Genomic DNA, 72,089 nt, shown 5'->3' on the forward strand with positions numbered 1-72,089 from the left:
GTGTATAGATAATAAAAATAAATTATTTTATTTCTGTACACATAAATTACTGTCTGGACATTCCATTTAATACATTCTCGCCTCACAGGGACACAATAGGAAGGGCCTGAATACTTTTGCATACACCGTATATACTATTTGTTAAAACTTGAGTAAAACCAGCGGACAAGCCTCTTGTTCTACACCAAAAAGAGAATTACAACTTGAATCTCTCCAGTCTTGTTCATTATTAACCATAACAACTCTTTTTGGTGGTTACCCTGAAGTCTTTTTTGGAGTACTCTCAATTTTCCCAACGTTTAACTGAAGTCTCTTTATTTTGAAAAGCAATGGGATGCCACACTGCCACTGATAGTAGTCTACTATACAGAAGCTTGGAATGTCACAGAGTCCTCCTGTCAAGATCAAGACTGTGTCATTAAAAAAATAATGCACACCCGTATGATTGGCTAGGAATCTTACTTTATCATCTTTAATGGGTAAGTTGTTACTGGATGTGCACATTCCCTTCTCTGGATGCTTTGTTTTTAATAACTGCACTGCAGAACACAGAGCAAGAAAAGTGGTACCTAATTTAGAAGAATCAATTACAGGGAAGGCACACACACACACACACACACACACACACACACACACACACACACACACACACACACACACACACACACACACACACACATACACACAATTACGTGAGCCTGTGAATCACTGCCAGCTGTCTAGGCATTCCTCCACAGACTGGGCTGGAAAATAATGCCCAGTCCATGAAGGCCAGCATGACTGGTTACCCCCTCTGGAACACTTCAGTATTTTTCAAAGGCCATATGATATTCGTTATGACTGTAGTTGTTTTTTTAAATCCAATGTCGTAAACAGATCATGCATTAGCCACTGCAAACACAGCCTACCATCTCAAGGTAATGTCTCATGTGTTACTAATTATATGAGTTAGTCAATCACATTTATGTTTTTCAAGATGTTGACCCTGAACATGTAATTTCTTTCATACAGCAACTTTCTACTGAAACCCACTTTGTAACTGATTTTTTAAAGCTGTGAAAACACTGTAAAAAATAAACTAAACTGATTTATAAGAAGGGTTCCGTTTTCATATGTTAATTTGGACTTTAGATTTAGTTCAGATGTGAAACTGCAGGGCCCCTTGGATTTCATTACCAAGGCATAAGACAAGAACAAGAAAAGCTTTTCACTTCTATTCTAATGGTAACACAAAAACTCAACTGGTTACAGTTATAGCTTGATATTAAAGTTATATCCCCTAGTATTTTATTTTATTTGAATCATAACTTTCAAAGGGATACCTTATTGTTAAATTAATAAAATATGAAGTCAAATGAACTGGGTGGCTACTCAATATGTTCCCTTTAACTGCTTTCCATAGCATAACATTGATGTTGGAATTGACTGAAGTGTTTGAAGTTTTGTGTGTTAACTTTAGTAGTTCAAACAGTCCCTGACTGAGGAGCTAGTAGATTACACAGGTTTATATTTTATATTTTTACTTCAATGGAAAGATTCCCTGTACTCTGATTGGCTGAGCTGGAGGGATGTACTCCCTAGTTTATGCCCTTAAAATGTTAGTAACAGCATCACAAAAACAAATCAAACAATATCACTCCACGAGTTTTGTCTGTAACAAAATCTCATTTAAAGTAAATTTCAACCTTTTTAATAACATGTTAATTGAAGAATGGATAACTCATAACTTCGGACATTTCATTATATATTTCTCCACTTGGTGTCAGTTTGGATCAACACGGCACTCATACATTTAATGATCATCTTTTCGTCTGTTGTAGGTAAAACATTACCCTTTTTAAATGCCTCCTACATTTTATTGTAGTGAAGACTGGGGCACTAGGGCAGCTGCTCTTCCACTTTCGACAGACAGTTTAGTGAGAGAGGGTGTTTTTAGAGGCACATATTGTACCACCAAGTTAGCGATTTGCTATTTTAACAAAATAATGCAGCACACATTCACTTATTTATTTGAATTGTTATATTATTTTAATATAATCATTTACATTTGTTTAACTATTTAAACTCAGTTACTTCACAATGCACATTAAACCCAAGATGGCTTTTTTTAAAAACTGATAATAAAATCGGTAATCCGCTCTCTCATACCAGCCACTCTGAAATGACCTGAGACTGTAGAATTTTCCTTTTTTGGTAGTGGCCTCCCCTCAGATTGTATACAACATTTTTCTATTTAATCTACCATGGCAAACTTCATCATCAGCCGATCAAGAGTGTTTTTCTTCAATCTACCTTAAAAATGACTGCACAAGGCAAGCCTCAAGGGCTAACAAGACTGATGATAAAACAGATTTTTAAATATATTGTGGTTTTTTTTAAACGATCCTACTGTTATTAGGGATTTCTTTTTTTTTTGGTCACTTTTTAAAATCTCCTACAAGAAACTGGATGCAAAATCAAATAATGTGATTTACGTTATTCAACACTTAATTCATAGTCGTGCATACTCAGTACAGCAGTGCTTTAGAAGGGGGCAGGAGGATGTAAATGGCTCCTCCAATTAAAACCAGGGACAGAAGCACCCTGATCGGCCTGCCGGGACAGCCCAGGCTTTCCTATCGGACTAGATCCAAATATTAATGTCTAATCTGCTTAATTGTTGCAACAATATATATATAATATATATATATATATATATATATATATATATATATATATATATATATATATATATATATATATATATACACACACAGTGCTATAGAAAGTCTACACCCCCTTGAACTTTTTTCACATTTTTTTTGTGTCAGTGCCTCAGAGTTTCATACATTTAAATGAGGATTTTTTTGCACCTATCGACACACCATACTCCACGCTGTTAAGGGGAAAAAGTTTTTATTGAAAAAAAAATTATATATTAAAAATACAAAACTGAAAGATCATAATTGGATAAGTCTCCACCCCCCTTTGGCAGCAATAACAGCTGTGAGTCTGTTGGGATAGGTTTCTACCAACTTTTGCACACCCAGATTTGGCAATATTTCACCATTCTTCTTTACAAAACTGTTCAAGGACATTTACCTTTATGTTCCTTAGCCACTCCAGTGTAGCTTTGGCTGTGTGCTTTGGGTTGTTGTCATGCTGAAAGGTGAACTTCCGTCCCTGTTTCAGCTTTCTTGCAGAGGGCAGCAGGTTTTCCTCAATATACTTTTTTTTTTTACTGAAACAATACAATAAGTCTTTTGATATGGTTAATTTTCTTAGTTTTTCAAATGATTGCATATTCACTTTGCATACAGAGGTGATAGATTTAAAAAGAAATACTGTTCAAGCTCTCAGGGTGGTGATAAAACATAACAGACAGACAGACTATATCCTTTATATGCGATTATAAACAATAGCGAAAAAAACAATGACAAAAGTGTGTAATAATACTCTTATTATTTGTATTCATAATCATAATTGTTAATAGCATAATTAATAACATGTTTACAGATTGTTTATAATCACTTAAATTGAATCCCTAATCTAAAGTGTTACCGATTTATTTTTTCCTGTTAGCAACACTGGTATCTCAGCAAAGTGTATTTTATAACAAAGAAAAAACAAACAAAAAAATCACAAGTTGCCCTCTCTTACTAGACATCATTTTTTGTTACATTTTCAACGGAGATGCAGAATTACATTGTAAATGCAGTTTGGATTACATTTAATAGAATCACTTTGTAAGTGCAATTCAACACCAAAAAAGCAGTAAAAACACACTGTAACTGCAGTTTAACACTAGACTGTAATAATCATTGTAACCTCAGTTTAACACTGTAATGTAGTAAAATCCCATTGGAACTGCAGTCTAACTCCCACTACAGTGCAGTCCAATTGTTCAGTTTAACAGAAGGTTCAGTGCAGGAATAATAATCCTTGCTCTCAATTGTAATGAAGACTGCATTATAAATGGTAACGCTGCAAGCAGGCTAGCAGATGGATCAGATCACTCTTGCAAGTAAATAAATAAGTATTGGTTTGTTTTAATTGCAAAGTGAGTTACTGCTAGTCTGATGCTGTAATGTGAGTTGTGTTGAATTAACAATTTGTCAAATTGCAGTAGGGCACGGCTGACTTGATTTAAGGTAATTTGCAAGCCATTGTCTAATGCACACAGTTCTCGACGTCCAGGGCAGTATATAAGCACTGAACCTAACCTAGTGTGCCACACTCAGTGCCAGCTCACCAAAGGGCTTCATCACCAAAGGGCCGGGTCTAACTAGTGGCTGTCAAACTTTTTTTTTGCTGAGCCCACCTTTGGAAATGTTTCCAAGCATCAAACTGAGGGCTCCATCTCCAGACCAGGTATGCATACATTTCTTTTTTTTTTCTTTTTTTTTAATTAAATGCTGTCGCTCCTCCTGTACCTGTTTGTTTTTGTATCCCTCTTGGCACCACCCTCTCCCTTAGCCATTTCTACTTCCTTTCCTCTACTGCTCCCTATGATGACTATCCCTGTAATTCTCTCCTCTCATTCTTGTCCTCTGGCTTCTCCCTGCCGCTAACCTCTGAGTTTCATACTGTTGAAAAATTACCTCCCCTTTCACCTCCTCCTCATTGTTCTCTACCAACCTCCTGGACCCCTTACTCACTTCGTGTCTCCCTTCTCCCATTTCTCTCTACCACCCTCGAGCGAGAGGTACATCGCCAGCTCTCAGCTTTGCTGTCAACACATTCTCTGCTAAACCCCCTCCAATCTGGTTTTTTCCTGGCACACTGCACAGAAGCTGCTCTTCTCTCTGTCACTAAATCTCTGACCAATGCTTCCTCCCTCTCCTCTATTCTAATTCTCCTCGACCTGTCTGCTGGCTTTGACACAGTCGACCACTCAATTCTCCTGTCCTCCCTCGCTGACCTGGGACTCTCCAGCACTAATCTAGCCTGGTTCTCCTCCTACCTCTCCAATTGCATACACCGGGTGTCCTGGTATGGCTAACCCTCTGCCTCTTGCTCTCTTTTGACAGGTGTCCCCCAAGGCTCAGTCCTGGGACCCCTCCTGTTCTCTCTCTACACCAGCTCCCTGAGTCCCCTCATCTCCTCCCATGGCTTCTTGTATCATTTCTATGCTGATGCTTCCCAGATCTTCTGGTACTCTCCCGCCTTGACTACTGCTCTCTCCTGGCCGGCCTCCCTGCGTCTGCTGTCCATCCGCTCATCCAAAACTCTGCTGCTCATCTTGTCCTCATTTCTCTCATGCTACACTGCTGCTCTGCTCCCTCCACTGGCTCCCTATTGCTGCTTGCATCCAATTAAAAACTTGTTCTCGCCTATCGCTGTCTCAACCTTTCTGCTCCCTCCTATCATTTCTCCCTACACCCCCATCTGTTTGTTCACTACAGGCAGGTTAGCTGTACCCCACTCCACTTCCCCGCTTCCAGAGCCCGCTCCTTCTCCACCCTTGCCCCTCAGTGGTGGAACAACCTAACCATGGATATCAAGACTACTCAGTCCCTGACCACCTTCTGGCACCTCCTCAAGACACACCTGTTCAGACAGCATCAGTAAACCTCACAACTCTCCACTATAGTGTGAACAGGCTGGTTGTAGGGTTGATGTCAGGCCAGAAACAATAACACAAGCAGGTAGTACTGGGGTTGAAACTGAGAACAATGGTTGCGCTCAGTGTTTTAATGAAAGAAAAAAGATTTAAACAAAAACAGCACACAGCATTTGATGCCAAAATAAATAGATGAACAAAATGACAAAACAGTAACAAAACGACAAAACAGACAAACAAGTACAGTGCTGGTGCTTCCAGTACGTTATAGCAATTATTTATTTTCTCTTGCTTTTTATTCTCCTCTCCACACCCATTCTCCACTCCTGAACACACAACCCTGAGTGAATGAAAACATGCTGCTTTTATGCAGCTGTATTGAGACTCGATTCCTAATCAATATTTCAACTGGAGTCTCTGCACAACTGCACATGAATTAATTTAGTGCAATTTCCCGTGCTCACATATAATTACATTTTACCTGCACGTGAAGTGCTGTGCAATCCTCGTGCCTAAATAGAAATATACATTTTAAATAATTCATGTTACACAGACCCATTTATATCCTGTGTACAAACGACTATACACCAACATTAACACACAACACGCAACATATAAACATAAATATGCACAGGGGTGGGCACACTGCCACAGGCACCCAATTGAACCATTACTTACATCCAATCATACTTGCACTGAATTCAAGCATTCTACCACTGCTCTTAATTATAACTACTATCCGGAATGATGTACTTGATTTTACTTTTATAGGTATCTGTGTTCACGTTTCTTGCTCTTATTTGAAATTGTTCTCATCCATTTATCGTACTTACTATATGCTCTTAATGGACTTTACTCAGATATTTTTACCATAAGTTAACTGCTCTTAGTTGAATTTGCTCCTAAACGTAATTCCTTACTGCATTCTTTATTTTGCTCTTATTTGTAAATGTATTTTATTTTCTACTGATGTTACTGTACTTTATAACTGCTGTTATCTGTAATGTAATATTCTGTAATGTGATATTTTGTAAGATGACACAAGAGACATCCATCATCAAGGTCCACCAGTGCTATAGCAATGGATATACATGTACACTTCAACACACACACACACACACACACACACACACACACACACACCCACCCACACCCACACCCACTTCATGCTGCAGAATAGAAATATATTTGCATGCATTTTTTGTTTTCAATGCAAGTTGGAAAGTAATTGACATGTCTCAAAGCACTATTACCATTTTCTAGCATTTCAAAGCATTCAGACTAGGCTATGAAGCATGCAGCATACCACAAAAATATGACAAGATTTTTTGAGGAGAGTATTGCAAGTCTCCTCCAGGCTTATCCAAACACCTGAATCTCATTTTTAAAGTTCCAAAGGTGCGTTCTATCACATTTCTTGTTCTGCAAACAGCACCATTGTATTTTAGTGCTGCTTCACTTCCTGGATTACTTACTGGAGTCATTATCCATGTACAGAAAGAGTAGTCAGAGTCGCCTAAATATAATAATAATATAATAATAATAATAATAATAATAATAATAATAATAATAATAATAATAATAATAATAATAATAATAATAATAATAATAATACATAAAGCCCATAGTCTAGAAAATGATACATAGAGCCCATAGTCTAGAAAATGGTTGTATGCAAGAGTTAAGGACAATATAATCCCCCTCACAACCACTCTGAGGTCAAGCAGTCTACATCAATACCTTTAGTTAAGTTTTCAATATATGCAATCATTCTGACGTGGAGGGAATGTAGTAACTACAGCATTGTAGTCCGTCCTCCTACCTGTCAATCACCTCATTAAGAAAGCCATTTCCGGTAGTCGACTAAAGAACAAAACGGTTATGTTTACTGTGGAACAAAATGTCAGCTGCATTTGCATCCCTTCTAAAAGCCACGACTGGAGCTGTACTATTTGTCGGTTCCTGTTCCTCGTTCATTGGTTTGGTATCATTCTCAAATTGATTCAATTACTTCCCTATTTTCGTTTTGATGGTTTCTATTGTATTGTAGCAAACCTCAGTTTCCACAGGCAGGCGCATCATGCAAGGCGAGGCAATCCACACACAGGCAGAGGGTGGGCGCGAACCCGGGACCTCTCGCAATAAAGCATGGCACCGATACCGCTGTACAAAAGAACCAGCACCTTTGCGTATATCGGGCTTCTAGCTTTGTGTAATTACATCACCCACCAGCCCTGCTGCTGCCTTCCACTATACATGCACACTAAGTAATTCAGCAGGGCTGGTAGGTGATGTAATCACACATGAAGACATAAGCCTGATATGATGTATTGGCACTATGCTTTAGTGCGAGAGGTCCCAGATTCGCACCCGCCCTGTGTGTGGATTGCCTCGCCCTGTGTGATGCGTCTGCCTGCGGGAACTACGGTTCACTACAGTATTGTAAGGGTCTCAAGCATGCTTAAAATATTTAAAGTGAATGATAAATCTTTGTAAATGTTTCACATTCAATGTGGTGTTTAAAAAAAAAAAACAGTTCTTCTTGAACTGAAATACCAGAAGATATTAGATCTGGCTAAGGAGCAAAATGTACCTCCAGTATGACAAACTCACCTGATTTTAACTTTTGCTATGACAGGCCCAACAGATGTTATTTTATGCTATGATGTGTCATAAGCAAAAATAACATGCTTTTGCCAAGAAATACCATGCAGTAATATTTACAGACTGTGTTCTACATCATTTATTTAAAATGTCTATGGATAGAATTAAATGTGGCTTTATGTTTAGAAATGTAGCCAAGGAAATCCTGCAGTTGACATTTAAGTATTTCAAGTATTGGATAGATAAATAATATGAAATGTTATTTATTTATGTTGTTTATGGTATACATTTGGAACATCATTTATTAACACACTGGCTGCATGAACACATGCTTGAAGATGCCTGAAATAAATAGAGCATACTCAATCTAGAATTTTGTCAATAATTTCTCTGTTGTCATTTAGTATAACACTAATGTCATTCATAATTATACTTTTTTATTCAATTCAGTTATTGTATAAAAAGTCTAGTGCCTTAAAATGCATTATCTAAATCTTGGTTAGATTAAAAGAAATATGCTTGTATCAAATACTGAATGCACTGCATAATTCTGTCATTGATCTACTGCAGTTAAATATGCATGTCTGAGTAAGAATCTGATAGCTGATCCATCATGAGCTCATACTGCTTTGTGTCACTGGAGCTACCTTTGCAGGTGTTTATCCATGGCATTGTCTGCAAAGAATGAAGAGAGCGGAGCATCAGTTTACAGAGATGATGAATGCAGTGCAGTCGTCCATTCAGACAATGAGTTCTGCATGTGGGGGGATATGTTGTTCCCATGGTACCTCACATTAGCTGTCTTTATCTGGAGGCCTGTGGCACCAGGAAAACCGGGACACTGTGTGAAATGGTTGCAGTAAGGTTATTTATAAAGGAGATAACTTACAAAGTGCTCAAAGTACTTTTCACATATGCATACTGCATTAATTTTATATTACACTGTTGTACAGTGCAACAACCATACTATTATTATGCACTCTAAGGGAATTGTATATGTTTCTGTCAATCCCTCTCCACCTGTTCAACAACTAATTCCTCATAATAAACCACTTGAGCACATGGACTTAATATTTTCTGTGTTATGGACTGTGGCAGGCTGGCGAGTGGATAGAGGCCCAGAGACAGACTGCAGTTCAAAAAAATAACTATTTTATTATAAATAAACAAAAATAAAGTGCACAAGGGCAAAATAACAGATACTCAAACACAAATAAAGGAAAAACAAAACTCACAAAAATAAAGTTTCCAGGCTGGGCAATGCCTTCACTGGATTTAGAAAATTCAAAAACCACAAAACAAACACCAACCTGCTTCCTCAGCTCCCTCCTCTCTCAAATGAGAAGCTGAGGCCTCCTTTTATATCAGGTGGCTGGGCGCTGATTGATCGTTAATCAACCTAATCAACTAATCAACCCCAGCCACCTGAACATAATAAACCCAGGCAGGCAGGGGAAGTTAACCCCATCCCTGCCAATTTAAAAGGGCAGAGCTTTGCTCTGCCACATGGACCTTTAACTAAATATGGCAAAAACTGATCATGTCCCTTTTTTCAATATTACGAAGACCAAAAGCTTTAAGATACTGGCTTCATATTTGGTACATTTCTTTATTTTATGAATCACTTACTCATGTTTGAGGGTAACATATAAAAAATGATACCCTTTTGTGGCAGTACTATATTTCTACAAAGCTGCAGTCAACACACTGTCAAAGTCTCAAGAGACCATTTCAGGAAGTAACTTCAGATACTGAAGTCATGTTCTTATAAAAAAAAATGGTGCACAATGGGAGCATCATGTGTCAAACAAACATGGCAGACAAACAGATCAGTGTTATACAGTGGCATTAAATAAGACAGCAACTTGCAGCTGTGTTTAAAACATGTCTGTTTCTGTTTTGAGAATCGGTTTATGATTATCCACAAAGGCCATTATTTGAGAACATTACAGCATGTAAGTGTAACCCAATAGCTGTCTTGGTTAACGTTTTTGCTGCACATTCCAAGTTGAATTCCAAATATAAATAATGTATTTATCGAATACAGCTGAAAGATGGAAGTTAAATTTATTGAGTGTATCTAATGTTTTAAATTTATTAGCACTCACGATAGTATTGATGAGCCCCCTTCTTCTGTTGAAGATGCTTTGTTTTTTTATTTATGTTATTTATACTTCATTTTACAAAATGCAAATATTTCAAAGACAGTGCTGTAGACAAAAACATTTTTGCTGCTTCCTGGTACCTAAGGACTTCATGTGTAGTAGTTCATAGTCACTTTAATGATCTAAATACAATCAGACTATGTGACTGACAGCAAAGGTATCAGTATGCAGCTGTTAACTATAGTGTTATATTTGATTACTGTGGGCAGGTGTGGTGAGATTGATCACTGAAAACATCGCTCTGGCGCACAAAATTTATTTTATTGTTTTACCCCAGTGGGATGACACCAGGAATGTACCTTTTTTTGTCGTTTTTTTTAAAATTTAAGATTTAGAACCAATTATTTTTCTGATTTTCTCCCCAATTTTACTTCAACCTGACACATCGCTGCCACCCCCGTGCTGACTCAGGAGAGATGAAGATGGACACACGCGTCCTCCGAAACGTGCGCTGTCAGCTGCCCGCTTCTTTTCACTCTGCAGGCCTGCCATGCAGCCACTTCAGAGCTACAGCATTGGAGGACCATGTAGCTTTGAGCAACTTATATGCAGGCCCGCAGGCGCCCGGCCAGTCCACAGGGGTTGCTGGTGCGTGGTGAGCCGAGGACCCTCTGGTCAACCTAAGCCCATCCGGGTGGTGCAGGGCCAGTTGTGTACTGCCACCTGGGATCTCCTGTCCACAGTCAGCAATGGAATAGCCTGGACTTGAACCGGTGACCTCCAGGCTATAGGGCACATCCTGCACTCCATGTGGAGTGCCTTCATTGGATGTGCCACTCTGGAGCCCAGACAGTTTCTCTTTGTTATGTAAAATAATAATAATAATAATACTCCAACGGCGAACAAAACATAAGAAAACAAAACACTACGGAAAAACTACAAACAAAGGTTCTGCTCTCAGGAGGGTCTCGCAATCCCCTCTCTAATCTACGCAAGAATTAATTCATTAATTATAGTTTGGTCTTCCCTCAGTATACTGGCACCAGGTTGCCCAAGTCCCCAGAGCTAACTATGATCTGTACGACCCAGCCACCGTCAATCTGCTGGTCTGGGTACGTGAACTTGTGCTGTCTCGTGGCTGTCTTCCTCCTCTCTCCTTCTTGTCGTTTTCCTTGCCTCTTTCCTGTCACAGCACATTATTTTTATTGGTGGATCCCAAGATCTGCCTCCTGACCTCTCAGAGAGATTACAATTACCCTAAATTAAAAAAATAAAACAAGTGAGGACACAAATGAGGATCTGTAAACAAGGTAAGAAACTGATTTTAAAGCAAAGGTTAGCCCTCCTTTACATTTCTAATGATTTATGGGAACAATGGAACATAAGTAGTGCATTTAGCCCAGTCTACATCATGTAAACTTACAATGGATGAATGAGCCTTATTAATTGCTTGAAAGGTTTGGGTGATGAAGGGCACAGATACTTGAAGGGGTCATAGAATCTAAAAAAAAAAAAAATATGATTATTAATTATCTTATGGCAGATAACCTTAACATAAGGCCTGAGATGAATAACTTTGAAATAACCACCAAAGTTCACAGAAAACCTGGAAGCACAATGAAGGCACTTTTGCTGTGAGATGCCATTGTGCAGCGTTCATTTGATTACATTGTGCTTCCAGGTTTTGTTTTTGATACCTTAGGGACTATTTAGATATAACAAACTGGATGAAGGTAATAACAAAACTGTTTGTCAATCATTATATATATATATATATTATATATATATCCGTATATATATATATATATATATATATAGACACACACACACACAGTGCCTTGCAAAAGTATTCAGACCCCTGACCAATTCTCTCATATTACTGAATTACAAATGGTACATTGAAATTTCATTCTGTTCGATATTTTATTTTAAAACACTTAAACTCAAAATCAATTATTGTAAGGTGACATTGGTTTTATGTTGGGAAATATTTTTAAGAAAAATCAAAAACTGAAATATCTTGCTTGCATAAGTATTCAACATCCACACATTAATATTTGTTAGAGCCACCTTTCGCTGCAATAACAGCTTTAAGTATTTTGGGGTAAGTATGTACCAGCTTTGCACACAGTTTCGGAGTGATTTTGGCCAATTCTTCTTGGCAGATTTGTTCCAGGTTGTTCAGGTTGGTTGGACGACGCTTGTGGACCGCAATTTTCAAATAGAGCCACAGATTCTCAATGGGATTGAGATCAGGACTTTGACTGGGCCACTGTAGGACATTCACCTTTTTGTTCTTGAGCCATTCCAATGTTGCTTTGGCCTTGTGCTTGGGATCATTGTCCTGCTGAAAGGTAAATTTCCTCCCTGGCTTCAGTTTTTTAGCGGACTGAAGCAGATTCTCTTGTAGTATTTTCCTGTATTTTGCTCCATCCATTCTTCCTTCAATTGTAACAAGATGCCCAGTCCCTGCTGATGAGAAGCATCCCCACAGCATGATGCTGCCACCACCATACTTGAGGCATGAGCAGTGTTAGGTTTGCGCCACACATAGCGCTTTGCGTTTTGGCCAAAAAGCTCTATCTTGGTCTCATCTGACCACAAAACCTTTTCCCACATCGCAGCTGGGTCACTCGCATGCTTTCTGGCAAACTACAGACGTGCTTTCAGATGGTACTTTTTGAGTAACGGCTTCTTTTTTGCCACCCTCCAATAAAGGCCAGTGTTATGCAGAGCTCTTGATATGGTTGACTGGTGCACCATTACTCCACTCCCAGCCACTGAAGTCTGTATCTCCTTCAGAGTGATTGTTGGCCTCTCTGTGGCTTCTCTCACAAGTCTCCTTGTTGTTAGAGCGCTGAGTTTTGAAGGATGGCCTTTTCTTGGCAGTGCCTGGGTGGTGTGATGCAGCTTCCACTTCCTGATTATTAATCCAGCTGTGCTCACTGGGATATCCAAACACTTGGATATTATTTTGTACCCTTTCTCTAATCTATGCATTTGTATTACTTTATCTCTAACTTCTGTAGAATGCTCTTTGGTCTTCATTTTCCTTCAGATTCACAGCCTTACCAATGATCCTTCAACAGTGGGGTTTTTATCCAGAAAATGTGACAGCAACTTTAATGGTTCACAGGTGGAGGCCAATGGTAAGGTAATTGTGTCCTCTAGGGCAATGTCTTTCATCTGTGCAAACTGGGAGTTTCCACAGCACAGGGGTTGAATACTTATGCAAGCAAGATATTTCAGTTTTTTATTTTTCTTAAAAATATTTCGCAACATAAAACCAATGTCACCTTACAATAATTGATTCTGAGTTTCAGTATTTAAAAAATAAAATATCAAACAGAACGAAATTTCAATGTACCATTTGTAATTCAGTAATATGAGAGAATTGGTCAGGGGTCTGAATACTTTTGCAAGCCACTAATATATATATATATATATATATATATATATATATATATATATATATATATATATATATATATATATATATATATATATCCATGTGGGTTGTTTACATTTCTATAAAGTTACCCGCAACACTACATAATTACTGTGGTTGTTGTACTAACCATTATTTTCAATTAGAAAATCTCACAGACCATTTTTTCCAATTAAATCAGTTCTTACTGGTCACTTAAATCATCGATTTGGGGTGAGCTGTTTTCGCCAGCCTTCAACAATTTCTTTATTTATTTCTATAGTGAAAATTAATGGTCCATTATATAATAGCCAAGTACTGTTAAAAAAGGGAGGACATCCATCAGCTCTTCATTTCACTTGGGACTCCAGAATCTTGGGACACTTTAAGGCAGGTCAGGTTTTTTAACTCACCTCTCTAAACTGCAATGTATTCAACATGTAAAGGGACTCAGAAAGCCAATCAGCTGCTGTATTGGCTTGATTGCTGAAAACAATCCTCACAGGCAGGTTTGTGCTTTTGGTAACAATTAAGTAAAACAATTAATTTAATTTAGCAACAGTTTGCACAATTCACACTCATTTTGCTGAATACATTGCAGTTTAGAGAGGTGAGTTGCAAAACCTGACCTGCCTTAAAGTGTCCCGAGGTTCTGACGCCTCTTGGCAACCTTTCTTGAGACATATGTGAGAAGTCAAACAAAGAGACATCATGCCCTGTCTACAGAAGCTCAAGTGTTAGCCGCGTTACTTTTCCTTGCCAGCGGTTCCTTCCATAACGTATTGGGTAATACACTGGCAATGCATCAGTGTACCGCTCCATTGAGAATGTAAGTACTGCCCTTACAAACCACGCTGAATACATTACCTGGTGCATACGAGAATTACGGTAAGGAAGGTTTTCATTCCATCTGTGGTTTTTCCAGTGTGATTGGAGCTGTGTTTGGCACACATATTCAAATAAAAGCACAGAGTGTTGACGAATATCATTCTGTGTGTCGAAAAGGGTACCACTCAATGAATGTGTAGATTATATGCAACAATAATATTATGGCATTGTGATAGGTGGGCTCTACACACGATGCATTCATCTCGACAAACAGCTACTAAAAACACTGGAGAGGAAGGTAGTTTCCGTGATGGCTGGCTGTTGGGGAGAGCGGATATCCCCTTTCTGATTTTTTTTTTTTTTTTTTTTTACTTTATTCCAATTAAAATCCATTATAATATAATAAGGTGAAACACAACAAAATTAAGATTCTCGTTGGCTCCGGGGATCAGCCGAAACCTCCCCAGCACATCAGCATTAAAATCCTAAAAAACTAAACAAAACAAAAAAAACACACACACACATTTATTTACTTCTACCTTATTGTCAGTTGTTTTATTTTTTATAATTAAGCAATTCAATTTCTAATATCTTTCACAGTATATTTTCCCCATTTTGCCTATTATTTGCCATTCATTTTCCCATTTAGAGTGAAAGAGGCATTTATAAGCCTGCCTTTCACCAGCGTGTACAATGCAGCAGCATGTTTTATCTTGTGTTACCGCTAGCCTAGCTACAGGTGAAAGTAAAAAGAAAGTGCTGTAGATATTTATTTGACTCCCTTTCAATTCGAAGACGACCACCAACCAATAGCTTTGGGATAAGCCTGCCATAGGTCAGGTATTTGCTGATCATTTTATATCAAAGCCCTCTGTGGAGTAATGTCCTGGGTCCCGCCTCACTGAAGTAATAAACAGTCACTACACAAAGAACTTGTTCTCTTTTGCTTCTCACCATCAGGTAGGTAGGTAGGTATAACTCTCTGTAAAATAGCTATCACTTCAAATTGTCTGATAATTCCACAGCAAACATTTAAATAATATTTAAAAAAAATGTATTTCTTTATTTCAACAGCTTACATTGCTCGTCGGTTGTAAGCTGCTTTCTAACCTGTAGCATCTGTTGTTTATGTTTTTTCCTCTGCTCTTGCAGCAAAAACAAAAAAAAAAAAACAACACAGACAGAGAAAGAGAATCGCTTCCTCCATTGGGACCCAGAGCTGCTGTACCCACTGTTGAGTCGACGCCATTGCCCTCCCTCTCGGTGTGTGCGGCCTAATATATATAAATCATTTATCTACACATCTTACCCCACAACTTCCAAGTGAAAGGAAAATATTCTAGAAATTTGTAGAAAATTAATTAAAATAAAAACTGAAATAGCTTGACACCCCCCTTGTAATTGCAATCCTAAATTAGCTCAGGTGTAACCAATCACCTTCAAAATCACATACCAAGTTAAGTGAGCTCCACCTGTGTTAAATTGTAGTGATTCACGTGATTTCAGGATACATTCTGCAGTTCCTGTAGGTTCCCTCTGCTGGGTAGTGCATTTCAAAGCAAAGACTCAACCATGAGCACCAAGGAGCTTTCAAAAGAACTCCAGGACAAAGTTGTTGAAAGGCACAGATCAGGGGATGGGTATAAAAAAACATCAAAGGCCTAGAATATCCCTTGGAGCATGGTCAAGATGATTATTAAGAAGTGGAAGGTGTATGGCCCTAGCACGACCCTGCCTAGATCAGGCTGTCCCACCAAACTGGATGACCGAGCAAGAAGGAGACTGATCAGAGAGGCTACCAAGAGGCCAATGGAAACTTTGCAAGAGCTACAGGCTTATGGCCAAGACTGGTCAGTGTGCATGTGACGATATCCCAAGCACTCCACAAATCTGGCCTGTATGGTAGGGTAGCAAGAAGGAAGCCATTACTGAAGAAAGCCCACCTTGAATCCAGTTTGAAGTACACAAAAAAAAACACTCAGGAGATTCTGTAGCCATGTCACAAAAAGTTTTCTGCTCTGACGAAACTAAAATCGAACTTTTTAGCCTAAATGTAAAGCCTTATGTTTGGTGCAAACCCAACACAGCGCATCACCTAAAGAACACCATCCCTATTGTGAAGCATGTTGGTGGCAGCATCATGTTATGGGGCCGTTTCTCATCGGCAGAGACTGGAGCACTTGTTAGGATAGAAGGGAAAATTAATGGAGCAAAGTATAGAGAAGTCCTTGAAGAAAACCTGCTGTCCTCTGCAAGAAAGCTGAAACTGGGATGGAAGTTTACCTTTGAGCATGACAATGACCCAAAGCACACAGCCTAAGCTACACTGGAGTGGCTAAGGAACAAAAAGGTAAATGTCCTTTGTGGCATGACTTGAAGATTGCTGTATATCAAAGCTCCCCAAGAAACTTGACAGAGCAAGTCAGTTTTGTAAAGAAGAATGGTCATATATTGCCAAATCTAGGTGTGCAAAGTTGGTAAATCTCTATCCCAACAGATTCACAGCTGTTATTGTTGCCAAAGGTGCTTCCACCAAGTATTATCTCAAATTATCAAAATTATGATCTTTAAGTTTTGTATTTTTAATATATAATTTTTTTCTCAATAAATGTTTTTTTCCCCTTAACAGTGTGGAATAAGGTGTGTAGATAAGTCGAAAAAAATCATCATTTAAATGCATGAAACTCTCTCGGTGCCTTTGGTACACAGACACCCTCTGCATCGATACCCTCGGTGCATTCGGTGCTTTAGTGCTGCAGATCCTCAGTGCATCAATACCATCAGTGCATCCGGTACTTCAGTGCTGAAGAGCCTCAGTGCATTGACACCCTCAGTACTCCAGAGCCTTGAGGCCTTGGTGCTTCGGTGCCTTTGTTGCACAGGCATTCTCTGCATCAATACCCTTGGCACATGTGATGCTTTGGTGCTGTAGAGCATTTGTGCTTCAACACCCTCGGTGCTCCAGAGCCTCGGTGCTTCAGCGCCTTCGGTGCATAAGCACCCTTTGCATCGATACCCTCGGTGCATTCAGTGCTTCAGTGCTACAGAGCCTCGGTGCATCGAAACCCTTGGAGCCCCACAGCCCCACCCTGTCGCAGGGTATTCCCTCTGCATAGGCTTTTGTCCACCGAGCCTGTAGCTGCACACGGTCTCCCACAAGGAGCAGTAAGTGATTTAGGCACAGCAGACAGGCAAAAGACATCTTGGACCTGAAGAGCCAGATGGACCAGGTCCTTGAATATCTGGTCAGGCAGCAAGCATTGCCCCCTGCGCCTGCCTCATCTCTGCCCCTGTACTGGCAGTTAACAACGTCTTGGACCGAGGTGAGGCGATGAGCGAAGGGGACCAAGACACAACTTACATCAGAGCATCCTGGAATGGAGACTCCCTGGCGCGGCAGGAGAGAAAGGTCCAGGAAGTGACTCAGGATACAGGGCCCAGCTCTGAGATGTGAGACTGATGTGACCCCTCGGTCAAGCTCAGTTTGAATGCTCATGGAACAAGTCTCCAATTTCCTCTAGGTTCCCTGGAATGCAACGCCAGAACAGCAGCATTCTGTATTTAGACTGGTGCAAGCTTTGCTATCCAGCCTTTTCCTATGGATTTCCTGGAGGTCCAATCCTCCTGGCACCGACCAACCTTGTAAGGCATAGGGGCGTTGGGGCTAGTGTAGTTTCCGCCGGTGGACTATACACCAAAACAGCCCTGATGCGAGCCCCTCCAGTAGGAGGTTTGGCCAAGGACCCTGTATGCCCTAATTGCCCATGCAGGATCACAAAGGCCCACCATAAGAAAGCTTACACAGCTGTAGCGCAAGTAATGTGCTTGATCAACACAACAGGTCTTTTAATGGGCCAGCAGTAGAGGAGATCCTGCAACACTCTCACTAAGACCCCATTTGAGCCTAAACATTCCATAAAGTTGAAATATATCTCTATGAAGACAACCTTTTTTGCTAGCCATCATCTCTGCTATGCGGGTTAGTTAGCTACAGGCTCCGTCAGTGCACTGTGCCTGTATGCATATTTGTGATGATGGAAACAGGGTATTGTTTGCTCACGAACCCGGCTTTCCTCCCTAAGGTTGTTACGGCTTTCCACTTGAACCAATAGGTGGAGGCTTTCCATCACCATCCTTTTGCTTCGGAGGAGGATCAGAGATTAAATTTGCTCTGCCTGGTATGGGCATTGAGAAACCATGTGGACAGTACGAAAGTGCTGCTTCAGTCTGACCACCTCTTTGTCTGTCATGGTGAAAGGACCCTGGACCAAGCCCTTTCGAAACAGTGGCTGTCCCACTGGGTTGTGGACACAGTTTCGACATATACTCCTGCTGGCTCCCCCACCTGGGAGGGTGGCCGCGCATTCGACTAGAGGAGTGGCTACATCATGGGCCCTCTTTAGTTGTGCTTCATTGACTAATGTTTGTACTGTAGCTAACTGGGCTACTCCGCATAGATTCACCAGATTCTTTTTAATGTGGTAGATCCCTCTAAGCTTTCATTAAGCACAAGGGTCCTTGATGGTGCACGCGCACACCACCAACACTAGTTGGCAGCAGCAACTAATCCCTCATATGCTGTCTGCTCATATTCCCTCGTGCTGTGGTATACTTTCCCGAAAATACTGGTTGGTGGTCATCTTCGAATTGAAAGGGAATGATATGTTATGGATGTAACCCTGGTTCACTGAAAGAGAAGATGACCACCAAACCTTACAAGGTCTCATCACTCGCATTTGCGAGTTAGATGCAAAAGAGAACAAGTTCTCTGTGTAGTGACTATTTATTACCTTGGTGAGGCTGGACCAAGGACGTCACTCCACGGTAGCTTTGACATAAAATGCTCAGTGAATACCTGACCTGTGACAGGCATATCCCAAAAGAATTGGTTGGTGGTCGATTTCTCTTTCAGGGAACTGCAATACTGTATACTTGTGACAAAGATGGCGTGTGTGGTGATGTCAGGCCAGGAATTGAATGCACCACAACAATAGCAGACTGGGGTACAGCTGCACTGTGGAGCATTTATTTACAAAATAAATGGTTTAAACAAAACAAAGGACACATGGGACACCTGCGGACATGAGCACCTCGCTCGTCCTGTCAAACAATAAGGGCTTTACACCGTCATATATACAATACATAAATCATAATAATAATAATAATAATAATAATAATAATAAAATATGGCACAAAATATGCACGGGGGGGGGGGGGGGGGGGGGGGGGGGAGTACTGTCACAATATTGTATAGGCATACTGTACATATTTATATTTTTTGCATAATGTAATGTGTAGCCTACCCAAAACACATTACTGTTATTTCAGAGCAATGATCTATACATTTAAAATACATTAAGCACTATAAATGTACCGTATGTGTGTGCAAGTTTATTGTATTTTTTTAAACCTGACACCTTATGTCGGCTAAAAATATTCAGTTTAGTGAGGGGCTACTGTATTATTATGAAAAGCTTTTTGGGGGTGAAGGTGGGGGCCCCACTATAGAATCTGATTCGATTAAACTGCCTTCCTTATTAGTTTTAAAATGTTTAGAAAAACATGGCCTATTTTTTCATCTCGTTAGTACAACTGGCACAAGACGGTGGTTCTCCCCTAGGGTTTCCTGTTGCTCGTTTATAGAGTGAATCCACATTCTTTTTTTTCTTTTTCTTCTTCGGAACAATAACCATGCGGCAGCTTGCACCAGATCCATATTGCCTTCAGATTACATTATATCCAAATTTAGCAGGACATTAGTAAATTTCAATTAAAAGAAAGTTCAGCTTGACAGTGAGAAACTGTGACGTAGGCTACAGCTACGTTTCCAAAAACAAGACAAACACATTTCACGAGAACTTCCACACAAAAATATATGCAAATCTTATCTTACAAAAGCAGGTTTACATCAAACTGGATTATACAAATGTAACACCTGCTCAGTTAGAGATATGGGAGAATTTATAGAACACTGTAGACTGACCACGCCACTGGGGAATTGCACCCCAGAAATAATATTATTATATATTATATATATATATATATATATATATATATATATATATATATATATATATATATATATATAAGGATTTATCAAGGTTCTTTTATTTAAAAAATGCAAATAAATTCAGTTTCAGTTCCAAGAAAAACTCTTATTCGGTTTTTGCTATAGAAATTCTCATCGCTATGGATAAGTTGAAAATGCAGTGGCAACATCTTTGCAAACGAAAGGTTGCTTTCAACTCAGCTCTGCTCAGCGTGTAGATTGACTCTTATTCGCTCAGTTGATTCTCTGCAGCCATCCACTCCAACCGTGACTCCCAGGGCAAGTCTAAAACACAAAGTGGACCACTGAATCTTTTACCGGCCAGCTTTTAAAAGAAAGAATAAAGGAAGTTACGACACATACATTGCTAAAATCGCCCAATCACTGAGGACTACCACACAGTCTGACACATACATTGCTAAAATCACCCAATCACTGAGGACTACCACACAGTCTGGAGAACAGGCTTTTCCCACCACAAGCCCACTGCTGATTCGTCTTAAAATGAAATATAATTTCAGCAACTATACAAGGAGAGGAAGGACATACATACACAGGAATAAGGTGCTAAGTTATAAATTATAAAACGTAAATGAACAAATAATAAACTTAAGTTACAAACTAATATAAATATTTATAAGTTAAAATTCAAATCAAACATGCTTACAAATATAAAGAAATCCACCCTGTTACACAAACAGCTGTACGTAATGACATCACAAGTTTAAAAAAATGGCTAACTCAATAATTTTCTTGATTCGAACATTTGCTCACTAGACTAATGTATAAACTCCAGTGAACAACCTACCTCACTGAACATTCTGATTATATAATGTGTAGCTGACTGTACAATGTGTCTTTACACCACATCTGAAAATGGACCAAGAAGGAACAATGTATAATTAACTGAACTTGGCCAAATGTTGACTTATATTATAAACATTTGTGTTAGGACCCTTTAATGTTAAACCATATTTGTTGTACTTTAATAACTTTGAACCCATTCAATTGATATGCACAAACATGTGGATGTGTGGTCTTGTTGTTAGGATGTCGTTTTGTTCGGATGTGCAGATTCCAAGATCCAGAGAGGTAAAAAATGTAAGGCCTGGAATTGGAATTTGAAATTTCAGGGTACAAAGAAACTGGTCCAGAACAGTGCCTTTTGCTGGCATGGTGAAAACATATTTATCCATGCTCAGTACAAATCTTCAAGTTAGATATTTTACACAAAAGAAGAATTGGCCTCATGACAAATTATTATTTTTTCTGTCAGAAAAAAATCAGTGAAAAATAAAAAATGATAGAAACTGCCTTAAAATCATATCTCTTTAGTAAAACATGACATGTCTCTATAACAATGGGACTCCATAAGACTGACTGTAACATTATCTTTCTTTTTGTGAGTCTGAAATGTGTTTATTTTATCTTTTTAAAATCTTTTTTTTTTGTCACTCGTCTCACAAACAAACAATTCTTCTCACAAATGAAGAAATACTCAAACAGGTTCTGTCATGCTTGTGAAACAAAAAATATTCTGATGATAAAATACATTGGAATTTCATTTCTTTTGTCATGAGAGGGATCGTTTATCGTGAGGTTCTGTGGATCTTGAAAAAAGACGTTCTTAACTTGGTGATGAATAAAAAATTACTTTTTATATTTTTTTGTTTCAAGCAAAAACTCTGGTCAAATGCAAGAAGTAGGTAGGTTCATGATTTTCTGTAATCCAAGTGTGAGCGTTTGTGTGATTTGTATTTTTATTGGATGCTGAGCTCCCTCCGATATGACAGGAGGACTACCAACAGTGCTGTAATACAAATCTATGAGCTCTGCTAGCGTAACAGTCTTGTGTGGAATTGCAGATGTTCAATAGCATAACACAATCTTTTTCAGGGAAGGAGGGGATGTTGGGCCAGCACTCACATTCTTAGTAACATGGAGAGGGGAGCACTTCAAAAACAGGACACCCATGCGACAGATGCATGAGACAATATCACCATCAGCAAAAGCATGAAATCTGCTGTTATGACTAACTATGTTTATATGGATGAGTGGAATGTACTCTGTCATATCAGTTTGAGAGGGCAGCACCAATAACACGGATCAACCAAGTTTTCCAGTGTTATAGAATAGAATACAGACAGGTGTTTAATGGGAGGGATGGCCTCTCTGTCACAGTTGGCTACATATGATGTGGTATCATACTAGTTTATAATTTCTCCAGTGTTGTACACTGTTGTTGCTGTGGCGGGAGGGGCGAGGTTTGGCAGTGGGTAAAAATCGGACCAATATAAAACTGTCCAGACAGGGCATTAAAGGGGTCTGGTTGTTTTAAATCCGACACCACGCAATTACTCCTTATTTATAGCCTCCAAATTAAACAACTTTTCATATTTTTTTTATCACTTAAAATGCTGTTGGACCAAGACAAAACTGTCTGGATGGGGCATTAACCCTTTCAAGTCCAAGCATTTTTTAGTGCGATGCTCCCCAAGGACAGGTGAAGAACCCTGCTTTCTTGTGGAATTCAATCTGTGGAATTGGAGTCTTTCCTTCCACCTTCTTTTGCTTCTGATGAGGATAGGAGATTGAATTTCCTGAGCCGGGTGTGGGCATTGAGGTGTTACGTGAATAAGACAAGAGCTCTGCTTCATACTGATCAGCTCTTTATCTGTCACGTTATACAGACCCTAGGACAGCCCCTCTCTAAGCAGCGACTATCGCATTAGATTGCAGACACAGTCTCTAGACCTGGGAGAGTAGCTGCGCACTACACTAGGGGTTGGCTCAATGTCTGATGTATGTATGGTGGCTAGTTGGACTACACTGCATACATTCTGCAGGTTCTACCCCTTGAATATGTTAGATCCTTCCTTGTCTTCAATAGGCACGAGAAAGATGACCACCAACCGCGAGGTCGCATCAGTCACCCTCACAGGTTCGATGCAAAAAGAGAAATGGCTTCTTCAGTATAACGGTTTTAATCCTTCGGTAAGCAGGACTGAGGGCATCATCCCAGGAAGAGGCCTATTGGCAGCTTTGGTATAGAGAGCTCAGAAAATACCTACCAATAGGCAGGCATCTCGTCATGTTGTTGGTGGCCGTCTTCTCTTTCAGGGAACCAGAGTTATTGTAATTAACTTAACGCTCTGAGGAGGATTTCATTCTCATTCAATATTAATACCCAGACTTGTATTGAGGAGGACAATTTCCTAAGCATCATAGATGCGAAGGATAGAAAAGCCTTTGAGGGCTTCCCCTTCCATGAAGCAGCCTGGAGGCCGGTTGAGACTGTATGGAGAAAACCTGTATACTCGTCACCACATCGCCCCAGAATACATACATTTTACAAGGTACCTGCAAGCCGCAAGTATCATCCTTTTAAGCAGCCCAAGGTGGATACCATCATGGCTATACCAGCCACCAGTGTATACGCCAAATCCTCTGCATCAGATCGGGCAAACAGGAAGATTTATACCTTCTTGAAGAGGGACTTGGTTATGTTAGCTGAAAACATTCTAATAATGTTGCTATAATATTATGAATCAATGATTCACTCATTTAATTTCATTAAACTTTTTAAAGAGTGATGCATTAACTTGGTAAATTCTTTGGAAAGTTGTCTTTCCGAAAGGAGACTCCATCCAGCAATCTCATATGTTAAAAGTTTGACTAGTTAAATTGGTCTCTGCTCAATCGCATTATGGATTCGACTCCTCAATCTGGTAGTCGTGTTTCAGATCCTGATAGCCCAGCTACTCCCGTTCGACCTAGCCACAAGAGAACATCTTGGACACCTCTTCAATGCGCTGCTCTAATAAAAAAAAAGAAATACCAGTCATGGAAAATTCCTCGGCTTCTCAATACTCTGTACTCAAGGAATATTTCTTACACGGCTGGTGCTTCCCCCAAGGACCTCATCTCCTTGCTAAATCAATATAAGGCATCAACCTCCAAGTCTCCGGTCCCGTCTTCATTCGGTGAGGCCTCCACTGTCCAAGCCGCCCAGTCCGGGTCTGATTCCCCTGGCATCAGCCTTAAGCCCCTCACACATGCCACCTCCTTCTCTAATGCGGACATCCTGCAAGCCCTGCAAACAATGTAAGCTTCAATCTCCGGGCTGGAGACTCGACTCTCCCACCTTGAACACTACCCCGTGCCTCTCGGTCCCTCTGCATTGGCTTTCCTCGCCACTCCATCTTCGCTTCCAGCCGCGGCTCCCTGTTCAAGCCCACTCAATTCCAGCCCTTCTTTTACTCTTTCCACAGCAATAGCCAGCTCCGATTCCCTCAAGCCAGCTTCCCTGCTGCCCAGACCAACCTTGGTATCCAACAAACTCCGTACTCAAATCCAAGAAGGTAGAGACATAAATCTAGTCCTTTTGCTTATCTGTTCCCTCAAAGTACATGACAACAGATTGTTAGATTGTGGAGAAGTATCCATCGTTTTAAAATCCAAAGACCCTCGGTTCTTCAAAAAACGTACTTTGGCAGAGTTTGTTACAGCATTCAGTCTGTACAGAGACATTCTCTGTGATGCATTTTCCATGTGCCATCTAGCTGAGTCTCGTAGCTGACTTGTCTATGAGATATGGATGTTCAGCTTTTTACTACTACCACAGATCTTTTTCAGCCAAGGCTGCTGCAATTCTGGAGCAATTTAATATCAGGCTTAACTGGGGCATTTTAGACAATGAGATGTTTTGTCTCCACTTTGCGAGCCTAAACTTCACCTGTATGGTTTGCAGCTGCAGTTTTCACAGAACTAACCTCTGCCCCCTTTCAGCCTAGTCCGTAAACCAGCAAATGCAATCCCACGTCTTGCTTGAAGTTCCAAGCATCAGTTCCTTCTAACCTCAGTTCTCAGTTAATTTACCTCGCCAGTCCTGGGATCCTTATAATCCTTCCTCGGGATTGAACTGGACTCCAAGGAAACAGAGACATGTCTCCCCCAAGACAAATTATGTAGTATTTCAGATGTGTTAAAATCCTTTCAGGGCAGAAAATCCAGTACCAAACGTAAACTCCTCTCTCATCTCACTAGGACGTTCATTTGTTTCTTTTCTGTTAAAATTAGCATCTTCTGTTGTCGAACTGCAACACCACGTCAACATCAATGCGGGGTGCTGGGCAGATGTTAAACTATGGTCCCTCCTCCCCTCCAACTGGAGTGGCATTTCCCTACTTTACAAGGACTTGCCTACTCCTGCAGACTCTCTCTGTCTTTATACCGATGCTGCCCCCTCGCGGGGCTTCGGTAATGTTGCAGGTTCCAAGTGGTTCTACTTGAATTGGCAGCCCGAATTCTTGTCCCTACCTTCCACAGAACAATCTTCAGCACAGTTTGAATTGTATCATATTATTGTCGTAACCGTAATTTGGGGGCATAAATGGTCAAAAAAAGTCATAACATTTAAAATTGCAACAACCTCTCCAAAGTAGCTATCATTAATAAAGGCCCCTACAGTCATTAAACTTATAAGAAAACTCACCTGGGTTTCAGTATTGGGGAACTTTAGAATCCAGGCAAAACATGTCACAGGTTAAAAAAATATAATTGCTGACTCACTCTCTCGTTTTAATTTCCAGAAATTCCATGATCTGTTTTAGTGTATCCCCTCTAACGCATCCATGTCCACAGTTCAAGGACCTCACATTGTACTAAATCAAGCATCTCCCAACATCCAGATATCTGAATCTGCAGTCAGTCTCATGAATCAATCATTCACAAAACACCAGAGCTGCTTATAACACAGGGTGGCAGTCTTACACCAAATATTGCTCCATGTCACATTCATGCCTTACTTCCGAATCTTCCATTATAGAATTCATCACTTGTTTTTAAATCGCAATCTCTCCCTTTCCACCATACACCGATACTTGTCAGGACTACAGTTTCACTCTTGCTTGCTCGGAATCACAATCCCTCCCCCATCTCATCTTCCTCGGATACAAATGCTGCTCTATGGGATTCAACGAACTCCTTCCAAACCTTCATTCCAAGTTGCCGATCACTGAGGAAATTCTAGAATCCATAATCAACATTCTACGCTCAGGCTGCTTTTCTCCTTACAAAGATGCCCTCCTGGAAGCAATGTTCACTTCGGCCTTCTGTGGATTTCTACGGTGTGGCGAGATCGACCCATCCTCGGACCTCTGCATAGAAGATCTCCATCGCCAATCCCAGGTCACATACTCCCTACTTTTAAAACATTCAAAATCAGACAGAGAAAAGAAAGGTTCCATGTTTATTTATCCAAAACACATTGTATTATTTGTCTTATTTCTGCTCTTTCCAGCTATCTATAAACAAGATCCCCTGTTTCCCCAGCAGGGATATTCATGTCCAGGAACTGGCTCTGCGACCACCTTCATCCATGTCTCCTTCGCGCTGGGCTTCCTCCCGACAACTACTCCAGACATTCGTTCAGGATTGGCATTGCAACTTCCGCTGCTTCCAGGAACATTGCTCCTCACCCAATCAAGGTTATGGGGAGATGGACTTCCGGTGCATACAAACTCTACATTCTGAAGAATGTCACAGACTTATTATTGGCACAAAAAAATGTTATGTGGCTAACTGGATTAATGGAGTCATTATTTTAGAACCTGGAGGAAGGGTAACCCTCTGCCATGGATTCCCTAAAGTTTCCCCCCTATTTCTGGTGAGTAGGGTTTTTTTCCTTACCTGAGCGCTGAGTGGTTTAGATCTGCAGGGTGGGGGTGGCTTAGCTTGCCTCGTTCTTTTGGGGGGAAGGTGGCCCGAGTGCTACTTGTCCTGCCACTGACATCCACATTCATCACGCATTCATATCATACCTGTCAGTATTGGACAGCGTTTAGCTCCTTGAACTAGGCAGGACCAAAGTAATAATCATGCTATATTTCCATTATATCATTCTGTCCTACATTCGTCAGTCTGGGCTATTGATCGGTCCTATAATTAATTTTACACATTATCAGTGAACATTACCCACATTCCTCAACACGGACGATTAACTATGCAAACAATTGGCGGCAGCCTTATTTATTTTGGGGGAAGGTGGCCCACGTGCCACTTGTCCTGCCCGCTGGCCGAGTCATTCTTAATCACTGTATTGCATTCATCTCAGCTCAGGGGCGGTTATCAAGCGCCAATGGATAAAACCATGGGCCAAATTGTAATGTGAATGTATTATGTATCTGTCTGGTGTCATGTTCATGTCGGGCATATCTGTTTGCCAATTGTTCATGTGCCATTAGACATATCTTTCACAACCAATAACTGTTATTTTTATTACTAAGTAGACGTCTTCTTTCGGAAATGTCCATTTTTTTTTTGATAATTTAGTAATATTACAGGAACGTTGTGAGAACATTAGCAGCATCGTGTCATTAAATTATTTTGTCTTTGTGTAATATTGTATTTTTTGTTAACTTGAATCCTGTAAATCAAATAGGTTAAAGGTGTCAGCTAAATAAAATAATATTAATAATAATTATTATATAATAAATTCCTTTGCCAGATTAATGTTTGGCGGAAGCAGAATCTATACCCATGCGCACATAGCCTGTTTTTCAACCACCAATTATCAAATAAAAATCAAACAACATAAAAATGTGTGCCATTATAGACTTGCTCTGTGCCATTTATTGAAATGTTCAATACAACAGAACCTGGGGTTGCCTTTGCAACCACTGCACACTTTTCTTGTGTCCTTTCTTTTGTTTTCATTTTCGTAGCAGACTCTACACCTTTTTTGAGGTCTTTGCTTCCCTTGTGTTGGAGGGATAGTCACAAACGCATGTACAGGGCTACTTTGCGTAGGCATTGCGATGGATCTGGCTGCAGCAGACACCTGCTTCAGTATTTCCACGTACGCTGCCATGTTTAGCTTTCGCTAAAAACTATATAAACTACAACTAAACAAGTAAAACTAATAATAAAACAAAAATAATAATATAAAACATTATATATATATATATATATATATATATATATATATATATATATACACACACACACACACACACACACACACACACACAGTACTGTGCAAAAGTTTTAGGCAGATAAAAAAAAGTTACTGTAAAGTAAGAATGCTTTCAAAAATAGACATGTTAATAGATTAGATTTATCAATTAAAAAAATGCAAAGTGAGTGAACAGAAGCAAAATCTACCTCAAATCCATATTTGGTGTGACCACCCTTTGCCTTCAAAACAGAATCAAGTCTTCTAGGTACACTTGCACAAAGACAGGGATTTTGTAGACATATAGTCAGGTGTATGATTAAACAATTATACCAAACAGGTGCTAATGATCATCAATTCAATATGTATGTTGAAACACAATCATTAACTGAAACAGAAACAGCTGTGTAGGAGGAATAAAACTGGGTGAGGAACAGCCAAAACAGCTAACAAGGTGAGGTTGAAAAGTCATACACCATGGCAAGACTGAGCACAGCAACAAGACACAAGGTAATTATACTGCATCAACAAGGTCTCTCCCAGGCAGAAATTTCAAGGCAGACAGGGGTTTCCAGATGTGCTGTCCAAGCTCTTTTGAAGAAGCATGAAGAAACGAGCAACGTTGAGGACCATAGACGCAGTGGTCGGCCAAGGAAACTTCCTGCAGCAGATGAAAGACACATTATGCTTAATTCCCTTCGCAATCGGAAGATGTCCAGCAATGCCATCAGCTCAGAATTGGCAGAAAACAGTGGGATCCTGGTACACCCATCTACCGACGGAGAAGTCTAGTCAGAAGTGGCCTTCATGGAAGACTTGTGGCCAAAAGCCATACCTTCGACGTGGAAACAAGGCCAAGCGACTCAACTATGCACGAAAACACAGGAACTGGGGTGCAGAAAAATGGCAGCAGGTGCTCTGGACTGATGAGTCAAAATTTGAAATATTTGGCTGTAGCAGAAGGCAGTTTGTTCGCCGAAGGGCTGGAGAGCAGTACGCGAATGAGTGTCCGCAGGCAACTGTGAAGCATGATGGAGGTTCCTTGCAAGTTTGGGGCTGCATTTCTGCAAATGGAGTTGGGGATTTGGTCAGAATTAATTTTCTCCTTTTCTTCTGTTCACTCACTTTGCATTTTGTTAATTGATAAATATAAACTATTAACATGTCTATTTTTGAAAGCATTCTTACTTTACAGCATTTTTCACACCTGCCTAAAACTTTTGCACAGTACTGTACTTGTAAAAGTTGAATGGCTTCCTGCAATATATCTCAGTCTTCTAAAAACCCACAGGTAGATTGGAATCGCTACATAACACGCAATTGGATACAAATGTCACCTGACCCTCCCCCGACTTTCATTGCACATTCCACAGTACTAGCACTGCCTTAGAGAATGAAACCTGAAACGCTAGACTGAGAAACACTCGTAGAATAGAATGGGAAACTTGACGTACGCACATACGGCATGGTACTGTAAGTGGGTTTTCATTTGACGTACGTGCGTACATCATGGTGCTGAAGTGGTTAAGGCGCGAATGGGAATCTTCAGAAGAAACATTTGATAGTATGTTCTTGTCATAGCAAAATGTATGTTGGTTTTAGTTTTATTCAGATACTTTTTTCTATGCATAAATAATTTCAAGTAATTACAAGTTTGTGCTACCAAGTGGGTTAAAATTTTATTTTAATACAGCCCTGAGTCTGTGTCTGAGAAGGACAAGCAGCTTTTCAGATGTCATTAACACAAACATAAATGAGTAACATCTCAGAGAAGAGTGTCAATTAGAATTAACATGTTTTGTCCAAATGATGATTTAAGTCTCAGTTCTACCAAATATATATATAGCCAGTTTTGCTTTGCTGTGTCAGTTGCAAATGCCAGTCAACTTGCATGCAGGTCGGGAACGTAGGGGCTGAGGGAGGGAGGGAGACCCAGCCGTGAATGTTAATATCTACTACTAGTATATTTTAAGGACTGGTAAGATCTACTGTTCTCTTTGTTTTCAGCATAAATCATTGCACTAAGGCAAGCACTCAGGTACATAATGCAGTAATGTATGTTATTTGTAAAGTGAAAATGCCAAATGCTCACCCCACTGCCAAATTTATACACACATCCAGATTCACGGTGTATAAAAACATAAATGCTTTAAGTGCGAGATTATGCATAGTTTTTGAAGTGGCCATATTTCAGATTGCATGTTGTATTAAGTTTTTTTTCATACTTTACTAATATTTGCATTCAGATGTCTGACAAAGTTAATGCTGTGGAGTTTTTGAGTGAAGAGGCAGTAGAGGTTGTCCCAAAGTCATGGATAGAGGAAAATTAAAAGGTAATTAGCCATGTTTATGTTATGGGATGTGTTGAGAATATGTAGTTTAAGTGGATGTATCTTCTATACAGAAGTGTATGAATCACTAATGCAAATTGTGGTGAGGAATATGAGATATTTTTAAGCTTCATGAGTTTCTACTGCACATATTTATTTAATCAAGTTTACACTACAGCTATGAAATGCTATCATAAGGTAATATCATAAAAACTAACTACTGGAAATAATGATTCATTCATTGGACATTTTACAGAGGTCGTATAATGTAGGTCCTTTATAATGGCCTCGATAAAATTGATACTTTGGCACCTTCAGTGACAGTTTCAAACTAGGTCTCAGTGCATATCATTTATTCATATGAGAAATTGACACAGCTCAATTTACAAAGATGAACTTTTTCAATGAATATTATTTGGTGTTTCTCTGTGGTACAACAATTGCCATACTATTCCAGATGTAACACTGCTCTTATTTCTAGGGGTCATTCTGCTTTTGGCCAAGATTTGATGTGGCAGCATGGTACAACTGAGTTGATCAAACATGCTGTGAGGATCTTTACAGACAAAGATGTCAGATATGAAAATATCTTATGACCCATGTGGGTTCAAATAAACAGTTACAAGCTGTTAGCTAGTTTTGCTGAAAAAAAGTGCAACTCTGGGTAAATAAACTAAGGCTGGCGTGGTGCCGAATTTTTCACTATCGATATATCCTTCTCCAAAAAAGTCGATGCATTGATTCATTGACATGATGAAAGGGTAAAAAATAAAAAAAACAGCAATAAAACAGCTGTGGGTTACTGTGTAACAGTGCTAATAACACCCCTAAAACGTAGATGTAAAAGACAACATTTCCCCTTTTCATCCCTATCCAATAATTTTGTTTATATTACAAAGTAGTTTTATGCAATGAAAAGTGTAAAAATGGTTCCACTCCCAGTATTCTCTATAAAAATAAATAAATGTATATCGTATGCACACTTCCCTGGTACCTGTTGACTCTCAGTCACGAATTTGGACAAGTAAAGCACATGCTCAAAGATCATGGTTTTAAGACCATGGATGAGGCCTGGAGGGTTTTTATTGAGAACTATTTCGACATCTTTTCTGCTTTTGCAAAACAATTGCAAGTATGATACCTGTATCTTGTGTAGCAGAAGATCAAGGTTTTAGCTGTCAGAACAGAATGCAGGCCAGCAAACACTCTCATTTACATGAGGAACATCTAATGCATGACAATTTCAATGGAAATTCCTGAGCATTATTAAGACTTTGATTTGTAACGAGCATGAGTCATTTTTTGACTTGGGTGTTAAAAGGAAAATTTAAAGAATTTTTAAACAGCAAAACTGTAAATAGTTATGATGTTGAGAACTATCCGCAGAGACATTGGTACATGTTCTACAACACTGATTTTTATGTCGGGGGGGGGGGGGGGGGGGGGGGGGGGGTTTCATGGGAAGCATTTATTTGTCTATTTCTTCTACCATTATTTATACTGTGTACTAATTCATACATTAATATTCATATACAATAAATACATCAGAGTTGGGTTCCCTTTCTATTTACACTGTAGCCCCATCAGAAAGTGTCCATACCACATATGCTGTGTGCAATGCCAGCACTGAAGGAAATTCACCAATATTATAACACATATTTCTTTTGACACTGTTGTCAGTGCAGAGAATATTTACAGAATTGACAGCCTTATGAAGTAACACATCTCTCCTTTGGCTGCAGTATTTTAAAAGACCCTGCCTTTGCATAAAATCCCCCAAAATCACTATTTTCATATTGTGGCAAAGTGCCCGCCCCTGTGTGTATTTTGTGTTGTGTGTATAGTCATTGGTACACGGGATATAAACGGGACTGTGTAACACAAGTGTTTAAAATGTATATTTGTATTTAGGCACAAGGATTGCACAACACTTCACGTAAAAGTAAAAAGTAATATGTGAGCACGGGGAATTGCACTTTATTAATTCACGTGCAGTTGTAACGCGACTCCAATTGAATGTGTGATTAGCAATTGAGTCTCTGTACAACTGCATAAAAGCTACATGTTTTCACCCACTCGGGGTTGTGTGTTTGGCGAGTGGAGAACAAGATTGGAGATGGGGGTAATAATAATAGTAGTGAAAAAATATCTGCTCACCGTGTTTTGTTTGGTGTTAGTCCATTTTGTTTGTCTCTTTACTTTGGCTACCAGTGCTGTGTCCTGTGTTTTTGTTTGTCTTACAACCGTTTATTTAATGACTGTTTATTTATTAAATGCTGAGCGAGACCATTCGCTCAGCTCCACCAAACTCCACCTCTCTCTCTGTTTATTTCCTGGTTCCTGTTTCTGGTCTGACATCCCCCACTCCGACCGTCTTTGTGACACTTGATGTCAGAACTGGGACCACCAGTGCCTCCTAGACGCAGACCAGAGCAGGAACCACAGTTTCTTGTTTAAAAAAAATAATAAAAAAAAAAAAAAATGCAAGGCTGGAAAGATGGATGCATGGACCTGGAGGAGCTCCTCAGTGGTCTGGAGGACCAAGGCTAGTGCCTTGCCTGCAGGGTGTACGGGCACGTGGTGGCTGTCTGTCCCTTCCAAGAGGAGGAGGAGGAACTGGCCCAGGAGAGGAAGGTGAGGAGAAGGAGGAGCAGAAAAAAATTGCAGCAGCAGCTGCAGCAACAGCCGAAGGAGGTTGGGGATGGAAGTTCAGAGGTTTTTTTAAAGAACCTCACGGCGGAACTGTGCCCCGGCTGTGGGGCGTATGGGCACACGTTGGCCATCTGCCCAACACAATATATAGAGGCGGAAGTAATGCCTGTGTGGGAGGAGCCCGTGCGTCCAGCACCCAGAATGTGGGAAACCAAAGCCCGCGGGACTGCTGGTTGCCACCTCCAACAGCAGAGGAAGAATGCCGGCTGTCCCCATCTCCACCAGCAGAGGGTGAGTGCCTGCTGGTATCACTTCCCCTACCGTCACCACGTGGAGGAGAGGAGCAGGTGCTTCCTCTGCCTCCATCACCTTCCTCTGCAAGTGAGGAAGAACTGCACCAGTCCCCTGTAATAAGGGTAGACTACAAGCCACTCCCACCTCCACCGCCAGGAGATTACACGCCTCCACCGGTAGGAGAAGAGCAGCAGGAGCTGCCTCTGCCTCCGCCACCTCCACCGGCATGAGCAAAGCAGCAGGATCTGCCTCTGCCTCTGCCACCTCCATCGCCAGGAGCAGAGCAGCAAGAGCTGACTCTATATTCACCACCTCCACCAGCAGAGGGTGAATGCCTGCTGGGTTCCTGTCCACCAGCAGAGGGTGAATGTCTGCTGGGTCCTTGTCCATCAGCAGAGGATGAATGCCAGCTGGGTTCCCACCCACCAGCAGAGGATGAATGCCTGCTGGGTTCCTTTCCACCAGCAGAGGATGAATACCTGCTGGTATCACTTCCCCCACCAGCAGAGGATGAATGCCTGCTGGTATCACTTCCCCCACCATCACAAGGAATGGAGCTGGAGCTGCCTCTGCCTCCATCACCATCAGAGAGAGAGGAGCAGGAGCTGCCTCTCCCTTCACCAGAAGGGCCAGGACTAGATTCTGGCGGTCCTTAGCGACCCCTGCATAGGCTGCTGAGGGAAGCATGGGCCGCAGTAGCCGAGAAGAGGGCCAACACCCACATCCCAGCTTGCCCTGACTCCCTGCCTCGCTTCGTCCAAGGATGCCTGCCTCACTTCGCCCAAGGATGATCTGCATCGTCTGGGGTCGCTGGAACTGCTTTGCCAGGGGTTGCAGTCAGGTCTGCTTGGCCGCAGGGGTCAGTGTGGGCGGAGCCCCACCAGAGGGAGCTGCCAGCTATGGAAAAGGGGGGAGAGGTCAGGAGATCACCTTTCCCTGCAGCAATTTCACTGCAGGAGTTTTGGGGGGTGGAGTCCCCCCAGAGGGAGCTGCAGGCTATAGAGAAAGAAGGAACAGAGTAACCTTAAGCAAATGGCAAGACAATTTATTCCGTAGGGTAGGTGGAAGTCGACCATTTATCAAAGGGGCGGAACTACGGCACCCAAGCTCACTGATCTGGACGGTAGACGGCGTGGCATCAGATGATTGGAGGAGCAGATGCCCTCATTAACCTAGGGGTCATGGGCGAGGATATAAATAGGGGGGGCGTAGCTTCAGCAATCGGTTCCTTTGCATATGGTTAAGCCAAATAACCTAGAAGGAGCCTGTCTTGTGTGTACTAAAAACCGTGAGTGTTTTGCTTGTCTGTGTATTAACACTGTTTGTCTTGTTTGTCGTTTCTCACCAAGAATACTGAGCACGATCCAGAGCTGCAGTCGCAGGCCAGCGTAAAACCCAGACATCACCACTTATCTTTCCACTACAAGAATTGTCTTTTTGCATCACTACCACTAAAATCACGCACTGTCGGAATTGTGTCTGTGTTTTGTGTTTTGTGTGGGTGAAAGAACTGGACTTTGGGTTACGGGTCAAACCCGTGGGATTATAAATCAGAAGTGATACACGCCGCTGTACCACTTCCAACACTATTATTGTTTGCAGGTTCGCTATAAGGCTCTGGACATTAAAATCATTAATAAACACCCTTGCACCTGTAAATCATTTGTCTGTGTCATTAATCCGCTCTGCACTGCACTCACCTGTATGTATTCACCACTTTGCCACAGCTTTTTACAAATGCACATTTTTAAAGGCTGGCGTGACCTCTGCATCTCATAAATGGTCACGCAAATTAGTTGTGTTACCGGAGTATCCCAAACATACTTTTCTTTTTTGAATCTTTCTTTAGAAAACTATTGTCAAACACCGATAGGCATTGTAGCTCAGTCGATACAGTATTTGTAATCCTAGCACAACACTCTTAACTACTGCACAGATGCAATCCTATCAGTAAACACTCACAGGGGGCAGGGGCAGTGGGGAGAAGGTGAGCTCAATCGCATGCAGATTCAAAGAGTCAGACCTGGGGGGAGCAGAGAAGCTCTGTGCTTAATGCAAAAAATAATGGTTGATTACAAATTGAATACAAAATAAAAGCTTTTCTTTGTCTAAACCCTTTACACAAAAACTATGCACAGGCTTGACTAGCTATAGTTGTCAAACAATACAGCCTTAAAATAAACTAAAATTTATAAATTTATAAACTTTTCCTTGCATAATAGATCAAACTACATTATCTGAGGTCTGCTTTTGTTGTCAACTTTTACATGGACAGGAAATAATAAAAATGCTATATGAATTTTGAATTACTAGTGTCAGTCTAAAGAGAGTCAATAGGCAATATTGTGGTTATTAAAGTATGCAGATTGTTTTCATATTACAGATGAATAAGATGCAAAAGATGATATGCAATAAAAAAAAAAAAAACTGCCTACACACCAGCATCAGTGCCACAAGCACCTGACTGTAAGTACTTAACATGTTACATGCTATCTAGACTTTTGATATGTGTGCTTAATCCTGAGGGTAAAACATTGGAGTTCACATTGAGTGTCATATTTGACGATAAATGATAAGAGGGTATTACTACAATATATTTTTTTGCTTGGAAGGAATAAGAGGGTAGCAGATGGCGTAAAGTACAGACAATTTTATACGTGAACAATGGTCCCTGCAACCAAACCAATATGTTCCTGTGTGTTCCTATTTAAAATTCAGGACATACTCAAATGTCAATATAATAGGCATCAAATGTCATCGAAGGCTCCCTACGTCAGAGGGACCACTGTATGCAATTATAACAAAATGAAACCAGAATGTGTTGCTGACTCGGATGCAGTAGTGCCGAGTGATTGGACAACATTGCCACAATATCAGTTTTGCTATTTTGTTCTCACACTTGCATTTACTTTACATATTGGATTTTGTTGGCAAATCTTGTATATGGCCTCTTGAGTGGGTAATACAGGGATTATCTTGCAAATGTTATAGTACTGGGCTGGTATTGGACTTTGCTTTAGTTGTCTGAAAGCAAAGTTTTTTTTCTATCTAAAAGGTGAGCTCATATATTAGGACTGATTTTTTTTTTTTTTTCTAGATACACCTCTTGATGATTCAAGGGCCCCAGTACACAGGAGCAGGCCACCTCAGTGAAATCCACGCAGGAGGCCATCCAGGTCGGCCCCCAGAACCATTGCAGGTGCGTTTGCTCGGCTTAATAAGTGTACTACTTCTCCTTCAAATGTAAATGTAAATATGTTGATTACAGAAAAGCATTTTTTGTACTCCATCACAAGCCACATTAGTTTCGTGCATGTGCCTTAACATATTCAAAAGTTACCAGCTGCATTATAAAGTTTTGATATAATCACAGATTTATGTATGATTTGTATGCAGGCGTTTGATTTTATATTTCTTCCTTGTCTTACTGTAGCTTCACCAATACTACTGATTTCTAGCACTAGGAGCCATGGGAGCATTTCTCCAGGCAGCACACCATGTGAGTGCTGAAAGGTCAAGTGAGCAGAGGACAGCTCCTAAGAATAGTAAGTTCATCTCTTTTCACGTGATTATGAGGGTGTAATCATGGGATAAGAACTTTCTTTAATATACAGCTCATATTTTTCATGATACAGATGACAGGTTATATATTTATAGAAATATACACTGATATGGACAGTCATCCAAAAACTAAAGATATTCATAAAAACATTTTTTGTTAATTATGTTAAACACTACTATCACTAGTTGTTTAGGAAGTGCCTAAAAGTTCCATGTCAAATGTCCATGTCAAAAAGACGGCTGTATTTGGTGATGTCAGACCAGAACCAGGAACCAACAAATAAACAACAGAGAAGTGGAGTTTGGTGAAGATGAGCACTTGGATACGCTCAGCATTTAATAAACAAACAGAAAATAAAAGGTTGCAAGACAAACAAGACACAGGACACAACACTTTAGCCAAAATAAAGAGACAAACAAAACGGACTACACAGACAAAGCACGGGGAGCTTGTGTTATGATTTAATTATTATACTAACTGTTACCTCCGTCTCCAATCCTGTTCTCCACTCACCAAACACACAACCCCGAGTGAGTGAAAACATGCTCCTTTTATGCAGCTGTACCGAGACTCGATTGCTAATCAATCATTCAATTGGAGTCTCGGTACAAATGCACATGAATTAATAAGGGCAATTCCCATGCTCACATATTACTAAATTTTACCTGCACGTGAAGTGCTGTGCAATCCTCATGGCTAAATACAAATCTACATTTTAAACCACTTGTGTTACAGAGACCCATTTATATACCAGTGACTATACACCAACATTAATACGCTACACGTAACATACAACACAAATAAATAGTCCAGGGGCGGGGCACTTTGCCACAGTCCATGTAACAGGGGAGACCTCTGCTGACTCTCTGGGCACATTCATAGTGCTGCGGGAAGAGGGCAGGAGCCCTCCAATATCCGCCTGTCAGTCACGGCATTGATAAGGTGGGAAAGAGGGTGTGGATTTTCCCCTTCTCTGAGTGGCTGAGGGGCGGGCTTTGGGGGGGTTGCTGCACTGATAAAAGGACGCTCTGGGTTTCCCTCGGGTCTGCCCTCTAAGACAAAACGAGCCAGCTGTCGGAAGCTGGGATTGCTGGACCGAGCACGGCAGGCGAAACAAAAATAAACTAAATAACTAAAAAAAAAACATTGGCAAAGGGAAGATTATAGGAATCTAGGAATCCTTGGGCAGACCCCGAAACGTGTATAGGTGGAGGGAACACCATAGCCTTTTGTTCTTTGTGATTTATTATTTCCAGAGCACCTGTGATGTGAGTGCACCTGCATTGGACTGTGTACATGGACTGGTATAACTGTGGTCTTGTTTACCGTTGCTGGTACTCAAGCCACGAACAACCGCGCCCTCTGCGGGCTGAAATAAATCAGCGAGTCTGAGTGGTGTTACAATCTAAAGTTCTGGCTCCTTGTCAGTGAATTGCCCACCATTCTTCCACAGTCCATTATACAGTTTAATTTAAATTATCTTGAACAAAACTTTTGGTATTATTTTAGGGTTATTGCTCTATGTCTCCAACCTTTTTCTTTTGTAGAAGCTCTTCATCGAACAGACAAAAGTGCAAAGGCCAGGGTAGTGGAAGACTTCATAGCAGAGATGCTAAGATATGCACCTCACCGAGGAGGAAAGGAATGACAGGTAAATCACAGTCATGTTCTGCTCAACAGTGGGGAGAGGTGCATCCTCCAGTATATTAACAGGCAAAGTCTTTCAGACATCAGCCAACCCAATCATCCTTTGGAGGACAGGCCCGGTTTCAATGTGGCCTGGGTTCCAGGCCACATGGATCCTTCCGTGGCTATAACAGAGGAAGAGGTAGGCCCTCTTTTTCTTCCTGATAGTATCCTGTCCTCAACCTGTGTCTTTTGACCTCCTCACATTTTCTAACAAACTGGCAGAAAATAACATCCATTCCGGTATCAACCACCATCAACAGGCATCATCCTGACACTATTGGACTGGTCATGCCCACAGGGGATTTTTCTACAAGAGTAGAAGGAGGAGATAAAACTCCTGCTCCTTTCACTTGCCATAATGGGTCCCCTCATCTTCTCAAGGGCAGGGATACTATTCCAGGTACAGTGGAATGTCGCATATCCTACCGTCACTTAACCACCCTGATCAATTAACTGCCTTGCTAAATAAATAAATAAATATTAAAAGTAGGCTATGAGAGTAATGGCATTGCCAGCAAATGCAGCTTCCGTGATGGAAACAGAAAGAAAGCATTGCAAACATCTATAGAAAAAGTATTTACACATCCATAAACAGGTCAGTGAACAAAAACAACATGCAAACTGCTTTAAACATGGGGACATTTTGTTTGCTTTAAAAGTACAAATACACAGTGCTGCTATGCAGTTCGTTATATGCCATCTCCATGCAAGGCTTTTAAAAAACAGATATAAAACAAAGAGTAAATGCACAGTAACCTGCAACTGATGGCTTCTTTCTTGACTCTAGAAGTCGCTGCCTCCCTGGTTCTGCTTTCTTAATATCTCTGTCTCGGCTGTTGATAATATCAAGAAAGATTGCAAAGTACTGTGACAGAGATATTAAGAAATAAGAACCAGGGAGGCAGGGACTTCTAGAGTTAAGAAAGAAGCTATCAGTTGCAGGTTACTGTACATTTACTGTTTGTTTTATATATATTTTTAAAAAGTTTGCATGAAGATGGCATATAGCAAACCGCATAGCAACACTGTGTATTTGTATCCTAATTAATCTCGTTTATGTTTGCTTACTTTTAAAACAAAAAAAGTCCCTACTTTTAAAGCAGTTTGTATGTTGTTTTGGCTCACTAACCTGTTTATGGATGTGTAAATGCTTTTTCTATAGAGGTTTTCAAATTCAACTTTTTCACATATCCGCCTAGACCCCAGTCCACAGAGGGTCGGATATGTGACGTTGTACTGTATTTCTTAATTTGCAACAAGAATGGTAAGTTCCAACCCATTCTAGACCTCAGGAGTGAACAAATACATTTCAAGATAGTATCACTGGCCACCGTCATCAAAGCAGTTCAACCAGGGGACTGGCTGGTTTCTAAATTACAGCTCATCTCTGGAGCATCAGCATCCATGTTTACCCATACATAGACGATTGGTTAGTATGGGCTCTGTCCAGGGAAAAGGCTTTGGAACACCGTTTTTCAGGACCTGGGTATATTGGTAAACAGGAAAAAATGATCGCTTTTCCCGATACAGTCGTTAATCTTCCTGGGGGCCCATTTCAACACAATATCAGGTGGAGTGTATCTTCACGAAGGAGAGGGCGACAGATAGCAGATGCACATGGCAGCAGCAGTCTCCCTGGTAAGGGAAACAAAGCTACACATGAGATACACACAGAGGTGTGTCCTTTCCTCCTGGAACCCAACTTTTCCAGTTTTCCATTGTATCAAGGTTTCTCTGGGAGCTTCATCATTAGCAACATGGTGGTGAATTTCACCCCGGGTGAGAATAGGGTGGCAGCTATCTCAATGACCTCCAACACTCCACCTGCATACAGATGCCTTCTTATTAGGGTGGGCAGCTGTGACAAAGCTGGCTGAGTGTTGACGTCAGAACCAGTAAATGAAACCAAAACAGACAGTACTGGTGATGTGCTGAATTGAATGTGCTTGTTGCTTTGGTTTATTGAAAATAAAAAGGTTGAACAGAACAAAGTACATAAAACAAATGGTGCATTGCCCAAACAAACACAGATGTGGACGAATGAAACAGGTATTGTGCGAGTCCTCTCGCACAAGTAGCATTTGTTACAGTTTTGTTTTTAAATCACCTAACTCCACCAATTCTCCACTCCCGACACAACCCTGAGTGGATGAAAACATGTTGCTTTTTTGCAGCTGTACCAAGACTCGATTGCTAATCAATCATTTAATTGTAGTCTCGGTACAACTGCACCTGAACTAATTTAGTGCAATTTACCATGCTCAGATATTATTCATTTTACCTGCACGTGAAGTGCTGTGCAATCCCCGTGCCTAAATACAAATATACATTTTAAATCACTCGTGCTACACAGACTGATTTATATCCCGTGCACCAATATCTATACATCAACATTAACACAAAAGACACAGCATATAACACAAAAAATACACACAGGGGTGGGGCACATTGCCACAGAAGCACACTTATCTGGTCCTGGGATTTTGGTCACCAAGGCAAAGACACCTCCATATAAACCATCTGGAGCTTTTAGCAGTCTTCCTAGCATTAAAACACTTTGCACCACTTTTAAAGCAAAATGCTTGTTTGATTGCTTGATTAATGTATGCATACCCCCCTGCCACTAATACCAGCTGTATTGTAAAGAGAGGCAAAGCCACTCTGATTCCTGGAAGTAGCAAAAGAGGGACCTTTGTACTTACCAGTGCACTTGGATTTACTGTCTTTGAGCAGATGTAAAATGGTACACAACAATCCTTCATGGTTATGGCTAGCTTCTTGGAGATTTAACAGCAACAATTAATAAATCAGGGGCTATCGGAACAAGTAAATATCTTGCTTCAAAGAAACCATATACTTTTCAAGCTTACTGTATACAGGCAAATGGAGAGAATTTGTTCTCTGTAGCAACTCAGCAGATACAGTTCTATCAACATTTTTATCTTACCTCAGCCACTTGTTCCTCAAGGGTCTTTCGCTACCCTCCACCATGGTGCATATCTCTGCAATCTCCAGTATTTTACCTGAGTGGGAAGATCACCTGGTAGGTTCCCACCCTGTGGTATTGAGATTTCTTAAGGGAGTTAACCACTTAAGGCCCCCAAGGAAACATATCATCCTTCAAGGGAGCCTCAGCACCGTCAATTTATACACCCTACTTCCAGTCTTTTGGGGATATGATTGTCTGCAGGCCTAATCCTCAATTCTTACCAAAGTGGTAACACAGTTCCATATGAATCAGATCATAACTTTTCTTGATTTTTTCCTAAAACCCCACAAATCAGAAGAGGAGACCAGACACCACCTAGCTGAGGTCCGTAGAGCACTGGATTTCAGCATTCCTAAGACTATCAATAGGAGGCCATCAGGATGGCTTTGTGTGTCTTTTAGCTCACAAACAGGGGCAAACCTGTCTCTAAACAATTGGGTTACTTCTTGTATCGTGTTCTGGTATAACCTGTTAAGAAACCTGTTCCAGGGCTGATCAAAGCCCACTTGATGAGGAGAGTGGCTACTACATGGGCAAAATTTAAATCTGTCCCAATTCAAGATATTTGAAATGCTGCTACCTGGGCCTCTTTCGAGACTTTTATAAAACAACTTAAATGTGTCTTGCTCTCAGCCTACATTTGCTTACTTTTTGTTATCTGTGTCTTCTTCCACTGACATCTTACCTACCAACCTCTGTATACTTCCTATGGTAGAATTCACTCTGTGTGTGGCGTTCATTAAATGAGGTATGAAGATGAAGATTACCTGTAATATGGTTTCTTCATAGAAAAATGAACTCTACACACCTATATTACACACTCCCGTGCCCTTTTTCCTTTACTGAATTTTTTGGGGGGAATTTGGACAACAATAGTAAATGATGGAGGGGAATGACTGGTGTTATAGAGTAGAGACACTGACTTTGGTGCCAAAACGGATTATATAAATTATCTCTGGGAAAGAGATTATTATGTTTTAATCCTCACCAAAGCAACACAGAGACTGGGAGTTCACTCAGTGTGTGGAGTTCATCATTCTACGAACATACCATTTTACAGGTAATCTTCGTCTTATCTCTATTATAGTTGTTTGCAATGGTGTCAGTTTGTGCAAGTCGGAATGCCTGGTTTTCAGATTTTCTCTAACGGTATATTAAAAAAAAACAAAAAAAACAAAAACTACATACTATTGTTACTGCAGTAATATACATTTGCATTCAGCCCATCATCACATAGACTAGGGCAGGGGTTTTCGACCTTGTGTGTCTGGACCCCTCGAGACAAAAAAGTAGAAGCAGCGACCCCCTCCTTGTAGTGGCAGGCAAAGTAAACTAGCTAATCATTAAATAGTGGTAATTACCAAAAAGAACGCAATAAATATTATTTTCTTTGTGACACTATTGAGCTTCCGTAACTTAAAGCTTATGCTTAAAAATATTTTTTTAAACAATCACAAATATAAACACCAAAAACAATGAAATTATTATACCCTTATCTATGATCGCTGCTGCAGGTAAAAAAAAGAAAAAAGAAAATGACAGCCGCTCCACCTCCAGTCATTTTTCAAATTGTGCCTGTGACAGGTTAAAAGTCCACCTGGATTGTGAACCAATTTCCAACCAATTCATGCTTTACACCTGCAATTCCATTGTTCCACCCCTTTATCTCCTCCTTTCCTGTCATTAACTATGCATTCCAAATGCCTGACATCATTTAACCCATGGGCACTGTAGAGGTAACACTGCACTTGCATAGTGATTGTGCAGGACAGGTATTTCATGACCTAAAAGCCCTTTAGCCTTCTTGTCTCATGTTTGGTATCTATTTCACCAGAAGAGGTCTCTGTGCTTAACTCCATTGACTTCTATCAAGCTTTACTGGGATTTTCATAGTGTAGGTGATCAAACCCCTAATCACCGCCACCGCTCCTTACCTGAAATACTTCTTCAATAACATTGAAGAAAAAAAAGATTTGCCTCCAAATGTCTGTCAGTGCTTAAAAGATCTGTCCACCTCCACAAAGTGTAATGTTATTTATAAGTTTATATTTCACAAGGGTTCTAAAATGTGTAGTATACATATGTAGTGCACCAACATACGGTTAGAAAATCTTTCTTTAGATTGTACAACTTCTGCTAATTCTATTTATTTAAAAAGGACACCAGAAAATGTTGACAGTATCTCTATTTACATTTTAGATCTTATAATGTCTGATTAAAAGAAACGAAATATTGCTGCAGTAGCAGTCATGTATAGGCAAGACATGGTGTTAATGAGGAGCTGACAGCAAGGAGAGCTCGGTGCTGTGTTGTGGGGGAGCAGATGGAGTTAGACTTTGTGATGGACTAATTATGCTATTCATGCCAATGCTCTCTTGTCATTGAACATTGAAGAGCACGTCCTTCCTGTCTCAAAGAGTCATTGTAGTGACTTGGTGTTTCTGAAGATTTTTACTTTCAATATTAAAACTGGTTTATGGGGTCTAGGAGATGGAAACAAACTAAGTGAGCTCCTGTTAAGCTTCAGCCAATTCCTGCTTTTTTGTGGTACTTTTTTGCATTAAAACTCACATTCAACTAAATATAAAAAAATGGGTAAGACCAAACCCACGAAAGTGAAAAGCGATTCAACACATAGTTTGCCTTCTACATCTGAAAGTATAAACAGGAGCCATTTAATCTCGCCACGAGGCTGGTTCTCACAGAGGTAAAAATAATTTGGCAAGAAATTCCTGCCTCATTTGATAAAATGGAAAACTCAATCAATTAGATTAAAAGCACACTGGCATAAAACAAAAAAGGATGGGCAAGATGGAACACAAGCTTGGAAAACATGATGAGAAATTCATCCTGCATGACAAATCCGTGAGTTACTTAATGAAACAGAACAGGGCTATACATGACAGAATTGAGGATCTTGATAACCGGGGCCGTACAAATAACACACATATATTTGGGGTGTTGTAAGATGCAAAAGGGAAAGAGACTATATTGTTTATTGAAAAAATCTTGAGAGCTCTTGGATATAGATGAAGCAACTCCGATTGAAATCGATAAAGCACCTAGAACTTGAGCACCCAAGCCAAAGGGCCCCAATGCACATCCTTGTGGTTTCATTCTGTAGCTACTGAACTTTCAAATCAAGCAAAACGTTCTTTGTTGGGCTCAAGAGAGAGAACTAAAATTCATGGATAAACATATCTCAATTTACCCAGATATTTAAACTGAACTACTGCAAAAAAATAAAAGAATATGATGGTGTGATATGGGAGACCTGTGCTGGCTATCAGGCGTATCAGTGTTCATTGCGCCAATGCGCCCCTGAAATAAAAAAAAATTCTCTTAACATGTGTCCCCCTTCCCAGACCAGACGCAATACCAATACACAGTAAATTAATGCATTTGGTATTAACACATGTCTGATGACAGCCTAATCTTTTTTACTTTTTGTTTACACTTGCGTTTTCATAATTAAACTCCTGTGCTATTATTCTCCAGTCCTGTAAAATGCGTGTACTCCCTGCCTGGTTAGTCAGTTTCACAGTAAAGCCTGGACGACAACATCAGTCATGGTAACAACATGGACCGGTGCAAATATCTCCTTGTATCCCTGTTACACCCGACCATTACTAATGGAAGAATAAGTAAAGAGCTTCGGCAGTTACTGCTGAAATGTAGGCTATTATATTTGTGCTTAAAAATACTGTGAAATTCATCTGCTGTAAACTTATCTATTTGCTAGACAAAATATCTGTCTGATGTTTGGAGATATGGAGTGGCCTAGCAAGTGAATGGGAGACATATACTTCTGGTACTGCAGTACAATTTATAGACAAAGTTCAGTAGATTTCTGAAACGAAAACCGCAAAAAAAAAAAAAAAAAAAAAAAAAAAAAAAGTAGCTTACGCTAAGAATAATTCAGTATGTGTTAAGCACTGTCTCTTGGCCATTTCACCAGAAGGCCTATAAGTTAACAGCATGTATTATATATATATATATATATATATATATATATATATATATATATATATATATATATATATACACACACACACACACACCACACACACACACACACACACACACACACAGTGCATGTGATTTTATACAGCACTGGAATTGGGATAAAGGAAATTACTATGCAATACAGTTCACGTGCAGTCACGGTTTTGATAAGTAGCATTTTCAAAATCATATGTGCAGTATTAAAATATGTTAAAATAAGCAAATCCACAAAAACAATGAAATACATATTGTATGTTGGGCATTTTATTTTTGTGTTCTGTGTAACACGGGCCATCATTTAACATAGCAGATATACGCATTTATCATATCAACAACATTAACGTGCGTGGTAAAAAATAAAGCAAAAATTGTTTCGATAATTGTCCAGAATATTTACTTGGGGGATAAGAATGAAAAATATCAAGAAAATTAAATGCAATTTTTGATATGGAATTTGTCAAAATAAAGGGGCAGCTAAGGTAAGAATTTACCAGTCAGGATAATGGAATTTAAATATGACTATTAAACTGTATCTGTTGGTAATGTGGTTTCTCTAATGCAGCGGTTTTCAAACTGGGGTACACGAAAAAAATTCTGAAAAGGCAGACAACGCATTTTACTTACCACCACTTGCCAAACGGAGGCTGCAGGACTCTGTAAGAAGCAGCGCCTTTTATTTGTAGTTTTGTTACTGTGTTTTTTATTTTCCTTTTTCCCTTCAACTTCTGGTTATGAATGTTGTTTCAGCACCTGTATTTTCACTATAACTGGACTGAATAGATACCTATAAATAAACTTTCTCTCTCCTGTGTGTTCAATGAACCCCACGCCCTTCCACAGATGGTATTGAGAAAGCTCTTCTAGTTAAAGGGATACGGTACTCTCTTCTGCACCAGGCCCGGCTGCAAGTAACACATGAAGGGTAGAAAAACTACTTCAATACCCCGGAAGAGGCCAGACCCCTTGGAACCCTCAGAATCACGCCGTCAGATAGATTAGATGGCAGACCGAGCGACAGAGACATGGCGAAATTGCTTACTGTATTGTTTTTTTTTTTTTGTTTGTTTGTTTTTTTTTGCAAGTTCAATTTTCTGAAAAAGGAGTAACAAATACTACTGTCCTATACGTGGGTTCAAATGATAATTCAATATAAAGATAGCAGGTTTGTGGTACAAGCTAGGTACACGTTTTACTCAGTTATTTTTTTCTTCTAACAATAACATGACAGAAATCAAAATAATGACATACAATGTAAAGGGGTTAATAACTCTATCAAAGGGAAAAAAGATCCGAACACAGCTTAAACAGATGAATTGCAATATAGCCCTACTCCAGGAGACTCACCTCTCAGATGGGGAGCATATAAGATGTGACTGGATGGGCCAGGCATATAACTCTTCACACCCCTCCTCCAAATGGAATGGAGTGTGTATACTTATTCATAAAAGGCTAGCTTTTTATTTAGAGGTTCCTATTAATACGCAGTTTTTTTCTCGGTACAGAATTCGGGTAATTTGTAAGCCCCTGTAACAAAGTGCCCGCCCCTGTGTATATTATCTGTTATGTGTTGCGTGTGGTGTGTTTAAATGTTGGTGTATAGACATTGGTACACGGGATATAAACGGGTCTGTGTAACACGAGTGTTTAAAAAATGTATATGTGTATTTAGGCACGAGGATTGCACAGCACTTCACGTGCAAGTAAAATGTAGTAATATGTGAGCACGGGGAATTGCACTTTATTAATTCACGTGCTGGGATTCAAGTGAATAATTAATTGGTAATTGAATCCCAGCACAATAGTATATATAGATGCACGTTGTCACATACTGGCGGTTGGGTGTTCGGTGAGCGGAGAACGGGATTGGAGACGGAGGAAATAAGTATAGTAGTAGTAGTAGTAGTAGTAGTAGTAATAATAATAATAATAATAATAATAACAACAACAACAACAACAGAAAGTATCTGCTCACCGTGTTTGTCAGTGTCTGTCCGTGCACCGTTTTGTTAAGTTTAGTCTGTTTTTGTTTGTCTTTATTGTGGCGTAGAGAGCCGTGTCCTGTGTTTTCGTGTTTGTTTAAATCTTTTATTTTGTAATAAACCGGCGCCAACAGGCGTCTTTTCATTTCACATCATCATCTTTGTATATTTCATTCCTTCCTGGTTCTGACGCCGCCCACTTGGCCGTCTTTGTGACAGCCCCAAAATAAGGACTCCCCACAATTCATTGGAAACAATTTTCTTGAACTTGCAGGACAGACAAGCCCATGTACAATAATTGCTGGGGACTTTGTACTCTGTCCCCACACTTAGACAAACCCTCACAGACAAATGCCCTGCTATCTAAAAGCCATTCATTTTCATTGTAAAGAACAGGGATATGTAGATATCTAGGGATATTTACACCCTACTACTAAAGGCTATTCATTTTACTCTTAACCTCATAATAGCTATACACGTATTGACTTTTTCTTATTCCCCAGACAATGATGCACCAATCAATAACATAACTATCTCAACATTATCGTTGAAACTAAGGGATCAATCACCCAGAGAACGCTCCTAAAGACTTAATACCTCATTGGCGAGTCTGATTTAAAAAAATAAATTGAACTTAATTTAGTAGATGGGGTCACACCGGCATTCAGACGACAAACAAAAACAAATAGAAAAGCAAATTGCAGAATTAGAATTAAAACATAAAACCAAACACATATAAAAAACGTGATCACATCACCCCCCATCTTGCCCAGTTGCACTGGCTACCGGTAAAGTTCAGGATTATTTTCAAAACTCTCCGCTCACCTGCAATGCCCTTCATCACACAGGTCCCAAGTGCCTACTCAACCTGCTGACCTGCTACGTCGCTGCCCTCAAGCTGACGTCCTCCAACTCTGGCCTCCGACCGTAGATCGCTTTAAATCAACTCTCAAAACCCACCTGTTCTTGTTTGCTTTCCATGCTCCTTAAGCCTGACATATGTTATTAGCTGCTGCTATTATTTCATGTATTGTTACTATCCTGTATTCTGCACTTCCCACTGTGTTTATTATACTATTTCATGTATTCTGCACTTCCACTGTATTATACTATTTCATGTATTCTGCACTTTCCACTGATTTAATGTACTATTTCATGTATTATACACTTTCCACTGTATTTAATGTACTATTTCATGTATTATCCTACTATCATGTATTATGTACTTTCAACTGTATATCATGTTTTATGCATTTCTCTATGTGAAGTATTATGGATTTTCTTGTTGTTACTGCATCTTATAAAGCTCTTTGTGATGGTGATCCACTATGAAAGGTGCTATATAAATAAAGATTGATTGATATATTCAACTAACTGTAGCAAAAGGGAAACTCAACTCACTCCTTATTTATAGAGCTGAGGGTTCTACAAGATGTGTAGATAATAAATACTATACTGAAGATGACAGGGCGAGTAGACAACTTGCTCTGCAGCTCATAAAGGACACAGCAGAACGATGTATACGAAAGATTAAAAACCCAATAGGTGAAACTACTTCAGACCCCCCTGGAGATAAATAGATTATTGTTGTATTTTATGAAAAACTATGAAAAACCCAAGAAAAGTACCCCAGAAAACAGTTTCCTAGATCAAATTAATCTCCCAACGCTAACAGAACAAGAACGAGATTATTTTAGATTCACTTATTAAATCTTTAGAAATAGAAACTACCATTAAAAGTATGAAGAACAGAAAAGTCCAGATGGATTTCCAAATGAATTTTACAAAACATTTAGTAAAAAAATAACCCCATTATTAAAAAGAGTTATAGATTACACTATACAAAGCAGCAAAATCCCAGACATGTGGCGTAAAAAAACCTGGCAAAAATGTAATGTAACTGTACATCATATAGACCAATCTCCCTAATTAACTGTGATTCAAAAATTGTAACAAATATTTTAGCAAAAATAATTGAAATGATAATTACAAAACTTATTAAACCAGACCAAACTGGTTTTATTTAAGGTAGACGTCCAACCAACAATGTTAGGTGGCTATTAAATATAACTACTCCAAAATTCACCAGACAGAAGCCTTTCTACTCTCCCTTGATGGTGAAAAGGCATTTGACTAAATTGATTGAAACTTTTTAATATCTACACTTCACAAATTTAGGTTTGGTGACCAATTTATAAAATGGTTACAAATCATGTATCAAGTCCCAGAGCTTTGGTGAGTACCAATAATAACATTTTTTCTTAATTTCCACTCCAAACAGGCACGTGAAAGGGTTGCCCACTTTTTTCAAATCATTGAGGAGTGTGGTGCGATGTCTGATACTGAATAAATATGAGCGAAACAATAGCTATGATGGCTTTTAGGCCAATATCTACTAGCATTCAAGAAAACTTGGTTTATTTTAAAGTTCTACCACAGAATGTTCATATTATTTCGGTCAGGTTTGATTGTACCTCTAAGGTAATGAAAAGGGAATACATTCCTGTGTAGCTGTAGTCTGCCTTGCTGGCTACTGTTATTGAGATCAGCAGGTAAATATTGATCCCTGCATCATCTAATTGGTTTCAGCTACTTTCAACTATAGCATTGCCTGCAGTTTGCCTCTGACAATTTTGATCTTGTACTATAGTTATAAAGTTTTATGTTTATAGTAGTAGTTAGTAGATCTTTTGATTGGCTGTTTACATTTTTTTTCCCGAAGTGGTTGTAGCTCACAAGAAATTAATAAATTTCACCTGTTTTGTAGGTCCCAAAAGTGACATTGGAAAAAAAAAAAATGTTAAAGCACACCGCAACATTGTCTTGATGATCAAAGCAAGTTTCTCAGGGTAAAGCATGTCAGACAGCTGTGGAAGTAGAGGGTTGGGTAATGACAGGAAAGAAACTGTTGAATGTCATGAAACAAGCAAGGACGTGCAGTCTTAACTGACAGCTTGTCTTAGAGATGACTTTAACCGAGTGTAGAACCAGATATCATGTTTTTAAATGGAAGTACATGTTTGCTATGATATGTTTCTTTTAACATTTTAGACCTGTATAACAAATGGAAGCACATTATTATGGAATTTTTATTTTATTATGGAAACTCTTGGTCTCCCAGTTCATGGCCTGTCATTGACAGAGTGTGTCTGGTTATACCGTCTCGCCAGGTTTGAAATTGTTGGCTGTGAGCACACAAGACAGCGAGCCAGAGTACGTTGTCCTAGTCCAGCCTCCAACATGCTGATTGCACGAAGGCGCTGCTCTAATGACAGATGTAGCATATTGTTTTTTTCTGTGATTTTATATTGCTTTTATTCAAGCTTGCAATTTGACAGCTGAAATCACTCCATGTCCAGTGTCAACTGTCTCACTAAGTAAATGATTAAGTGCATATGCTTCAGTCATAGTCACTCAAGCGTGTCACACATTGTCAAGGATGAATGATTGAGCGATTAAAAAGAAACCAAAAACATTTTGTCAACGTCCATCATTTACATACATTATTTTTTTCGAAAAATAAATGTGTTATAGTAGTGATAAGTTTCTTTTGATGCTTGGTATATTTTCTGTGTCTATTTTTAAGGGTGGTGTTCCACTCTGAGCAGTGTGTTTTGACATTCAATCAGATATACTTATGCAGTTTGAAGCAACTAAAGAAAGTTTATTTTTATTTTTTCTTTCTGAAAGCTGTGACACAATATATCAAAGCATGACTGAAAAGTACGAATATAGAATATAAATTTGCTGTTTAAAAATCAACATTATACAGTAATATTTATTATATAATGCTATTTTGACATGTCAGTAGTCATTGATGTATATCCTTCTGTGTGTTTTTCAGTTTGCAAATATATGTGAGCCAGTTATAACGATTATCTTTATTGCATTTTGTATACAATACATTGTGTAATACATGTAATAAAATAATATAATGGCTACAAGGCTTTTATGAACATTTCTACAAAATGGACCACGAAAGTTTCTTTCTTCTATATATAATATATATATATATTATATATAGATATATATATAGATATATATATAATATAATATTTTGTCATATTTGAATTGTAAATATTTTGTAAACAACATATGTAGAAAACATATTGAAAGCAAACATACCCGAAAGTATGCACATTGTGCTGTGAAGGCTAACATGATAGCTCATACAGCTCTTGTTTTGTATTGTTGTTACTATATTTTATACCTTAGCCCTCATTATTTTATATTTTAGCCCCCATCACCCCCAGCTCTATAAAAAGCATGGCAGATCCAAACGCTCTAGCCTGCATTTATGTAAATCAGACAACAGTCACCACCTAATTGATTTTTGCCAGTTTTGTTTTGTTCTTTTCCACTTCATGGGCCATAATTACTAAGCTTCAACTCATTAAATGTGTTTATTATTTAATGAAAAAAATACAGTTTGATGTTCACAAAACAGATTTAGACTTTAGGAAAATGAAAAAAAAAAGCTCATTAGGAAAATAAAAATAAATATAGTTATGTCGCGATCACGAGATCACGTTATTTCCGAATCTTCTTGAGGGGTTGTGACATTGTGCAAACACATAGGAAGTGACTCTTTAAAAATGTATTCATTACTTTTCACAGAACTTTATTTGGAGGGTGTAGCACTTTGTTGGAGTATTAATATAAACCTTGAATATTGTTGTGATAGTGGTACTGCAGCTTAGCCTTTCGCATAACATTAGGCTTCCACCACACCTGCTATAAGGTCCTCCAGCTTTTCCACAGCCTTATTTGAAAACTGTTAGGATTTCCATGGACAAAGGGATATGTTAAATTCCTGTCACTGTTTTGTGATCAAAAGGCAGTTCCACCCTGTTCTAATAAGTTATCAACAATCATTTGAAGACATTAAAGACAGTGAAATTATTTGTCATTAAATGTATTATGCGTCTCTTATTACTTCTAATTTCAGCACATCAGTGGAATACTTACAAAGAAAAATAATGTATGAAAAGAAAAAAAAAAACATCAGTTGAAAATATGACCTAAAACACCTAATAAGAGCACTGGATGAGTTAAGTGATTGCGATTAGAATCTCAGCCTTACCCGGTTGTCGATATTGGCTGGAGAACCACAGGGAGGACTTGGGGCTGGTTTACCTCATCCAGCAACCACTACAGCTCAGGTGCCATTGGTAAGATGGCATTCAAATTTGTTAAAAAAATGATTCAAAAACAGAAGTAAAATTGAAAAAAAATGAATCCAAAAAAATTCAAACAAAAAATGTGCAATAATATGTAGTTAGACTACATAGGAGACAGCAACAGCAAGTTGAAAAACAGAAAAGTCATGGGTGTTTTAAGTAAAAATAAAAACACCTTGTGACAGGTTTTTAAGTTAACTTGTCCACACTATGATAAAATGTAACTTGTGTTTTTAAGAAACAAAGCCATAACATTCATGTTAAGAAGCGCTATGTCTTCCTTCAGCACAGGCTTCTTATTTGCTGGGTTGTAGACATAAAATACAGTGCATGGTGGGATAATGTCATATTAAGTCCCACAGTCTACCATGCTACTAAGAACTGTAACCAGACTATTTTAATAGTGTTTGTACGCATTAAGCTCAACTGAACATGAAATGGTACTTTAATGTAGATGCTTTGACCTGGGTTCATTAATTAGTATGGTTCTTGAGATCGGTTATGTAATGTGGACAGGGCCTTAAAGGGCACAAACAATGTCTGGTTGAAGGTTAAGGTGGCAATCTCAGGGGGAAAAATAAGCCATTGGCCAACATCTGCTAGCATCTTCCAGTCTCTAGCAGCTTCCACTTGCCTTGGGTGAGGCTTGGTTATAATACCTTTTCTTGGTGATTGCTCTCCTGGACGGAGGAATATTGTCTTTTGTGAGTAATGCTTTAATGGAACTGGTGGCAATTTATTGGTCAGGTTAGGCTTGTCTTCCAATGCTAAGGCCAAACATCGCAGCACCTGGTCATGGTGCCAAGTAAGCCATCCTTGGCTAAGACCCACCTTACATCTTGTCAAAATGTGTCTTAATGTTACAGGTGATGAACACAAAGGACATGAGGGATCCTCACCCACACAAAGGTTTAGGTTCTGTGGTGATGGGAGAACATCATATGTTGATCTGATGAGGAAACTGAACCTGCTCTGTTCCACTGTCCATAGGTCTTGCCAGCTGATCTTGAGTTGTTCCACATTCTCCCATCTCATCCATTCTCCCTGATTGGCCTGGGAAACAGCCTTTACACACCTGATCCTCTCCTCCTGCTTTTGCACTTTGTTGACTGCCAGCTTCCTCCGTTGAGCTGGGGTTGCCATGTAGGAGGGAGCTGAACTAAGACCAAGACCCCCTCTTCCATGTTGAACTTGCCCCATAATATCATTAATTCGAAAGGCAGCCTTAGCATCTTCCACAGCTTTCTTTGCCATCCATTTTCTTACAGTTTTCAACACAGGTGCTGCCTCCCTTACACATTTGTCGCGTGAATCTACGAATGTAATTTCCAGTCTGACTTTGGCGCACTTAAACTCCTCATTCAGAGCAGAGACTGATAGCTGTAGTATTCCTTTACCATAAAGTCCCACTCTACTGAGTCAGCGTGGAACTCCCAACCATTTCCTGATGTATGAACTGGTTAAAGCGTCCAGCTTCCGAACTGTTGTCAAGGAAACCTCGTACAAATTCCGTGGCCACAGCAGTCTTGGCAGTAGACTAAACTGAAAGCACCAGAGTTTCAGTTTGCCCGGTAAAGCACTGCTGTCTATGCTCTTCAACCCTTCCACTACTTGTTGTCTAACTTCTCCTACAGGAACTGTGTCCTTTAGATCCCCATCGTACCATCTCCCTAGACTTTTCACTGGCTTCTCAAACACTGTTGGTATTGCCTCACCATTAATGTAGAACCTTTTATCTACTACTTTACCTTTAATTATAGAGATGCTGCTTGATTTAGTGGGCTTGAATTCCATGCGTACAAATTCAATGTTATTGGTTAATTTGCCCAATAACTGATTAGTGCAGGCTACTGGTGTAGTCATTGTTGTCATGTCATCCATGTAGGCTCAAATTGCTGGTAGTTGCATTCCAGAAGCCAAGCACTTCCCTCCCACTACCCATTTTGATGCCCTAAATTACTTCCATTGCCATGGTAAAAGCCAGTGGAGAAATGGTACATCCTGCCATTATTCCAACTTCTAGGCACTGCCATGTAGTGTTGAATTCTGAAGTTGAAAAACTAAATTGCAAATCTCCAAAGTAGGCTTTCACTAAATTTGTTATTGTCGTCAGTACGCTGGAAAAATCAGATGCTGCCCAAAGAAGTTCATGTGGCACTGAACCATATGCATTAGCCAAATCCTGGAATGTCACATGGAGCTCCTTCCTCTCCTTTTTAGCTGATTGAATTTGTTGCTAGATTATGCTAATTTGTTCTAAGCATCCTGGGAAACCTGGAATGTCCGCTTTTTGTACAGAAGTGTCAATGAAGCAATTCTTTAATAAATTAGTTTTGACCTAATTTCTAAGATATCTATGAAATATTATAAAAGTGTATTATAGTACCAGTATAAGCCAAATAAATACTATTGTATGAGTATATCTTTGTAATTCAGATGACTGTGATACTGTGTAATAGTCCAGTAGAATACACAAGCAATAAAAATGCTTAAAATGGTAGAAATATTTAAATAATTCTATACATTTACCTGTCATGCATTTCAATTTGTAGATCTCATTTGTGCAACTTTGAAACAAACATGTTTTCATTTTAATCACTGATATCTGGTACCATACTCCTAAATTAAACAAGGCACAAAATTGGAATGTTTTACTAGGTCATTCCAACTGTGAACTGTGTCTATTAGGTCAAAGCACATCAATGGTTGTAAGTCAGTCATTTGGGGAAGCAGTTGGTTTGTAATAAAAAGGGGTTGAAGAAGAGGGTACAATGAAATGACCAAGGAAATATAAAACTATCTGATGGGAAGCATTCAACATTATCAGTGCAAGTGCAATTTTGGAACAAATACATTTGATACCAAATATAATCCCAGAAAACCATGCATATAGCCAAATAAAACAAATAAATAATAATAATAATAAAAAAAAAGCTAAGAACACAAAAGATTGAGTGATAAAACATCACTTTCTTTAGTGATAGTGCTGGTAATGATAATAAAAGTCAATATGTATTTAAATCCTTGATTATCATTTAGGTAGTGACTGATAAACAAGGTCTGCAACTAGTATAGGTTTGCAGAGTTCTTTAAAGCTAATTTTAATTAGCTTTAATACTTAATCTAGATAGTTATGGACACATACTGTATCTTGGAATCTGTAATTATTGTGTATAAAACTGAAAGAGCTCATTATTATACACCACTCTGTAATGTATTACATTACATTAATATAAATAATATAGATATTTTAGGTCGTTCTTTATAGTGTTTTACAATTTATTTAGGCAAATCGAAAGTCTTAGGCTAAAATATTTTTAGTATGTGCATTTGTTTAAAATAGCAGTAGTTTAGTACCATGCATCTTTTGTGTTTTTTGAAGTCATGTATTTTTCACAATTAATCAGAGCATTTGAGTGATTTAAGACTCAAAATCATATATCTCTGTATCCCATATGATATGGACTGGAAGTAATATTCTGCCCCAAAACATTCAGTAAAATAAAACTCATAATAAAATAAAAAAAACATCATGAAATATATGGACAAAGGCAGTGGCAATGCATTCCCAATGTGTAACTGGTTTAAGGTGACTTGTTTTCTATTAATTATATTTTTCCTCTGCTTTTGAAATTGCCTTCAAATAGGTCCCTAAATATAGTGCCAATAGGGTGGATGGCGTTTTAATAATTTTAATATTGATTTTTAGCATACCATTAAATATAGTATAGGAGGGGGAGGCATTTGAGTTAAGTATTGAAGGAGGAAGCACAATCAATCTTTGACAAATGGAAATTATCATAAAAGATTTCTCCCACCAACAGTGAACTGCTTAGTGAATGAAACTGGCTTGCTCCGTGATCTGGGTAGTTGATTTGTTTCTGAAATCATTGTCTGTTTCTGCAATGCTTTAAATTGCAAGCCTGTTCCTGGGATGAATAGGAATGGTCACGGGGTGTTTCTTCCCTTTCATGTTATTTTAAAGGACTGTGAGATATTATGTCCCTGACAGTTGTTAAATTTGACAGCAAGACTATTCATTGTGGAATTGGCTGCTATTAAAGCAATTATGCAGATCGCACTTCTTTTTCTGGCTCAACAGGGCTTTGCTGTGTGCTCTGTCAGGCCTGGTCTGAAAGTTACACAAGTTGATATGACTTTCTAATCTGAAAGTGAAATAAAAGTCTAGAGCCTTAAACAGTTTAGTGTTACCCAAAAACTAAGTATGGCAGTCGCCTACATAGAACCACAATTTCAAGAATTGGTATATATTCTTATGAGCTTAACATGCAGCCTACAGCATTCAGTATTCCCAGGTGGTCTTCCATCCAAGTACTAACCAAGCCCAACATTGCTTTGCTTAAGCATTGCATGGTAAGTTCGATTTGAAAAGCTTTTTGCCATCAGAGACGTTGCCCAGGGGTCACTACAAGGAAGTAGCTCTTCTTGACCCCCTCAAGAATTTGTAATTATTAGCTACATGACTTCTACTTAGAGGACACTTAACCAGAAATAAAATACAACTTTTCCCACTCATTGAGAGTACAGTGTTTAAATCATGTCACTCAGTAGTGAGAATAGCTGGTTGGTTCATGACAGGAAATTTGGGGGTGATGTAAGGATATGTGCAGAGTGATTTGCGGGTGCAAAACCCCCCATAATGTTGCCGTAAATCGTGTTTAGCAGCCGTCAGATTTTACCGGCCACTAAAAATGCGGTGTATGCAAAGAATGGCGTTCACCATGCATTCTGTACCGGATATCAAATTTGCACTTTGCCATCATTAATCCATTAAAATTATATTGAAGTGCATTCAAATAAAGAAAAGAGCATGGAATTGAGCGAGATCTGGATACTAAATGGGCGCAAACATTATAATGTGATGTAAGAATTTTTCCTTGCACTTCAGCAATTGCTGACCCTCCAGAGACTTTACACCTCTTCTTACAAGGTGTAAACCATTGCAGAAGTGAGTAACTAAGGGCTGTATAAAAGCACACACCTGCAGAGACCTGTCATTGGCTTCAGGATGGCTGCTGTGGTACACTTTCTGATGCAGTGACACTTGGGTCTTGTTGAGGAGAGTCAGGAACACGTCTGGAGGAGAAGGGCAAGGCAAAGAAGACTGCATATTCAATCCCAAGGTCACTTTGTTTGGGATGACAGAGGATGTGGTGCTAAAGCATTATTGTCTCACTCCACAGGTCATCCTAGACCTAATGGCTTAATTGAGGGATGAGCTAGGCTCCAGCATCAACCTAGGGACTGCTATCCCTGCCCATGTGAAAGTGATGTGTTCTCTGCACTACTTAGCCTCTGGTTCCTTTCAGACCACAGCTGGAATGTCTGGAGGGATAGCCCAATCCACCTTTTCCTGAGTGATAGGCAAATTTCTGCTAAAAATGCTAAAAAGGTCATGCTAAAAAGGGCAAGGCAATACGTATCATTTTCTAAGGATACTAGCATAACTGATGTTGGCTGAGGTATTTCCAAACAGCTCTGTTTCATGCTGAGTGACCTCAGCCGTAAGGACTCTCAACTCCTTCTGAGAAAACTTTTTTGCTGAAAAATGTGTCGAATGTCAATCCATACCAGACGTGACTTGGAAATGATCCAAAAGCCTGGAAATAAATACATATGCCTATGCATTCCTATTGGACATGCCAGAGATGGACTGTCCCTTTACCAAATAGGTCTTGTTTGGTTACCACCCTGACCTCCGACAACTCTGTTGTAAAATAAAGGTTGGAAATGTAAAATCTATATATCAGAGTTATTTAACATCCCTATATAGCCAACAGTTTTATTGTTATCATTATTATTAGTAGTAATTGTACAGTTGTTAGTATATATATATATATATATATATATATATATATATATATATATATATATATATATATATATATATATATATATATATATATATATATATATATGGTACCAGTAGTAGTAGTCTGATTTGAAGCACGGTACATCTCCAATGGTATCATCATCCAAGTAGTATATATGTAATATTTTATGAAAATAATATTATATATTATATATATATATATATATATATATATATATATATATATATATATATATATATATATATATATATATATATATATATATATACATACATACATAATAATACAACTTACTGCAATTAGAGTTAACAAACATCCTTATTTGATAAACTTTATGTTTATTAACTTTTTTAAAAATTTTTTTAAATTGCACGTGATAATTTATTATTATTATTATTATTATTATTATTATTATTAGTAGTAGTAGTAGTAGTATAGTAGTAGTAGTCGTAGTAGTTGTAGTAGTAGTAATATTATTATTATTATTATGTTGTTTTTAAGCACTACATAATCACCATCTTCATTATGAATATTATTATGTGGCAAAGTGGTTTGTAGTGCACAGGTGCAGTGGTGATGAATAATACCGGGCTCTGCACAACGATGTGTATCGCTCAAGCAAACAATGGGGTTCAGTCCAGAAATAATAATACACTAAACCACACACACATGAACAGAACACGGTAACAAGTCCAGAGTGAGCGTTCTTAGTGAAAGTGATTATTTACAGGTTTATACGTGCACAATGGTGAAGTGTAGTCTGAGTTTAATTGCTGGTAGTTTAGCTACAGCTCCTGGTTAGCCTTCTATAATGACAAGCACAGACAGAAACAAACAGAACACTTAATACTCACGATAATGAATCACTTCCGTTTCCCAAATAGGTCTGTTCAGTAACCATAACGAACAAACAGATTACATCGTCACATCCCCTGTTATATCCTTAGTCACGTCACCTGCGATAGCTAGTTCAATCACGTCTCCTCCAAGCCATGGCACATAGGTTATCGCATTAGGGCGATGACTTCGGCATTGTGACTCCGTCCCCTTCCTTGATGGCTGGCTTCTGACTGACCCTGGAATGAACTGCCAGACCAACCAGTACGAGGTAAACTGTTCTTGGTATACAGCACCCTCACAGGTCAGGAGGGAGATTGTTGACTAGGATTCATTCACTCTCTGTCACATATTATTATTAATAAAATCTGTGTTATTATGTGCAGGTTACAATTTACCTTGTTTTACTATTTACCTTTATTTAGTTTTTCTTTTTAAAACAGTCCAATGAACTTGACAAAAAATGTTTTATAAATATGGCTCGTAATCTTCAAAACTGTGAGATTGGTAATATTGGGATTTGTCTACAAACGTGTTGCTGGCTTTGTTTTACAACGTAGAGAATAGTAGGACCTCAATAATATTTTTCTTTGTTTGGTGAATCTCCACAAAATTTTGCTTTATGTGTATGTAAATATCTTCTTGTCACAGGTTTGTGCCACAGAACAATTTAGTATGGTGGCCCTGAAGTGCAAAACGCAAACAAAAAAAGAAAAACACAACAACATTAAGGAAAACACAACAATGAACAATTATTTAGAAAATCGGAAAGATAACTTTTAGAATACATTCCATTTGTTGATTATATTTTTGGGGTTTGGACACATGGACAATAATCTCTTTTCCACTTTCATGAAATGGCAAATTAAATACACAGTAATATTAAGGTGGACCTTCGATGGACAAGAAAAGAAATAGAAGTTTTAGACAATGTAATAAAACTTGAAAAAGGTTCAATTGAGACTGACCTTTTCTGTAACCCTCCTGACATGCACCAATATTTACACATGTCCGCTGCACATCCAATGCACACTAAAAGGACAAAAGGAATAAAAATACAAAGAATATGCTCTTACGAAGGTGACTATGTAAAACAAAAAAAATTATTAAAAACAAATCTTAAAAAAGAGGATACAAAGAAAGAATTATAGAGACAGAGTTAAGAAAAGTGGATAAACTAAAAAGAGATGATCTACTAGATTATAAAAATAGAGATATAAAGGTCAAAAGAGTCCCATTAGTAATGACTTACTCTAAACTTTTGCTCAATATTTCTAACATAGTTTGGAAACACTTGCGGATTCTACATACTTAAGAAAAATTGAAAAAAAAAAGTATTTCTTAAGGTCTCAGTTGTAGCATTCAAAAGAGAAGCTAATTTAGGTGATATTTTAGTTCACAGTAAACATAAAAGAATAATTGACAGAATAGGTCCTACAAACACTTACATTAGTACATGTAAAGTGTGTAAATACATGGACAAAAGTAAAAATATAATTAAACATAAGAACAGCACATATATACCAAATACTAATATGTACTGTAAAAATAGCAGTGTTGTTTATGGAAGAGCCTGTGAAAAATGTGATGAAATAAAATATGTTGGATAGACTGGAACAACTTTATATAAAATAATTTAGAACCACCTTTCATTAATTAGAAATAAAAAAAATGAATGAACCAATAGTACAACACTTCACCAGTCAAGAACATGACATAAATGATAAAAAGTTAAAAATAATTAAATAAACAAAATTAATTCAAAATTTGTGCATGCTGATGCACTGGGGAGGCCAAATCAAGGCTGATCCTCAGAGCCAGCATTACATGATAATATAAATATAAGTTTATATAAATAATTTTAATTAAAATTAATACAGATTTAAAGATTTAAGTAAAAATGATGTCACAATATGTAGAACACCATTACATCATGTAAGAATAAATCAGAGATTTGAATATAAACAATAACAAGTAGTAGTCATGCAGTCAAACACCTACAAATATCTCCAGTGTTTTGATTCAAACACAGGCTCCCTTGAGAAGGATATGTACAACATATCGAAATGTTGGGCAGCTGGCTGTTTGAGCCAAAATATATGGAAGTATTCACCCCCCCTTGGATGTTTTCACAACCTGAAATCTTGATGCATTTAATGGGATTTTTTTTTCCTCTGATTTACACAACCTACTCAACATTTTCAACGTGTGAAAAAATTGTGTGTGTGTGTGTGTGGGGTGGGGTGGGGTGGAGGGGGGTGATCAAATCAATTAAAAATGAAAACCTGAAAAGTCTTCATTAGATAAGTATTCACCCCCTTTGCTATGACACTCTTAAATAAGCACAGGTGCAACCCATTGCCTTCAGAATTCACACAATAAGTTAAATGGAGTCTATCTGTGTTCAATAAAAGTGGTTCACATGATTTCAGATTAAATGCACCTGTCTCTGTAAGGTCCCAGAGTTGAGTAGTGCATTCAAAACAAATATACTACCATGAAGACCAAGGAACTTTCAAAACAACTCCGGAATAAAGTTGTGGAAAAGCACAGATCAGAGGAGGGGTATAAAAAGATTTCAAAGGCATTGAATGTCCCTTGGAGCACAGTCAAGTTGATCATTAAGAAGTGGAAGGTATACGGCACCACCCAGAATCTGCTTAGATCAGGCCGTCCTCCCAAACTGAGCTGCCGAGTAAGAAGGGCATTGGTCAGAGAAGCCACCAAGAGGCCAATGACAACTCTAAAAGACCTACAGTGTTCCATGGCTGAGATGGGAGAAACTGTCCATGTGTCATCAATAGCTGAAGTACTCCACAAATCTGGCCTGTGCGGGAGAGTGGCAAGAAGGAAGCCATTTCTGAAAAAAGCCCATGTAAATTCCTGTTTGGAATTTGCAAAAAGGCATGTGGGACACTCTGAAAAGATATGGTAAAAGATTCTGCGGTCTGATGAAACAAAAATTGAACTATTTGGCCTCTATACAAAGCATTATGTCTGGTGCAAACCCAACACAGCACACCACCCAGGTAACACCATCCCTCCCTGCTGTGAAGCATGGTGGTGGCAGCATCATGCTATGGGAATGCTTTTTATCAGTAGTGACTGGGAAGCTTGTCAGCGTAGAGGGCAAAATGGATAGAGCTAAATACAGGCAAATCCTTGAGGAAAACCCTTCAGATTGCAAAAGACCTAAGACTGGGACGGAGATTCACCTTTCAGCAGGACAATGACCCAAAGAACGTGAAAGTCCTAAAGTGACCAAGTCAAAGCCCGGACTTGAATCCTATTGAGAATCTGTGGCAAGACGTGAAGATTGCTGTCCATCAACAGTCCTCATCCAACCTGACAGCTTGAACAATTTTGCCAAGAAGAATGGACGAATATTGCACGATCCAGATGTGCAAACCTGGTAGAGACTTACCCCAAAAGACACAGCTGTAATTGCTGCCAAAGGTGGTTCTAGCAAGTATTGACTCGGGGGGGGGGGGGGGGGGGGGGGGGGAGGGGGAATCATTATAACTAATACTTATTAACCAAGACATTTCAGGTTTTTTTTTTATTTTTCATTAACTGTTGTTTCACAATAAACATTATCTTGCCTCTTCAAAGTGTTGACCAGGTTGTGTAAATCAAAGGGGAAAAAAAATCCCATTTAAATGCAACAAAATTTCAGGTTGTAACACAACAAACTGTGAAAACAAGAGGAATGAATATTTGTGTGTGTGTATATATATATATATATATATATATATATATATATATATATATATATATATATATATATATATATATATATATATATTATAGGTAAAATAGTACCTAAGAACATAAGAACAAAAGAAAGTTTACAAACGAGAGGAGGCCATTCGGCCCATCTTGCTCGTTTGGTTGTTAGTAGCTTATTGATCCCAAAATCTCATCAAGCACCTTCTTGAAGGATCCCAGGGTGTCAGCTTCAATAACATTACTGGGCAGTTGATTCCAGACCCTCACAATTCTCTGTGTAAAAAAGTGCCTCCTATCTTCTGTTCTGAATGCCCCTTTGTCTAAACTCCATTTGTGACCCCTGGTCCTTGTTTCTTTTTTCAGGCTGAAAAAGTCCCTTGGGTCGACACTGTCAATACCTTTTAGAATTTTGAATGTTCGAATTAGGTCGCCACGTAGTCTTCTTTGTTCAAGACTGAACAGATTCAATTCTTTTAGCCTGTCTGCATATGACATGCCTTTTAAGCCCGGAATAATTCTGGTCGCTCTTCTTTGCACTCTTTCTAGAGCAGCAATATCTTTTTTATAGCGAGGTGACCAGAACTGCACACAATATTCAAGATGAGGTCTTACTAGTGCATTGTACAGTTTTAACATTACTTCCCTTGATTTAAATTCAACACTTTTCACAATGTATCCGAGCATCTTGTTAGCCTTTTTTATATTCCCCACATTGTCTAGATGAAGACATTTCTGAGTGAACAAAAACTCCTAGGTCTTTTTCATAGATTCCTTCTCCAATTTCAGTATCTCCCATATGATATAGTAGAGGGGAGATACATTAATGCAAGATTCCAGGATGGTACTTTTCCCCTTTATCTGGAGGTAGAGAGAAATGTAGTCCTGGGGACCTACTTAAAGACCAGGACTACATTTACCAGCATGCACTGTATCAAAAGGCAGGTGAAGCACCTGGGTCTGATGAACCCCTGGATAAAAGCAAGGGAAACCCTGATGGTATTGTCTGTGCTTAGGCTAAGGCCTCCTGGTAGAAAGGACTGAGACTGAACCAGAAGGTATTATTTATATTTTGATTAAGTTTGGGTTGAAAGCGGGGTGTTATATGTTTTGCCACTGGTAAACAGCCTAGCTGTCCAGTATTTATTTTAGTGAAACTACAACTGATCAGTTTAGGCTCAGATATGAGCTAGGTTTTGTTTTGTCTTTTGTTCATTTTATTTTATGAAAGCACTGCAAATAATACAATATCCAGGTACTGTCTTGGTTTAAACTGTTCCTGGGTGGAAATCTACTGTTTCAAGCACAAGAAGACAGTGAACGAGCCCTGACTTGACACTTAAGAATCCCCTCTTCTTACTATATATATATATATATATATATATATATATATATATATATATATATATATATATATATATGTTCAAAGTCAAAAACTACCAATTTTTGAAATTAGGTTACTTAAGTAAAATTCACGACAAACATTGGAAAATTCGAAACTCAAATGATTTTTGATTTTGGTACAACCATATTAATATCATATATATACATTATATATATATAAATGCCCTGACAAAGTCAGTTTTGATGGTTAGTTTAGGTATCAAAATGTATACTTAAGTAAATTCACACAAAATCTGGAAAAGATGCTCAGTGTAATTTAAGCTTTGAAAAACAGAACCACATCTATAAAAAAAGGTACCTTACTTATCAGGGTTTTTTAAAAGATTTAAACTGTCTGTGCCAGGGTAACTCCCTCCCCTGGGTGTATTATGGTTTATTGTGTGTATACTGTGGGTTACGTAGCATGGGTGAATTAAAAGGTATGTTGGTATGTGAGCACGGGGATATGTGTGTGTGTGTGTGTGAGTGAAAAAGTGGGTGACAGAGAGGGAGATAAAGTCCTCCCTACAAAAAACACGTGGGAATGTGGCTGGAGCCGTGAATTGAGTTAAGTCCTGAGCACACTGCCCCATGTAATTAATAACAATATGAATTTTCTGTGATAGCAGGCAGTATGTTATGCTTTGGAATGCAATTTTACAGGATCTGGCGATTGGTTTCAATCGGTTTGCAAAGTTTAAACATGTCATATTACATGTACAGCGCCTTCACTATGCAGGCCATGAACAGTACTGCGGCAACACAGTTATTTTTAAAATGATCTTTTTTTTGTGTTGTTTTTGAGAGTGGAGGAGAATGGACCAAGGGATGGACGTATGCCTCATCTGCGTAAAAGTTGAAGAATGGTGCTTTGTCGTTGGCGAGGTCTGACATATCACCCGACCAACACCCTCCATGGCCTTTTAGGTGGGAGATGTGTAATGGGGTCACCCCCTCCCCTGGGTGTATTATGGTTTATTGTGTGTATACTGTGGGTTATGTAGCATGGGTGAATTGAAAGGTATGTTGGTATGTGAGCACGGGATGTGTGTGTGTGTGTGTGTGTGTGTGTGTGTGTGTGTGTGTGTAATAGTTTGTGACAGGGAGGAAGATAAAATGATCCCTGCAAAAACACATGGGAATGTTACCGAAGCCATGAATTGAATAATTGATTAAATAATTAATTGAGGCTCCAGCCACAGGTGTATAAATAGGGTGATCACGGGTGATACGTGGCTGGTGTGTTCAAAGGCGGAACGAGTCAGGAGGTGAAGTCAAATGAAAACAAATTACAATTGCTGTTCATGCTGGGTTTATAGCAGCGTGAAACTTGTGTGTTCTGTGTCCATTTTGGCCAACGTGCTATTTTCTTTTGTGTACAGTGTTTTGTTTTGTTAAATATTTTTATTTATTTATAATTAAACTCGCACATCAGCACTTCGCTCACAGTATTGTTGTCTGTCTACTTCCTGGCCTGACGTCACCGCAGAGCTATCCGTGACACCTTCATTTCAAGAACTGTATTTCTTACCAGTAATTAAGTAAATAAGGCATATTAACAGATAAGTTACAAATTTGCAGAGAGACAGATAGACAGGACATAATGTCTGCATGCTGTAGGTCCAGATCCATTAATCAGTTACATTCAGCTAATCATGTCACTTCCCTTCAGAAATGTTTGCTTGGTAAACAATGATCTTAGCTGAAACAACAAAGAAAAAAGATAGAGAAAACAAATAATGCAATATTAAAGATGAAAGACATTAATCTGAAAATGCAGATTGTTTAATGTGTTTCATGTATGTAAAATGGTTCACCATGTAAATCAAAATGCCACAGACTATATGTATATATTGTGTATGGGACCAGGCAAGATATAACAAACATGATGCAGCCTACAGGAATTTAAAATAGAAGAGAAACTAAAATGTTATAGGAATAGGTAGCCTTCTCTGGTATTAATATTGTCTAAAATGTAATTTTATATTTTAACACCTTCAGTGTTTATACATAATTTTAATAAGTGCAAGAATAGCAGATCAGGGTGTGGGTAAATATGAAAAGGGGAGGTGAAGAGAGGTGAATGCCCTTCTGGGATTTTTTCCCCCTCTTTCACATGGCTTTCTGTAATAATATGCATGTCACAGTGGGCCCATTGAAAATCCTGGGCTTCACAAAATTCCCATGTATGACCCTTTAAGGGAAACATGACATAAAGTTGTAATACTATGAGTTGGATTCTATTTATTTGTGTGCCCTGATTGATACGTTTGATGTCATTATTTGGCTACATAGATTTTCGATAATAACAATATTGACAATAACAACTTATTTATGTGATCGTGAATTTAATTTAAGGAGTCCTAAACATGTACCAAGTCACCAAGCTTGCTGTTAAATTTGCACTACATTTAAAAAATAAAAAAGCAAGCTTTGAGACTCTGTCTGTATATTCAATCATTCAAGCCTAGAAGGTCCTAAAAGCAAAGGAGTTAACTAAAGATGGAGTCTGGCCTATCTTATATGACCCACCCTGCCTCCAGGACAGGAATTTTCGCATTCCAAAATGATACTGACCACAGGAATTAGCAATACCAGGTTGAGGGGAAGATGCGCTTTGCTGATGTGAGGTTTGGCTAACAGAATCATAGGGGAGATGAAGAGATTTGTCTCTGTTTATAAGTTGTCAATTTTTGTCAAATTTTAGTGAACTTTTTCAGTAGCAAATCAAGACTGGCATAGATGTTACCAGCACTCAGAGTACCATGGGAAAATATATTTGTAACTTACATATCATTTTTCTCAAGAAAATTGCTCAGGGGTTTATAATTAAAAATTACATTTCACTTTAATTGACCCAATTAAGCCAGTTGTCTAGATTCATCATGTATGCAATTCTTGTTACTTTGATTGTGTAGTAAACAGATACGGATTAATAAAGCTAATTGATTTACCAAAGTATAAAGAATATTGTATTGGGTGAAATATCCACCCACCAGCGGTTAGAGCAGCTGCCCAAAAGTATGGTGAAACTCTGATTGTAGCTTACAGCAACCTGTACTATATATCTTATAGTTAAAATACTATAGTTAAATGCATTTACAAAAAGAGTAAAGCTAAGACACCATCTTCATCTGATACACATGACCTAATACAAGCCATCTAACAAAACTATCGGAATTAAAGAAATTTCACATGGTTGAATAACATTAGTATCACGATATACAATGTATATGCTAATAGCATACCATGCCAATTTCAGAAGCTACTAAAATATGCTGTTGAAGATGTTTTACTTGTTGAAGTGTACAGGTGTAATTTCGTCTCTTTAAGACCCAGCGGAGGCCTAATGAAAGCTGTTGGGAGCGTTTACTCTCCTGAGTGTGTCTAGTAATTTGGAGGAGGCGCTGCAGCCATTTCATCACAAGAGAGAAACCGGAGATCAGAGTCTCAGAGTAACTGTAACCAGAGCTCTGCAAACATTTACACACTCACCACTAAGAGGAAAGAAGACGGGGAAAAAGAAGTGGAAACGAAAAGAACTAAACACTACAATCTCAGAAGATTTATCCAGTTTTTATACAAGCAAAATAATTCTCCTTTATGAGTTCATCAGTGATCATGTGTGAATGTTGAAGAGCGTTCTGTGATACAGTTGATCTCTGGTGCAAACACGCGTGTTTGTTTGCGAAATTGGAGGTGTAAAGGATTTGATAAAGAGAGCCCGAAGAGAGACTGCAAAAGATGGGTTGGAAAAGTCATTTAAACAGAGAGTTTGTGTGTGTTCTGGCGCTTTGGCTTGTATGTGTGTTGCCGCTGTGCAGGACTCGGATGTACACGAACCACTGGGCTGTGAGAATAACTGGTGCTTCTGAGGATGCAGACAGGATAGCAAACAAATATGGTTATAGTAACATGGGACAGGTAAGTTACAGTTCGATTTCATTTTTTTTTTAAATGTTATGGTTATTGCATAATTATTTAATATATGCATGTTGTTTGAATCCCGTGTATAAGTTTAGAAACAATTTAGCCGTTAACAATTGTAATCAGTTTTCTTGGTCTCCAGCTGTGAAATGACTTGTGTTCTTGTTCCGGCGTCTTTTATTTTCTTGCAGCTCGTGCAAGATTTAAATCAATAGTAAGCTTTTTTGCGCTATACAGAGTTCTGCCCTACATTACTCAGGCTTCAAACTTTGTATTTCTTAAACAGCATTTGCCTGATACATCATAATCACAAAATAAACAATGCTGTGGTACAATTTGAAGCTAACAATAGTAAAGTATGATCTCTTAAATGCCATCACTCGGAATACAACTCTCACTAAGCAACCACACACACACACACACACACACACACATATATATGTTAATGCTTTAGCGTTCGCATACCTTTAAATGTAAAATTGTTGCTACTGGCATGACTTTCCTATTTGCGTGAATGCGTTATGATTTCAGCATAACACAGATCAGTAAATAGCAGACAGGTGACCAGCATTGTTTGCTTGATTAACATTTATTAAAGTATTTATAACTGTTGGTTACTGAATGAATGCACTGTGACAAGTTGGGTTATTCTATTCCACATGGGCTACCTAATACCTACCCTATCGTTTTATGTTGTAGCCAAAAACATTGACTTTAAAACACCCACAGTGTTTAAATAACGGTGTCAGTATCGAGTTTGAATAACATAGACATTCTCTGCAAAATTAACATCTATGGTTATTAGCGATATAAAAAATAAAGGAACACGCAAAAGTCTGGCTGTGGGTTTAACAGTTATTTGATCTTTGTGCATTTAGAGAGAGAATGTATGTCTAGTTTGTGTTTGTGTCAATCTCGTCAACAAGATGACAAATGGATGACACATTCAAGATCAAACAAGGAGGGCACAATTGCTGCAACCGGGAGAGTTTCAACAACTACAACGGGAGCAACTCAGAAATTATGTATCCCCTTCTCACTTAAACTTAATTGAGAATGTTTGTGAGGTAGTTCCAAAACGAAAAGATAAAGTAGCCGCTTTTGAAGGTACACAGTTGTCGATCCGCTGTGCAGTTTAATTTAAAATAAATAAATAAATAAATAAATAAGTGCAATTTATTGCAATATTTCAATCATGCAAGATATTTAGGAAATGTAAAACGATACTGAATGTTCAATTTGTCGAATAACCTTGAGGTTTAAAGTTCTATCAGAAAGGAATGAAATGTCATTGTCCTCATTAGACAGGCTACGTTGTAATTTTTTGGATAATTTTTAACTGACATTTACCTGTTTTTATTTCCTCTAACTGTATTGTTTTTGTTAAAGATAATTAAAATAACAGGCAGATGTTTACATTTTCACTTTTACATAACAGTATAGTTAGAGGAAATTAAGACGTTATGTCTAAATGTAATGTATCAAATTACATATACAGCTAGCATTCTGATTTTTTTTTTTTGAGTACAATTATTTGATACTTAATGGGTTAACACTGTCTCTGTGCAAGCAACAGGTTCCCTGATATGCAGATGCACTGTAATCAAAGGTCATTCTGAATTGGTTTCTGGTTAGGGAGTGGTGTGGGTGTGTGTGCACAGGAACCCCCCTCACATCTCCTGTGAACTTGCCAGTGCAGGATTGAGGCACAATGGAGGGGTAATATGCACTGTACTAGAAAGCCCACATCTCCATTGTCTAGCATTGCCTGCACTGCTGATAATAACAGACTGCAGTCTCTGGTGCTGGCATCTCTCAAAAGGGTCCCAGATCTGTGCAATCTTAACAATATAAGATCCAGGAAACTGTATCTGGAGACTGTTCCTCATTCTTAAAGTAAACGCATTGAAATTGTTTTAAGAACAGTATGGCAACAGTAGACTCTGACTGTTCAAAAGCTGTGAACCCCTTTTAAAGTTCTACAATTCCACTAAGAACTCAAATAAATGACACATTTGTCAACAAGTCAGTTGCTTAGCAACCAAACAATATCTGAAAGGACATGGTTCACATAAAATAATACAGGACGTCATCTTCAATTGTGTGTGAGGGCTGAAAATTAAAGAAAATGCTTTTCAAATTACATTCTGAAAAACAACTGTCACATTTTAATGTGAAACCTGAATATATAATGAAAGGATAAAAGATTGTCATTCTATTTTATGCATCCAGTAGTCAATAAAATACATCATATTACAAGTTAATATTCTTTTCTTTTAATTCCCAGTAAATGTGGATGCTAGTTTATATCCCACAGAGGTCAGGATACATATTTATGAGCTGCTTGCACTTTGACGCTTCCTGTAAAGTAATCTTCCTTTGTTTCATGTATGTGCTAGCTAGTGAAAAATGTGCCTGGCTAGGTGATAACGTAAGCCTTCTACTTTGACCCTTGCTGAATCTTGTTTGCTGATAATTAACAGTAGGGCTACAAATCAAATAGAGCACAATGGTCAGAGAATTCTGTAAAATGTAAGGACTTAATTCCTCACCAAAAAGTAGACCCACTTTGTAAATGCATATTACTGAATTCCCCATTCCCATGACAGTGATGCATTATGTATTGAAAATAAGTGTAGGTTTAAAATTGAAAAAAAAAAACAAAAAAACAGTGTGTTATTTAGAAAGGAGTTGCAGCCTTCAGAAAGCCAGAGTAATCCTCTTTCTAAGGATACCACTGATCCTGTTTATAAGCACAGCTCTTATGTATGAAATTTTCCTGGGTTAGACAGAGAGGATGATACAGTAGAATATATGCTAGAGTGGAATTCGCATCAACAGCATACAGCATTGCTATAGTTTATTATATTTAGAGATTTAAAAATATCTTTGTTTTTCTTTTATTCATTTCAAACTTGGCAAGCAAACAAATTAATTTTAACAAAAGTTTCTTATTTATAGTAATAGGAAATGCATCAAAATGACCAGCTTTGTTTGAGGGTTTGATTTCAGGTTTCATCGTGCTTTTCTGATTGACAGTCACACAGAGAAAACATGGGGCAGGTGAAAAACAGTTCCTCATACAAAACTGTCAGAGTATCTGGAAATACAAAATATTACTTAAGTTATCTAATGGGTTATGTAGTCTTTATCCCAGCGGATACAAATTAAA

General features: G+C 38.8%; 1 protein-coding gene and 1 long non-coding RNA gene across 3 annotated transcripts in view; one reads left to right on the forward strand and one right to left on the reverse strand.

The window, feature by feature from the left end:
* Nucleotides 1-10,330: 10,330 nt before the first annotated feature.
* Nucleotides 10,331-46,987, reverse strand: LOC121328219. The gene is made up of 3 exons (XR_005951661.1): nt 46,655-46,987; nt 11,675-11,752; nt 10,331-11,508 (listed from the first exon to the last, which is right to left on the reverse strand). It is a non-coding gene; the product is annotated as an uncharacterized LOC121328219 (long non-coding RNA).
* Nucleotides 46,988-68,432: 21,445 nt separating this feature from the next.
* LOC121299199 (proprotein convertase subtilisin/kexin type 5-like) overlaps nt 68,433-72,089 on the forward strand; it is a 168,205-nt gene continuing 164,548 nt past the window's right edge. For both annotated transcript variants that reach the window (XM_041226833.1, XM_041226841.1), the window contains exon 1: nt 68,433-68,914. In XM_041226833.1, the coding sequence (XP_041082767.1) occupies nt 68,735-68,914 (180 nt within the window). In that variant the 5' untranslated portion in view covers nt 68,433-68,734. The remainder of the gene's footprint in view (nt 68,915-72,089) is intronic.

This window comes from Polyodon spathula, chromosome 2 (genome assembly GCF_017654505.1).
Source record: "Polyodon spathula isolate WHYD16114869_AA chromosome 2, ASM1765450v1, whole genome shotgun sequence".
Classification (NCBI taxonomy): Eukaryota; Metazoa; Chordata; class Actinopteri; order Acipenseriformes; family Polyodontidae; genus Polyodon; species Polyodon spathula.